We start from the raw sequence: 72089 nt of genomic DNA on the forward strand, positions 1-72089 counted from the left end.
CTCACTCCACAAAAACTATGGATATTTAATGCAAGCAAGACCTTCTCTTACGTGGCACCACAAAAATCATGCTTGATGGACAACACTTTTATTGATACGTAACATACAGCTTAGACATAACCTTTCTTCTTTCTTTCTGCAAAGAATTGTCGCACCCTAAAGGTTTAACCATGAAGCATGCAACGTTCTCTATGGATCCATTAGAAAATGGTTTAACCCTTCATATGTGGAGTCTTGATTAAGTTGTTGAGTGTGTCCTAAGGGGCAAGTAATATCAATACATGATTTACAAATGCATGTTGCTGGTTGCTGCATGCTTTCGTGTTTCACAATACTTACCAATAGATATGTGACCCTTCAACTGATGAAATTATGCCCACTTTGAAAGGAGACGACCAAGCTGCTACTTAACATTTGTGATCATATTGTTAGTACTCCTAATGTTTCAGAGATCACTCATAAGAATGATTGCATGCGATCTACCCTTATTCTAGTCATAATTTTGCTCTTTAACATTGGATGGATCTATATGATCCAACAGTGTGGACCCTTCGGAGAGATCAACACGCTACCAAAATTGTTTACATTCAAAACAAGCTAAGAAAGACCATCAGGCACTACCACAACCACCTTTTTTTTTAATATATTTGGTGGAGTCCGAGTCAACACACTAGACTTCTACGTTTGTTTATTGGCCAACTTGAATCTCGTGAGGGCCCATTAGACTCGACCCCGGCCGCACGGCCCCGGCAAACAAAAGTCGTTCTCCTTCACAGCCATGCGCTGAGAATAAGATGTGGGTGGGGTCCTTCTTGTCCAATTGATCAAAATTCTATTCATTTGGAACTTTGACTCGAAGTTTATAGGAAAGTAAGGTTGTCAGCAATATTAAAGAAAAAAAAAAAAAGAAAAGAAAACTCCAGATTGATGGTCTTGGATAAAGAGAGTGTACATGGACATGGAAATTTTTTCAGTCTGGACCAGTACTGCTGATAATTTAAGCATCCAACTCTTTGGGCACCAGGTCTACTCCAAATTCAATGCAAGTATAAACACACCAACTTGCTGACAACATTTTTCCAAAGGATATCTTCCTACCAATGGTTCAACTTTCAGTCTTCATGTTTCTAAGGAATTCATACGAACAAAAGGTGGTCACAAAAATGTAGTATTTTCCACTGACGGGATATCAATAAAAATGTACTGGCCGAGTAGACTTGATGCCAGACCTCTGGGAGTCCCTGTATTAGGTAAAAGAGCAGTCTACCTTTCAGAACATGTCTTCAGCTTAACTACGCGGACCCCTAGTAATATCCTATAATAGTTCCACCTTGGATTTTGACATTAAAGAATTATCACACCTTCTTTAAGGATTTTAAGCACTAATAGCTTTCTTTCAATGCTTCATCTGTTTAGGGCCAATTTTACCTTATTTGTTGGTCAGTTCTTGATGGAACAGTATATTAGTCATATTTACTTACCACATATCCAATGCAACAGTATAATTTCAGGTCTGCAAGCATGAAATGCAAGGAAGAGACTTAAGGTGTGAATGGTTGTGACTAAACTCTAGGGCGGTGTTTGGTTACGTAATTTCGGATGGAATAATGGCTTATTCCACCTTATTTCCCCAAACATGTAAAAAAATGGTGGTGGGCCACCTTGATTTAGTAATTCTGGTCAACTGTCCCTAATGTTAGAATACCAATTCCATGGTAGACTATGAATTGGTAATTCTAGATCTATTTATTCCGGGCCCCCACAGGGGTATTCGTGTCAATAGCAAAAAAGTAAAGAGGGGAGGGGGGGTGGGTTGAAACCCTATCTACCCCCCTCTTTTTACCTCTTCGTCTTCACACCACGGCCGCTGCTCCCCTCTCGTCTTCTCGATAGATTGAAATCATCTGCAGACCTCCTTCCCTCCATCCCCTCCATCGTTCCAGGGTCCTCCTTCGTTTGATTTGGATTTCATGGCCGCCGATCGCTGCTGCACTCACCTCACACCCTCTCAGTTTCTCTACAAGTAGATCTCCTTCTATCTCTTGCGTACAGTTGGTAGCCCTCCTATTGGCTCCTGCAGTGTTACTGCGTCCCTTGTTGCCTCTGTCTTTCTCTCGTTCTACTCCGACGATCCTTCTATTCTGCTGCTCCTATCTTCGATATAGCTTTGGAACTTCTTGCTTGTGTCACTATTTTGTTATGACTAGATGCTGCCTTATGTCTATCAATAAGATCTGTAAATGTTGCCCTATGTTTACTTATTGATTTTTTTGGAATGTTGTTAATTTATATTTTTTCTTTGTGCTATCCTTTTCTTGCATGGTGTTCGTTCCTTCTTGCTTTTGAACTATTGTGTTATTTACCTATTTTTATTCTTTAATAAGTTCTATACTAAGTTATATTTTAGTTTTCTAAGCCCTCCTTTCTCATGTGAGGGCTAATGTGACATTTTATTTAAATACATCTGCTTCTATGTTGTTAATTTATTGGTAGTATTATTTTCCTCCATAGTTTTAATTTCTTTTTGACTTTGAACTTGTGTTATATATCTATTTTGTATCTATATTAACTTTTATATTATTTTTTTATTTTATTTTGGTAATGATGATAGGCTGTCTTAAGATTGAGCCTGGCTAAAAGATAAGGTTTAATTATATAATTAGTTTTTGTATCTTGTAGCTACGATGCTCCAATGACTTTAACTTCACATACCCTGAGCCACCTTCTAATATTTTTTTTTATACTTATAAATATTTATTATTTATTTTATATAATCAAATTGTAAAATGCTAAATAATGCAGCCCAGTTTATACTAGCAATTGATTGTCTCATATTTTTTGATATTTTTTTAATTTTATTTTGGCAATGATGATGGGCTGCCTTAAGATTGAGTATGGCTGGGAGACAAGATTTAACTATACAATTAGTTTTTGTATCTTGTAGCTGCGATGCTTCAATGACTTTAACTTCGCATGCCCTAAGCCACCTTCTAATATTTTTCTTGGACTTATAAATATTTATTATTCATCTTATGCTAGCAATTGATTGAGGCATATTTTTTGATATTTTTGTATTTGTCTTCTTTTTCTTATATAACGAGTTATATTTTATTTTTTTATGCCCTTTTATCTTTGCCATTAGGCAGCCCTAAATTGCAATCAATTATACCTTATTCTTATATTTGCAAAGTTTGCGTTCATATAGTTAACATGTCGAAAATCCATACGACTGACAATTTTGAATATAGGAGGGTAGGATCATCATGTAGAAGGACTTCTAATTGGACTGATGCTCTTGATATGCTCATACTTGCCTTGATAAGGCAAGAAAATGACCAAAACAATAGTCAAAATGGTACATTCTTCTAAAAAGTCTAGAAAAAAATGACGAATACATTTAACGAGCAAACTCAGAAGACCTTCATCTATAAAAACCTCAAAAATCGATTGAAAGGTCTTGAAGAAGAACTTCAACATGTATTATAACTTAACAAGTCGATCCGAATGGGGATGGGATCCTTGCTCAAAGTTTCTACCCTTGGGAATGAACAAATATGGAAAGAGGTTATCTCGATAAGTATTGGATAGTTGTTAATATCATAGCTAGCAAGCATATCAGCACATAACCATACTTGTTTATTTGTATTCATAACAGGTAAACAAGAGTATGCTCACATTAAGGGTAAGCCTTTCCCTGCCTATGATGACATTGACATCCTTTTCTCAAAGAACACAGCTACTGGTAGGCACGAGGACACATCTGTTCTTCCTGAGAGGATTTTTGGCAATGACATCTCCGAGGACGAGGCAGATAGGATTGACATAGAGTTCTTGAATATTAGTGATGGGCAACCCTCACAATCTAGTGATCAAGTCTCTAGCTCTTCTTCTGACCCTTTTGAACCTTTTGAACACAGTATGTCCGATGTACCCCCTAGCAACCTGGCTATCTGTGCTTCCACACTACCCACCAAGTATTTTCCAAATGCATGTCCATTCTTCTCCATTGGAAAGAGATTTAGGTCAAGCTCCATGACTCCTACAGTGTGTAGAACTAGGATGAATACTGATGCAACTGATGCTCTCTTAAATTTGATGATTCAAGAGAGAAGAAGACTAAAAATTGCCAACGTGATTCTTAGGAGGGATAAACTTGCTAGGCCTACACTATATTCTATTGATGAGTGCATATCGAAGCTGGAGAGACTTTCAAGTATTACACATGAATGCATCCTTGCTGCACGAGAGATATTTAAACATGAGATGAATTGATGATTCTTCATGCATTATGAAGGGTCATTATTAGAAGCCTGACTTCAGAGATAAATGGCTGACTTCTACTATATCTCACCACCTATGGCAGCCCCTTCCGGATCATATATATTTTTCGGGAGTGTCCTTAATGTTTTCATGCCTCCTCCCATGCATGGTATGAATCAGGATGGCCATAATCCTTTTATGGAATAATCCTTCAAGACTAACACTCAGGTAGCCCTTCCCAAGGTAGTACTCAGTCTCCTAATTTTTTTGCAAGTGCCTCCTCGCAAGGTGGCCCCCAGACCTTCATACCAAGCTCAGCTGCACCTCCAACCCAGCCTGATGACCTTTGCAGCCATGACTGATCTTGATTTTTTATGTTTAGGTAGTCCATTTTGAAAGCACATTTAATGTACTTATACTCTGTGCTTTATATACTTCTTGTTTTGGGATTTGTACTTTATATTTAATCTCCATAAAGGAGATAGGTTTTTGAGGCAACCCTTTTTTTGGTTGTGCATGTGAACACATTTGTTAGATTATTGGGATGTGCCTGTATATCTTTTGGATGAAACAATTTATATTATATTATAATGATATACTTATTGGCAGCCTTATGAAGGTTAGATGTCCTGTGTTCGTATTTTTTTCTGTCTATATCATTCCTTGCTTCCTTGCTGCTGGAATTAATTTACTTAGGCATTTTTTCTTGTCTATGTCATAAATTATTGTACTTTTTTTTAGATGGATACCTTACATGAGTTGATGGACTTTTTGATTGAGAAGGATAATTATTGGCAAGATGTGATAACCACACTCATAAGTAGTGGAATCATTCGTGTTGAGGATTATAGTATGATTTTGAAGATGCCTTATCGGAACCGTCCATTCTTTGATCACGACCTCATAACAAACATGTTGAATGGCCATCCAGATATGGGTTACGATGACTTTGGAACGACAAACACAATATTTCTATAGCTAGAGCAGTTGCTTATATCACGTGGCCTAATAGCTAGCACCCGTAATTTGATGGCACAAAAGCAATTAGCCTATTTTCTATACTGCATAGGTCCTGGTGTCACCAATAGAGTTTTGATCGAAATTTTTCAGCACTCAGGAGAGACAATATCATGGTACTTTAAGAATGTACTGAGAGCCGTGTATTCATTGAAGCAGGAGTATATAGTACAACCCGATGAAGATGTAGGTGTGCACCCATGCGTCTGTGCAAATAACCTTTTTCATCCTTATTTTATAGTACCCCTAAACTTTCTTAAGCTTGGTCATTAATTTTCATCTTTGTAGTTGATGTCTCTAACATAGCTAGGTTGCATTATAGAATACTATCGACGTGGTTGATAGTACGCACATATCTGCCCTAATCAAGAAGAGCAAATAATCTTGCTTTTGTAATCGAAAGGGCACTATTTTCTAGAATGTTATGGCTGCAACTTCATTTGATCACTCATTCCTTTTCGTTTGCACTACATATGAGTGATCGGCAGCCGATATGAGAATTCTCCATTGGTGTGTCGAGTCTGGGGGTTCAAAGTACTAGAAGGTATCCCAATTCTCTCAACTTTAGGGTTTCAATATTCTATTTATTTTTGAAGTCATTTTTTCACATTATATGATGGGGTACAGAAAAATATTATCTTATTAACTCAAGATATGCCAACACGGAGAAATACCTTGCCCCTTATCGAGGTAATAAGTGCCACCTAAGTAGCTTCAATAATCCTCGGGCATGGCGATATTCTAGTTCTCAGGATCTATACAACCATCGACATTTGCAATTACGAAATTGTGTAGAGAAGACCTTTGGTATTCTAAAGATGTGATTTAAGATTTTGAGAACTCTCATCCTATACCCTTTCAAGATGCAGAAGCATATTGTTATGACTTATTGTATCATTTACAACTTCATAAAATGCAACCAAGGTAATGACAAATATTTCAATATGTCATTGGCACCCTTACCTATGGACCCAGACGGGGACGATGTTGACCCCTATTTGATTGTAGGGGATGATGAAATCCGTAGAGGCAAAAAACTGTGCAATTCGATAGCTAATAGGTTATGGGTTGCTCATAACCAGTAGAGTACGCTTCATAATTGGAGCCATATAATGAAGTTTATATGTATACTAATTGTAGCATAGTTTATGTTATTATGTATAATGTATTTGATATTGATTGCACATAAATACAGAAAATCAGGGGGTATTCAATGAGTTGTAATGACATATTCAGAAGGATTCTATGTGATTTTCGAGGGGTGTACATGAGGGATTTATGACTCATGAACTGAGTGTTAGCAAGAAGTCTCTGAGTATAAGCATGCCGTATACAAAAAGTTTCTAACTAAAGACAAGGCCATTGCTGCACTTAATGGTTATCTACGATCTCCTAATAATCCCTCTCGCGAACAAAATGATGACAATAAGTTTAAAGAAGATAAAAACATTGTTGGCAGTCCTATGAATATATATGCACGTGATGTACCTTGCTTCTGATTGTAATTGTCTTTGTTGTAGGCTTTCTTCTTGGGCTTGTGGATGGATATCTTTAACTTGTGTTGTGTGCCTTATAATATTGGATGCCCTCTTTGTGGATTTTTAATCAAAGTATTCTATACTTAATGATATTTTTGGATTTTGGTTTTTGGCAACCTGATGATGTATTCGGACTTTAACTTGTTGGCAGTCCATTCTCTATAACTTGTTGGCAGCCTCTTCTAAGCTATATTTGGATGTCCAGATGCATTACTTGAAGGCATACCCATTGTATATCTCCATAGTTCATGTAATGCTCTAAAATATTTCTGAGCTTATAGCCTCTTGGAAATTCATATTCATATTTATTTTGAGTTATTTTCTGCAAGTTGTTTTAGGTTCAATTCCTTCTTGACTTTTCCACTTTTGGCAGCCTGATGAAATATTTGGATTTAACTTGTTGGCAGCCATGTTTTGTGCTATTTTAACTTATTGGCAGCCCCTTCTATGTTATATTTGGACAGCTTTATATTATATTTGGATTGCTTTTATCATTGATATATGTACTGCTGCCTCATTCCGTGGTTGCTATCTTTGGTTATAGGGCTTTTCCAAAGCTGTAGTTGCCTTATACTAATATTGCCTATTATAGTGGTGTTTGCAATGATAAAAAGATAATATGACCAAAATGCATTACTTAAAGGCATGCCCATTATATGTCTCCATAATCTAATGTAATGATATAAAAAATTTCTAAGCTTACAGCGCCTTTGAAGTTCATATTCTTATCTGTTTGAGTTTTCATATTTTACTCTTACTAATTGTACATGTTCTTATTTTCTGCAAGTTGTCTTGGGTTCGATTTTTTCTTGACTTTCAACTTTTGGCAGCCTGATGAAGTTTTTAGATTTAACTTGTTGGTAGCACCCTTTATTCTATATTTGGTTTTGGATTTTTATTCTTTACTTTTACTAATTGTACAGGCTCTTACTTTATACAAGTTATTTGGGTTCAATTGGAAGTTCATATTCTTATTTCCTGTCTCATTCTTTACTCTTATCAATTATACACATTCAATTCATCCTATATACCTTAAACTTGGCCTGAGATATTCTTGAATTTTTTAAAAAATTCATCCTCTATTTCTAATGGAATAAAAGCTTATTCTCATGTCAATCAAATAGTGATTAGAATAATACTGTATTAATTGCATCGAAATAAAAGTAGAATATCAGATTTTTAATCAAATAGAAAACTAAAATAATAAGAGTGAATAACTATTCATCAAAAATTTGTATCCCTATTTCAAGAATAAATTTTGGGTATCCAAATAGGTAAATGAATCTGTATGCCTTTAGTTTTTATACCACCAGTGTACGAAAAGGAGTTACTTAACCTCTGGTCCTTTTTTATTAGTAGTCAACACCTGGTCCTTTTCTTTGACCTGACTTTAACACACGGTTTTTTGACCGCTAGCATTTTAATCCTGCACAAACTTAGACGAGATCTGCATATACTTACACCCATATCACATACATTTATAATGGTTCTTGCATACGGTTATAATTCTTCTGCGCACAATTATAACAACCCCCCACACGCTTATATGTATGTGGACACAATTATTTATAACTGTGTACATATTGGGATATAATTGTGCGTAGCCACTAGGTATCGAGAACTAAAGAAACTTTGAAACTTGGAGCAGGTGTTCAAGTCCTAGTCAACAGGGACTATAAGCCTTAATCCGGTCAATGGTGGGACCGGCTATTAGATACACATTCGAGAAATGACCTTGTGCAAGCTAGGATCCAACTGCTACATAATGACCCAAGATATAATGACAAAGTATATCAGGACCGCCATATGCATAGATGTCATCAATTTCATTTTCAGCTACAAGTGCACCTTCTTCAAGCCTTTTGATTCAAGATCTACTTTCACTAGAAATAAAAAAATAGAAGCATATTTAAGTTCTGACTAAGGGTTTGCATAGGTGCAAGTAAGGTAATCAAGGTGCGATATTTTACTTCTGGTTTGATGCAAGCACCTTGCTTTTTTGTGGTAGCATTTTTGACAGTAAAAAGCCACTATAGTGCTAATAGTTAGTTAATTACTGTACCAATGGCATGCACCATTAGTAAGTGCGCGTCTCTCATCAAATTAGGGAAGAAAAATGCATGCTGCTAAATGGGTCACATCTAACCTAAGTTGTTATTTAATAAAGAAAAATCATGTCCTAGAAGTGTCCAAGTGGCATACAATTAAAATACGTTTTTCAAGCAATTTTATTACGTTAGGTTCTCACTTAATAAACTAGTGAAGTTCTTGCTAATCCCAGACTCGCCTAAACCAAAAAAGAAAAAACGCATCTTGGAGAGGGAGGAAGGCCGACAATTAAATATTATCACCAATCAGTTGCAACTAAACAAGATAACAACAAAGTAACTTTCAAAAGGAAGATTAGAAGAAACTGCTAAAACTAGTGGAAGCTATATGGTTCAATCAGTCTCACACTGGAATGAAGAACAATGGGCATCAAGAGATAATGAATTTTCTAAGCAATCAATAAGTGGAACATTAGAAATCAAAACCATCATGCGGGCCGGTCGTCTGAAGAAGTGATACCAGACGTGTCAACAAGTACTAGACGACTTGACTGACCCGTCCTCGGCTGAAAGTGTTCTGCTGTTGGTGGTAAAACCTCGGAATGCTGGTTGAACTATTAATGTTCTTTACACAACAAGGTCCATTGCTTTGGAAATTTGGCACAGTTGTGGGTTGACCATATGTCCTGAAAGAAGTGAACATGTGAACTCAGGGATTGCATTCAGATTTCTAGCTAAGAGACTGAGCTTGACGCAACAATTATGTTGTGTTTTCTAACATAAAAAAAAATTGTTGCATAACCATTCAACAATCAAAATATAAGATCAGATCCAGGTTGGACGTAATGTTTCTAACGTTTATTCCCTTGCTTTTGGTCTTCTTTTAAGTTGTCCATACCTTGCAAGAGATGAATACCATGTAGGCTTGAAGACGAAAATGCTGCCTTCTATCTTTTCACGTGGTGCGACACCTTAGTAAAACTGAGAGTCGTGCTCTTGATAGAGCAGTAAATTGTACGGCATGACTCTATATGAGCAATATGAAGATGGAATCCTAGATAGAAAGATCTACATATCTAGCACTACAAGTCAGAAGAGAAAGTAGTTGCATAATCCCATAATAAAAGGTTACATAGTGAAATGCCCTGCAAACTAAGCAACTTGTATAGCGTGGGATGGATATGAAGCATATGTGCATGATCAAGGTTAAATTTAGATTATCAACAAGTTTATCCATGTTGTCTCTCGTGTGTGAAAAAATAAAATATATTAGGAAGAACACAAGAGCACTGAATTCCTCTCTCTCTCCTTGTTCCTTCCTTTATCTGATTCATCTTCTTTCACTACGTCAACTATTAGATGACTTCGAGATCTATGAAAGCAAAAAGAATAGAGAGATTGAAATGCTTTGAGATCTGTGCGATGATCCAATGGTTGCCTTCGCCAGAGAAGAGATCGATACAACCGGAACCCAAAAAAAACTAATATTTCAGTAAAGAGCGTGCATCCTGTAAATGAGTAAAAGAGCAGCAACGAGAAGGAAAAATTACCGAAAGAAATAAAAAGGAGTGGAAGGGCAGCAACCACATACCAGTAAGCACAAGTAACGTGCAACTCTGTTCAACAAAGATTGGGATGGGAACCGATCGACATGGTGGGCTCCCACACGCATCCTTTTCCATGCTTTCCACGGTCTTCCCCCACGACTCCATACTTCATTGCGTTGAAGGACGAACACGGAATGACGGGAATGACCGGCAAACCGCGCTTCCCTCCGCGTTCTCTTCCTCCCCCACAATAATAGCCCGCACCCATATCAATACAACGCATCCCTTCCCATTAACAATAATAATAACTTTAATTTGTTATTGTTATTATTATTTATTATTATTATTATTGCTTACCTTCCATTATCAAACTTTTCTTTGACCATAGACCGGAGAGATGCTAATTTATAGCACCCCCAGTTGTACTATGCTTGTTGGAATAAGGAAAGCAACCTCCCCATCTTCTCCTTTGACCCCCTCTCCTCTCCCTCCCCTTCTTAAACTCCTCTCTCGTTTCCTCCTCCATTGTTTTAACACAACTCTGTGTTCATAGTAGTAGAAGATATAGAAACAACAAAATAAAGAGAGAGAGATAGATTGTTAGAACAAGGAAGGAAGAAGAGAAGGGAAATGGGAAGGAAGCAAGAGAGGTTTGTGAAGATACCCAGCTATTTCCGGTGTCCGATATCGCTGGAAGTGATGAAGTCGCCCGTGAGCCTGTGCACCGGCGTGACCTACGAACGCGCCTCCATCCAGCGGTGGCTCGACTCCGGCAACACCACGTGTCCGGCCACCCGGCAGAACCTACCCTCCACCGACCTCGTCCCCAACCTCACCCTCCAGCGCCTCATCCACCACTGGTCCTCCTCGTCCTCATCCTCCACCGCCGCCGCCGCCGCTGTCCCGCGCCTTCACCGCGGCAACGACCTCCTCCACGAGCTCCGCTTCCCCGCCGCGGATCCCGTCCCGACGCTCCGCAAGCTCGCCCAATTCTTCTCCGACGACGAGAACGACGAATTCGAGAAGAATAATCTCGTCAATGCCGGTGGTTGCGCCGCCGTTCTGGCCTCCATTCTTGTAAGGAAGAACTACGACGACGACGACGAGGCCGGATTGGAGACGTCGGAGGCGGCGATAAGGGTTCTTGCTCTGATCTTAACCTCCGATTTTATCGAAGAGGGCAACAGGAAGATCGCGATCTCCGCCCTGATTTCAGATCTCAACGGATCGGTTTCCGCTTTGGTCTCCGTACTGAAGAAGGGAAGCAGTCTCGAATCGCGGATCGACTCGGCCCGGGTTCTTGAATCGGTACTGGGGTTGCCGGAGGCGGTGGAGGCGAAGGTGGTGATCGCCGAGAAGGACGAGGTCATCGCGGAGCTGATCCGCTTGATCGGGCCGTCGGATGATAAAGGGACGATGGATCGGAGGGCGGTGGAGGCGGGGATTGGGTGCCTGGCCGGGATCGCGGAGGTGAGGCGGTCGAGGGCGCGGATAGTGCGGCTCGGAGTGGTGCCGGCGGTGACGAGGGTGCTGGCGGCGAAGGCGGAGGTGGTGCCGGCGGCGGCGGCGGAGAGGGCGATGAGGGTAATGGAGGCGGCGGCCGGGTGCGCGGAGGGGCGGGCGGCGATCTGCGAGACGGCCGAGGAGAGCGTGGGGGCGGTGGCGGGGCGGATGATGAAGGCCGGGAGGGAGGGGGCGGAGGCGGCGGTGGCGGTGCTGTGGACAGTCTGCCACCTCTACCGGGACCGCCGGGCGGTGGAGGCGGTGGCGGCGGAGAACGGCGGGCTCACGAAGATACTGCTGTTCATGCAGAGCGGGTGCTCGCCGCCGACGAGGCAGATGGCAGCGGATTTGCTTAAGATATTCAAAGTAAATTCCAAGAGCTGTCTTCCTGGATATGATACAAAGACTATCCACATCATGCCCTTCTAGGAATCGAAATCGATTGAGAGAGATTTTTTTTTTTTTTCTTTACTGAAAAAGAAAAAGAGTTTTGTAAATGGATAGAGGTGTTTTTTATTTTGCTTGATCAAAAGATATAGGGAAAGAAATGAAGGATCTTCTAATTCAATTTTACAGACAAATTTGCAGGAGTCTGAATCCCTTACTTTTTTCAAGGAGAGAATCTTTGTCCTTTTTATTCGAGGAACCAGTTATCATAGATTGTGAGATAAATTTCTTGTATTTAATATTTTGACAAGCTATGGAACTACTATATATTTACATAGTAATCATAATGATTATCAACCGAAAAACACAATTATTTTATCCTTTGATGCTAAAAGTCGAGGAGTATTTGTAGGTTTAAGTGATTATTTCATAGTGTATCTCATTCTCATGGCTCCTCCTTTTGCTCTTTTTTTTGGTGAGCGAACGTGAATAAGCTTTTGATAAAAATATGAGCTAAGCTTGTGTAAATGACATTGGTTAAAATCTAGATAATCTTCTGATCTTTTTTGTTGAACACCTCAACAGCATAGCTAGACATGCAAAAGTGTGTTGTTGATTCAAATTCAGATGATGATATTTTGATCCTTAACATGCATAAAGAATATGCAACATAGATGTTTGTTTTTTTTTTTTTGGTTGACAACGTGAATGTTTTAACTAGATAAATTATGTTAGCAAAAGCTATTTTAATGAGCCTATTTATCCATATAGAATATGCAAAGAAAAGAATTTAGAATATGTAACATATAAAATATTAAATGTAAAAAATTTAGTTCTAAATGATGGATAGCTAGCATTAATCCGCGCATCTAGACCAACTACCCAAACCCCCCTCCCCCCCTCCTACTGGACCAAAACCCCCTTTTCCTCCAAATTTTTCGTTCTCTCCTCTTTATTAATAACAATTCAATAAATAAATTTATTTATCGCCTATTCTCCACATATGGCTCGAGTCGGATGCAATTCAAGAAGATTTTGGGTGGACCTCGAAAAAAATGATATTGATGACGTAGCTGAAAAAAATCGTTACATACGTACATTTACAAATCAAAATGAGATGATGCCACAATCTATACTACATTTTATTTTTCACTCTCCGTTACAAATCTTCTTTAAAAAAAATCAAATCATATCTCACAAACTTGAGAGCAAATTGCAATCGTCGAAAATGGAAAGAAATAATATCATGTAGACTTTCCTTTCCCTCTTCAATATTTCTCTCTTTAAAATTGAAATTAAAGACCCAAATCCTCTCTTTACGTAGATATGCTCTCCAACTTCCCTTATTGCTAGATCTATCCACCAACCATGGCTGCAGAAAAGAACGTAGGATTGGATGAGGTCTCGAATCAAGAGAAAAGCCTTTTAAGCTCTTTGGAAGATATGGAAGAAACTTTTCTAAGAACAAGCTAGCTAGCCAGGATGAGGATGTTGGATCATTTGTAGAATATGTTGCAGCTGATATCGACAAAAGAGCTCAAGAAGGCGAAGCATCCTCAAAATAGGTAGTTGAAGATTAAGCCAATGGCTCACTTGCAAGCAAAGAGATTGAAGATGGAGGGGAGAGAAGAGAAGCCTATCTTTACTACTCCTACCTCATCTCATTTTTATAAGGTTTTAACATCCAAATTTAAAAGAAAAGAACAAAAAAAACAAAAGTCATCTTAGTCCTAATAAGATATCCCCAAAGGAGGAGAAGAACAAGAAGAAAAAGAAAATTAGGAAGACTAAATGGAAGGAGTGGCAATCGCAGCAAAAATAGGTCTTTGCTCTCTCCCTTCCATTTTTAATCTTTTTGCTCTAATGCAGGCTATTCACATGATCCTCAGCTTCTTATTTTGAGGATGCTTCACCTTTCTGAGCTCCTTCACCAATCCCAATTGCAATGCATTCTATATATAATCAGACATCCTTATCAATATTGCTAGTTTACCAATCCTAGAAGAGCTTTTATATTTTCCAAAGAGCTTGAAAGGCTCACCTTCTATTTTGAGGCCCCATCCAGCGTTTTATTCTTTTCTTCAGCCATAGCCGGTGGATAGATCAAGCAACAAGAAAAGTTGGAAGTCTAGTTTATGTAAAGAGAAGGTTTGAATCTTTAAAGAAGAAAAAATTGCAAAAAGGGAGAGGGAAAGGAAAGCCTATAAGATATGGTTTGTTTCCATTTTTAGTGATTACAATTAGCTCTCAAGTTTATAAGATATGATATGATTCGAGTTTCCAAGAGAAGGTTCGTAATTTAGAGTGAAAAACAAAATGTGGCATAGATTGTAGCGTCATCTTGTTTTGATATCTAAATGTAAGTCATCAACATCATCTTGTTTGGGGCTTTGTCCAAAATCTCCTATGAATCTCATCCAACTCGAGTCATGTGGAGAATATGTCATGTATAGATTCACTAATTAGGTTGTTATTCGTAAAAGGAGAGGTTATGTGGCTGGGGTGGAAAGGAGGGAAAGAGGAGAGCAAAAGGGAACTAATGACGGGAAGGGGCTATCCACTGCTGCTTCATGTTAATGGCAAGAGAGGAGGATCTGGTTCGATGAGGATGAGAAAGAGGGGCTTGGGGCTTGGATTAGATGGGGTTAAGTTGGTTAGATTTGGTTGAATAATTAGGATAAATGTTAGCCACCCATCCTTTTTTTTCATGGATGGTTGTTTTGGCTAGACAGCTTATTAACAAATAGATATTACTTTTTTTTAATTATTTATTAATTAAAAATTTTAATATTAATAGAAGTCATCTTTATTGCTGTCTTGCTCATGATGTCGCTGTGTCTATTTGCCATTAAGATGGACAAGTTTGGTTGACTCTGTGCCATTAATCTTGATTGGTGGCTTGTAGTAGTTCGTAGCTCTTATAGTCTAACTAACATTATCTTCCATGAAAAATAAATTATTCTATATTTTTAAACCGTAAAATATTTAATTAAAAAAGTAAAACATATTAAATTTGTTACTTAAAAACACTGATCAACATTGTCACTGCTAATAATACAAAGGTCCTGAGTTCAATGCCCCAATGGGCCGGTGTAGAATATAATAAACTGGGACATGTCATAGCAATGTACACCACACTAAGAATAAATTCAGAATGTATAGAAACAAGAAAATTGTCCATGAAGATAAATTTCTATAATAATGCAGATAAATTTTCATAACAGATAGTAGAACTTATGGAGTCTACCATTTGATGATCCATACATACACACACTATAGCAATTGCAATTTCAGCAAGGACAACTCTTTCTTCTCAAACACATAATGTATCAATCCACAGGAACAACATTTGCCATGTTTTAGTTGATTGTATAGAACAACATTACAATACCAAACAGGAATCTGAAATGACACCTGCAATGCAATGAGCCAGTACTACCTTAGCAGTTACTTGACAGAATCTACAAAGCACAGTAGAAATTTTTTTGAAAAATAGCACAACTTGGGATTTATAATGCAAATATTCCTACAAAAGTAAAATCTATAACAGAAGGAAATAATAGACTAGTTTATGATTTCCTGAAACTAGTAGATGCAATGAGCATGAAACTCCAATAAAACGTTTACAATCTACATGTATTGCAATAAATATCGGAACCATTTTTCTATTAAGGTAATATCAACAATAAAAAACAGGAGCAGTCAGAGGTATTTCCCAAAAATGAAGCTATTTCACTTGAGAAAACAAAACTGCCAATCCCATTGAAGAACAGTTAATCAGACATAAAAGAATGCTTGCTAGAAGTACAGATACAGAGACCTCTTTTACAGTGATATGCATTAATCCTGTAGTTGAACCAAGAGGAATTTGTGAAAGATCCTTTTTTTTTTTTTTTGAATGAAGATTGTTGTTGGGTTAATAAATTTAAACAAAATTTGCTAAGACCACCAAAAAACCTACCAAAATCAAACTAAGCTGGCATGGGTAAAACTGAATGCGAAATTGTTTTTTCAAATCTTAATATAAAGTTCCATCTAATAGCAAAGCATTGTCTCAATCTTCCTCTTGACAAAGTAGCACAGTTCCTCAAAATTGATTAACCCAGTTCAAAAACCATGGATGATCAATTTTTCTACTAATGAAAATGCTGCTTGATATTTTCCTACCTATAACTAATTCCAAAAGTTCAAAACTAAGAAACCAAAGATTATAATGAAGGTGTACCATGGTCATAATAATCTTCCATGATCTCCTAAGCATCACAGGTTTCTCTTGCTGAATAATGATTTCAAAAATGCCTATATTTATTGTGATATGTAAATCCTTCTGACACAAAGAGAGAGAGAGAGAGAGCATGGTGGGCGATGTGGAGCGGTTAAAATGAGAGAAAAGAAACTTGCATAAAATTTCAGCAGAATAAGTATGATTGCTATCTGAGGCATATTTGGCAAATTCTTGAAGTTAATTGGAAACTTTGATATAGAAAATTGTATATATTCAATTTATAGAATAACTCATTGTAGGGATGAAAATGGATCAAATAATATCCATCCAAATCCATTTTCGTATCCGAATTTATGCCGATATGGATAGAAATTTAAGCATTTGACTAATATCCGAATCCATATCCATATCTATTAAAGAAAAATGGATATGGATATGGATAGACAACTATCCACTCTATATCTGAATATCCGATTTCATTTGTAATCCTATTTAATTTTACATAGCACTCATGAAATTCTAAAAAAAAATAAATGACCATATTAATATGCTATTAACTTGATTTATCATTCACATAGCAAATATCTTTGGTTCTATAGTAATAAAGTTTAATCATCCAACTTATATCCATATTTTCGATATCAGATTTGCATCCGTATCCATTTAAAACAAGTACGGATACGAATTTTTGCATCCGATTGATATCCATGTCCATATTTGTATTCACTAAATAAAACAAATATGGATATGGATATGCTAGTATCCGATCCATTTTTAGCTAACTTATTGAGTTAGGACCGGTCCATTGGAATATTGGTAAGCTTCTAGTGCTTCTTCTGAAACTAAAAAGGGAGAACAAAATGTAGGTATGGGATATAACAAAATAGATATCCCAATATATACAAAAGCACAAAGAGCAATTGTTGACTTACAAGTACCATCCAGCATGCAAAATGGATGGTTTTTCAGAGGGCCAGTAGTCATCAATATTTGCCTCCCCCTGCAACAAGCAAACACACTCTTATGATCTGCACAGGGAAGCCTTCGAAGTAGATTCATTGCTTTTGGAGATAAATGCAAGCTTACGCAATATAACACAAAAGAGATAAGCCAGACAGTTTTAGAATATTCAATGTTAGAATTGATAAACCTTCCAAGACTGACAAAGGCAATATTACCAACATGTGACTGATCTTCAGGTGTCTAATTCGTCACAAACATTCATTCTGGAACCAATAGCTACACTGCTCATAGGTTCCAGAAGATGATATCCCCTTCTTAAAGGAAAAATAAATCTGCATGGGCCAGATCATGCAACTTCTTGGTTACAGAAAAGAAAAAAGTAATTTGTATACTCTGGTTTCACCCCCAAATAAGTGCAGACCTCAAAGTACGAATTTCAATCGGAAATTCCACAGAGATGTTAATTTGAAACTCTAAATCTTTCTGCGAGCTCACCAAATGTGGTGAATTAAATCTCAAATTCAAGAGTACAGAGACTTAGCTGTAATGTTTTGACCGTAGAAGATAATAAAATTCAAGAGTAGAGACTTTCTGAAACTCCAAAATCAGAATGTTATCAGTTTCAGAAGCAAATAATATATCAGAACCGTATTATATAAAATTAAAACAAGCAAGAAATTCACACTTCTATTAATGTCCAATCAAAAACTTCATACTTCTATTACCTGCAACATTTCCTGTACATGAGGAATAGAAACGAAAGTAGATAAAGATATTCCACAAGACACAGCATCCTGAATCTGTTTAAGTTCCCTTATGTTTGCTATAAATGCCCCTCAGGGTCCCAACTTTAAATACCAACCAAACATTACTACACATACTCCATAAGTTGAGCTAGTTCTTAATATAGGGTTTAACCACCCACATGTGATGATCAAACAAGTATAGAAGGATGCTTCCAGTTCAAAGGGTATAAAGAATATCAAAAATGATATAGTTTGATACAGCCCTTGTGAATCATAATTAGCAAGCAAGAACACCTACTACGATGACTATGATGAGCATAAAAATCTGTAGTTCTTGTAGAAATACATACTACAATATATGGATGAAAATCTAGTGCAATGACCTGATACTCCAAAATAACAATCAATGTAGCAACTACATCTTGCTCATCCCACTCTCAAGGAAGTCAATTCCAGTGTCTGGAGTTGACTATCGAATATGCTAGCCTTTCTAGTATTATAAGCAAATAAGCAATGACCCATGTGGAGCTTCAGCAGATTAAAAATAATACAACTGAAGTAAGAACCTATAATATTGACAATCAACAAACAAAATATCTAGCAAATTAACAAACAACCACAGAAGCTCAAAAGAAAAAAGAAACAGATCAACAGTAATAAATCCACTTCAGCTATATACACTTAAAACTCTATCTTCAGATGATAGACACAAGAATTTACTTTGAGTCTTCCTAGGAAAACATTCACTCATGAAAAGATTGAGAACGCAAATAGCAGAGGAAAGATCAATGAAGTAAAAATTGCTTCCTCTGAGATGCACTTTTCTTTGCCACTGCAATCACTTGTTCTCTTTTCTGAGATATATCCTTTATTGCCTGTTGATACTGCAGTTCGATAAATTCCAACTGGCATCTCAGCTCCTCATTAGTTTCATGTATCTCAGCCAAAACCAATGAAGAACCATTGCTTGGGCAGACAGAAGGTTGGCGTGCCAACATTACGACTATTGTCTTTCTGATCAACATTCATGCCATTTTCAACTCTTAATAGTGCCCCTTTAACCTCTCCCTCCATATTTAACCAATTATAATCCACAAGGCTCCATGCAGAGGACATACAGGAACCTGAGGACTTCTCACCATTTCCCTCAGAATCCTGATCAGCTGACACAAACACCACATCCCCAAAATCACCATTCCCCCTTACATAATCAAGTCTCTGATGGACCACAGCACCGTCCACTGGCTGATCAGAGCCCTCTGGGGAGCTGGAATCAACAAATGAAGGGGAGACGAAAACATTGGCAGCTTCAGAGATACTCTGAGAAGATTCATCAGAGCTTTTTCTGTACTCAACCAACTGCAGATCCTTGGGCTCATCTACAAGAGTTCGAGTTCCATCTAGAGTTAACATCTGTTGGGTGGATGTCTGGCCAGGACACCACCTCCCAAGATCCTTTCAGTACCACGCGATGCAGCAGGAAGAAAGAAGAAATAAAACAAAAGGAAAAACAATCAAAATACGTGGATCAGCCACAAAAGGGCTCGCCTCCACGGGGCATGCAAACTTCACTATGAAAAGAAAATTTTACAAGAGGAGACCTCACCCTCAACCCTTGTACACCCAATTCTCTCTCACATGAAGTTCCCCTCACAAAAGCTCTCTCTCTCTTGGAGACCCCCTGAACCCCTGAAGAGCCTGGCGACCGCTGTCCAGGAGCCTCCTGCTCCTTCTCTCACAGCGCCTCACGCCTCTCTCTCTCTCTCCTCGGTTCGTACGGCGGCGAGAAACCAAACCATACTTCTCTGTTCGTCTCAGGGGCTTAAATCTGGTTTAAATTTGATTAGAGAAGGATTAGGAATCCTTAATCAAGCCAAATCACGTCCCAAGCCGTCCGATCAACACCGGGAGCTCTCTGGACCCTTAGATCGCGCTCCGGTCCACGGAATAGGGCCGTGGACCGCGAGAATCGAGTGGGAAACGTCCACGCGGTCCACAGGCCGCGCCGTGGACCACCCGGTCCACGGTGGACCGGGGATGGGCCAGCAGGCTGCTGGGTCGCGCGTCCCGCACGGGCCTGGGCCTGGGTCGCGCGTCCCGCGCGGGCCTGGGCCTGGGACGCGCGTCCCGCGCGGGCCTGGGTCCCGCGTCCCGCCCGGGCCTGGGTCCCGCGTCCCACGCGGGCCAGCGGGCCTGGGACGCGCGTCCCGCGCGCCGCCGCCTGCGGCCGCGCCGCTGCCGCCCGCCGCCGGTCGCCGGCGGTCCTCCGCCGCCTCGGTTTTCGTGCTATCTTCGAAAGCTCGTATCTTCTCCATCCGAGCTCCGATTCAGGTGATCTTGGTCTCGTTGGACTCCGTTTTTCGCCGCGAACCTCACTGTGGGCTCAATGTGGGCTGAATCTCGAGGCGTCAAATCCTAACAATCTCCACCTCGACTCGATATTCGGCCTCCTCCAAACTCCGAGAGCTTCTGGATCTCCTCACCCCCATGCCCTGGGGCAATCGCCTGCTGATCATGGATGGGCAAACATGGGAGTCGAGCCAGGCTGCTCGATCCCATCTCCGTCGTATGCTGTGCTCCTCCTGACCTGAGACCTGCTCGGGGCATCATCCTGCGGCAATAGGAATCTTACCTTGCGACGTCGCCTCTCGTCCTCCCGAGTCTCTTGTCTCGTGCCCGATCCGCCTCCTGGAGCTCCACCTCGCTCTGGGCTCCACCTGGCTCCCGATGCTCCACCTCGCACTGGGTTCCCTGCCAGGTAATAATGTCCTCTGCTCCCCTTCTTCCCCTCCAGCACAATCCTATCGCCGCGTAGCACCCTCAGGATTCCTCCACCAGCTACCGTCCTGTAGCCTCTCGAATCCAGTCTGCTAAGTGAGATAAGATTCCGCCTGAAATCGGGTATGTATCGGACCTCCCCCAATCTCCTCACTGCACCGTCATGTGTCCTCCAGCTGACCGTCCCAATGCCTCTGATCGCACAGTTCGATCCATTCGGCAGATATACAGTGCTCTCACTGTTCTCCAGGGAGTCAAACTGCTCCTCTCTGCAACACACATGATAGGGGCATGCAGAATCTAATATCCACTGCTGGGAAGAAGTAGATACCTCGTCAGATATCTCCAGGACATCTCCATCTGAATCACTGCCGGCCGTCGCTACAGCAGCCACCGTCCGATTTTTCAGTTGAGGGCAATCTCTGGCTAGATGCCCCAACTCCTCACACCGGTAACACCTGGTTTTGCTCAAGTCCCTCCTGGACTTAGACCGCCCTCGATGCGATCTCCTGTCGCTCCGTCTACCGCCTCCTGCTCCTCCAGAAGTCATCAAAGCTGAGCTATCGCCACCTGAGCTCGAAGCTGGGTTCTCCCTCCTGAGAACCTCGTTCTGGAGTATCGCCGCGGTGACCTTGTCCATCTTGATAGTGCTCTTCCCCACTAGAAGAGCAGTCACCAAGGACTCGTACGAAGGGGGAAGCGACGCCAGCAAAACCAGCGCCCTGGTCTTCTCCTCAACATTCTCACCAACGCTGAGAAGGTCGGTGAGGATCTTCTGGAAGTGGCTCAGATGCTCCTGCACGCTCTGTCCCTCAGTCATCCGCAGTTGGTAAAACTGCCTCCAGAGGAAAAGAGTGTTGGTGAGAGACTTCGCCATGTACAACTCCTCGAGCTTCGACCACAGCACCGTCGGGGAAGTCTCGCTCAGCACATGGATCACCACCTCATCCGCCAGGTACATACGGATGGTACTCACCGCCTGCATCTGTAGCCGTTTCCAATCCCGCACCTCCATGGTGGTCGGTTTCTCATCGCACAAGAGAGCTTCGATCAACCCCTGTTGGATGAGCACGTCCTTCACCCTTGCCTGCCACAAGGAGAAATTGCTCTTACCATCAAACTTGTTGATCTCCATCCTGATTGTTCCTGTTTTCTCCATCTTCAGTCTTGCTCACCACCACTGCAATCTGCGTCCTTGTACCGCCTTGCTCTGATACCACTTGTTGGGTGGATGTCTGGCCAGGACACCACCTCCCAAGATCCTTTCAGTACCACGCGATGCAGCAGGAAGAAAGAAGAAATAAAACAAAAGGAAAAACAATCAAAATACGTGGATCAGCCACAAAAGGGCTCGCCTCCACGGGGCATGCAAACTTCACTATGAAAAGAAAATTTTACAAGAGGAGACCTCACCCTCAACCCTTGTACACCCAATTCTCTCTCACATGAAGTTCCCCTCACAAAAGCTCTCTCTCTCTTGGAGACCCCCTGAACCCCTGAAGAGCCTGGCGACCGCTGTCCAGGAGCCTCCTGCTCCTTCTCTCACAGCGCCTCACGCCTCTCTCTCTCTCTCCTCGGTTCGTACGGCGGCGAGAAACCAAACCATACTTCTCTGTTCGTCTCAGGGGCTTAAATCTGGTTTAAATTTGATTAGAGAAGGATTAGGAATCCTTAATCAAGCCAAATCACGTCCCAAGCCGTCCGATCAACACCGGGAGCTCTCTGGACCCTTAGATCGCGCTCCGGTCCACGGAATAGGGCCGTGGACCGCGAGAATCGAGTGGGAAACGTCCACGCGGTCCACAGGCCGCGCCGTGGACCACCCGGTCCACGGTGGACCGGGGATGGGCCAGCAGGCTGCTGGGTCGCGCGTCCCGCACGGGCCTGGGCCTGGGTCGCGCGTCCCGCGCGGGCCTGGGCCTGGGACGCGCGTCCCGCGCGGGCCTGGGTCCCGCGTCCCGCCCGGGCCTGGGTCCCGCGTCCCACGCGGGCCAGCGGGCCTGGGACGCGCGTCCCGCGCGCCGCCGCCTGCGGCCGCGCCGCTGCCGCCCGCCGCCGGTCGCCGGCGGTACTCCGCCGCCTCGGTTTTCGTGCTATCTTCGAAAGCTCGTATCTTCTCCATCCGAGCTCCGATTCAGGTGATCTTGGTCTCGTTGGACTCCGTTTTTCGCCGCGAACCTCACTGTGGGCTCAATGTGGGCTGAATCTCGAGGCGTCAAATCCTAACAACATCTGACTGATGGCAATGCATGGTTTCCACACAGGTATCAAGTTGATAATTAATGAATCAATTAACCCTGCTATGAACTTTACATCCTTCTGTGTCAGTTCAAGTTGCTCAACCATTTCACCAGCAAGTGAAAGAGAAGTATCACCATCCAGGTAAAACAGGAAGTCAACTTTCTTAGCACTACCTGCTTTCAGAAAAAAGGAATGCATTGATGAAATAGCATTGACATGTTTAAAAACTATTTATGATGAGACACGCTGCAGTAGTAATTACCTTCCCAATTAGCAATCCACAAATTCAATGATACAGAACCTGTCTCCTTCCTCTCCCCTTTCAATCTTAAGTCGCCATCTTATCTTTTCTTTTCTTTCGGACCTCCAAAGTTAGCAAGTGTGAACCTTTACCATCGGAAGTTTCAATTACGGTGACAAGTGCAGGCTCATTGTCATCATCAACACCATCCATATCAAACTGCATTTGCTGTATGCTACTCTTTGACTCTTTTGATTGAACACAATGGTCTTCAGAGGCAACTAACCTAGTTTTGATTTTGCCACTATCAAGCAAATGCAAAGAATGGTTCCCTTGATTTCCATTTGACACATCCAAGAAGAGAAAAGGGTCCTTTAAAGGGTCCCGTGCTGGTAATTGCTGAGAAGCTGGAACAAGGTACTTCTCTATAAAAGCTTTCACTTCTGTATCTTTTACCTTTGAAAGAGCAGCAGGCTTTATTCCCTATAGCAATCATTCAGAAAAAAAACAAATGTCAAGTTCATTGCAGACAAACAAGCAAAATCTGATTATGCAGATGAAAACAATCATCATTTATGAAACAAGAAATCATATTTTAATTTTTTTTCTTGAATAACAATCAGCTAAAGCTAACTAAAGTTTAAGTCTTGCAGATGACACCTACAGAAGAAACTTTTTTTGTATTTTTGAGCAGAATTTGAACATTCACTATATGGGTACTCAAAGGTAACCATTTCCAGCATGCACATCCCAAAAGAGTATTTATCTACCAACTCATTATAATCCTCCTCATAGAGTTCTGGTGCCATAAACTCAGGAGTCCCTGCATTTAAAAACAAAATATCATTAAAACCAAATTTAAAACCAAACTTGACTACCATCCTTCAAGTAAGTATTAACAACACCATCCATCCTCAGATATAGTAAAACGAGAAATAACTGCTCATCGTAACACCCATATCCCAATTGCATCAAGTAATAGGCAAAGAAATAATCAGGTAAATCAGCAATCCCATTTTATTAAAAAAAAAAAACAAAAAATGATGCAGAACTTTTCTATTCTCCTCTCTCGATTAACTTATACAGCCCATAAAGGAGTGATAGGGAAGTGCAATGTCATTTGAATGGATTTTTTTAACTATCATATCTTGGTTTCCTTTATTTAAATTAAACATGCATGCCTGATTGAAGAGCATGACTATGACCAGCCAAAAACAATGGTGGGTCAGTGCACGAGGCTCCCACCATTGCAGGATTTGGAGAAGGTCCGATGTATGGAGTCTTACCTCTCGAATGTGAAGAGGTTATTTTCATATTTCTTACCCATGACCCCCAAATCACAAACATAGAAACCTTAGCATTGCACCAAGGCTCACCCCCTAACATGACTATTGCAATAAAGCAAAAATTGGTACCAATTACACTTCGTGCATTGGATCGCTGCATGACAGTTGCCAACCCAAGATCCACAATCTTCACCTCTCCATGGTTTCCATTAATGAAAATGTTATCACACTTCAAATCCCTGTGTGTATGATGGGGCGGTTCTGATTATGGAGATAGTTCAACCCCATCAGAATCTGCCTCGCCCATCCCTTCACTGCTTTCACATCCGCCTTCCTGTGTTTTTGGCGGTACCTATTTTACAGAAACCATGTCATTACCCCTAATAAATGATAAATGAAACCAATTATCCAAAAGGCCAAAGCAACAAGATTGGAGAATTCGACCGTACTGTCTCAAGTTGCCAGAGGTGAACAATTCTGTGATGATATTATTAGTCTTCTTTTTATCATCAACCCATAAAGTATAGAATTTCATAATGTTCTCATGTTTTAGAGATTTCAAAATATTGACTTTTGAGTACAATCTCTCTAAGCTTTCCAGAGAGTGCGGGAAGTCATCAATCCTAACCTAGCTCCAAGCTACCTCAATCCCATTGATTTCATCAAATCCCTTGTAGCTGTTATTACATTACCATTTGTTGCGGATGAAATCTATCTTGGGCCAGAGGTGCTAGAGTATGATGAAGCCCAATGAGTCGACGGCGGCCGGACCTGTAAGAAAAGCTTCCACCAGAGATGGCTTCGGCAGGAACCCTCCGATGCTCAAGTCAATTTTCTCACAATAGAATATTTTTTTTTGGAAGGAGAGGAGACATACCTTTGGATCCCGACTTTATCTTTATTTATATACGGAGGCTGGAGCCGTAGAAAAACATGGGTAGTCTAAGACATTTTATTTTCTATTAAATATTCTTCGAAAGTAGAGCCTGGCTATGCTGCCTCACGGCACGTGAAGAGCTTGAAAGAGAGGGAGAGAAAGTCATAGAGTTTTCTTTTTTTTATCCCTCATGATGTCCTCGGGAATTGTGCTTGGCCCTTTGATTTTCTATGGGTTGGAAGATGGCGTCACTGTATAGCAAATGAGAGCCATCCTCATTAATGATTTATCCACGACTATTGTCCTTTTTTAAATAGGATGACATGATAGAACTATCATAAAGCCTTTTAGGGGCCAATAACCAAAGCCAGAGGCTAGAGGCTGATGTCAGGATCGATAGCCGATGTAGGGGCCATTACTGCCATGAGTTCGTCGGCCGAGATGGGATTCGGACATGTGCAAAGGGTGTGGGCACCGGTGGGCCGAAGCTGGATTTGCGGATGCATCTCTCCTCTTCTTCCTTCCCCACCATCTTTTCTCTCTCCAATCTCATCTTCTTTTTCCTTTGTCTTTGCTCATGATGGGACGTGAAAGAAGGAGGTAATTAATGCCTCCATTGGGTCTAGTTGACTCAAGAGCAGTCATATAGTGGTTGGGGTGGTTCAAAGATTCTCCACCCCACGTCTTCGGCTAATACACGTCTTCGGCCAATGCATGAATACCCCCAACACTAGCCTCCCTACTTTCGAGTCTGAGCCTTGGCTCGGGCGAAGGGAGTACAGTAAACAAGATAGGCTGAAAATGTGCCGAGATTCTTTTTCCTCATATGCTTGAAGTAATCGCAGGTAGAAACCTGTAGATCTGGCGAGGACCGGCATCGGTGAACGCGCTTTGTGCGCGCGCATAGAGAGTTTTGGCACTGTCCGATGAAAGTGGGCCTCAGTCGGGCATCCTTTGATACCGCCCGTAGGCATAAGGAAAGCGTGGCTGCTTGTGGGGGCTGCGCGTGAAGAGTTTCAGCAATTGTTGATGGAGACACGTGAAGAGGGAATGATGCCACTCACTAGTAGCTTTAGCGTAGGCAGTGGCAAATGATAGAAGAAGGGTTTGACATCCTGGGAGCTGTCAACTGGTCCGACCATCTCCCCTGGCTCGTCCACCTCCATGACCTTTCTGGTGTCAAGCAGAGATACGCCACCTTCACGCCATGTGTCTAGGAGCTGGTAAGTGATATCATAGAGGATCACAAGAAGGCCAGAGTGAACTAGCTATATTATTGGTGGATGGCATAGCACCCAAAGTTCCATTATCTTCACAATCAGAAGTATCCCTCGTTGTCTTGGCATTTTGTCGATTTCTAAAGATAATTTGAAAGATATTTTTTTCTCTTTCAAGCTAACTAGATCTTTTACAAATATCCCACCATTGAACTGATTCAATATTTACATGCAACTCGTCATTCTGAAGTTGTAGAAGATGAGCAAATCCTATTCTTGAGCCGCCATTAGATGGCTCTGTATTTGACCGTACCGTTACCTTCCCAACTGCAGGGGCTCACGGTAAAACAATAGCCATCCATTAACTATAATGACCAAAACAGATGTCCTGTATCACAACAGTTATTAGTGATGGTGCGATGCTGCGCCCTTTCTTTCTTTCGTCATTCACGAATCCCGGCACGAGATTGCATCCCCCACAAACCAGAAGCCCATTATAATTTTTAATTGTGGTTGGCTTCAGTACCATCAGAGGTACATGCGAGCGCATGAGGAACCTTCAAACCTAATGGGGTTCGGTGCTGGCAGAGGCACGTAGGGAGAACTTTGAGTTTCGATGCTTAGGAAAGGATTGGCTATGGGCCTTCGGTGCCGGGATGGAGGGGCTCGACGTCGCTCAGGAGGAGATCGGCTCCACTCAAGAGCCTGTTCGTGGGTAGCCGATCCTGATATCACCTAGGATCGGATCTGTTGCAAGTTGGCATGGCCGGAGGGGATCGGCTGCCTGGGAGGTGTGGAAAGGGATCGGTCGTGCAGGGTTCGTTCGGAAGCATGTTGGAGAGGATCGGCCGTGCACAAAGAGGTGCTGGATGCACTAAGGGGTTCGGCGATGATCGAGGCGAGGCATCGTCAAAGCGAGTGTGGGGGTGCACGATGACAGTGCGGGCCGTCAGGGATGCACAGGAATCAGCACGGCAGTTTCGGCTGCATGTGAGTGCACGGAGGGAGCACATGTGGAGGCCCATGGCCTCTTTCCCCTCTCCTTCCTCTTCATCGTTGGTGGCCGGCCTCGACGCCGACTGGGCGTGTAGAGGCTGACGAAAGCTCAATCAGCGGGGGGACGCAGAGGGTCCCAGTGCCACCAAGAACAGGATCAGCCAGTGGGCTCTCTGAGTTTCGGCTCTCAGGTGGGGATTGGCGCCGGAGGGGTTCCGCCTTGCTCAAGGGGGAATCGGCCAGAGGGGTTCGGCGAGACTTGAGCTTGACTAGCTGGAGGGGATCGGTACCACCCAAGATCGAATCGGCCACAGACTCGGTGTAGGGCAGACTGCACAAGAGAAGGCGAAGCACACAGATAGGGACTTAAGTGATGATAGGGGTTCCATGCAAGGGCGGCGCGGCCGATCGTGGAAGATCCATTCCGATTGGTTTAGCCAGGGAATCATCCTGGGGCCACCTAGGATCGGACCCGTCGGTGGCCAAGGAGGGTTCGACGGCACTGGGGGCGGGCGCATGCCCGTGGGTGCACAGGATTTCAAGGCTGGATCGGCCGACAAGCATGGTTGCCCAGAGGGAGTCACTCGCGGGCAGTGCACGGGAGGAGTGGACGCATGAGAGAGAGAAGGTTTGGTCCCCCCACCTTATTTTTTGTCATTATTATTATTATTATTATTATTATTATTATTATATATATATAATTTTTTTCCCTTTTTGATGCCTTTCTTGCTCCTTCCCATAGCCTTTTATTTTTTTAATCTTATCGTACCACCCAAGGCAGTGTTGCGGATTCAATTATATGGGCTCCGAAGCACTTGTTGCTAGCTTTGGCCACACACTAGGCCGCAAGAGGAAACTTCGATTGTATATGGAAGCGTGCGGGAAAACTAGGGAGTCTTCGATCCTAGCTCAGAAGAGCACATGCAGATGAAGATGCGCACAGGACTGCTTCGATAGCGTCATAGGTTTCCGTATGCATGAGAGCCCTAGGGAGGTTTTGGACTCACCGGCGCTGAACTCAGCATCGACGGTGTGTGTGAGAGCGTGCACGTGTGAAAAATCTATGGCAAATGGTCAAAGGAAGCCGGCTGGAGCCATTTCCTCCCTTCTCCCCCACTTATTCTCTCTCCCCTTTTCTTCTTTTATCTGTGTCTAATTGTACCACTCGTGGGGTAATGGGATAACGAGAAGGGGAGAAATTATTGCACCCACCAGGTATGATGGGGGGAAGAGTTATTGCGTGTGCTGGGTTCAAGTAATCCAAGGCAAATCCTAGAGCATGTGTACTATTGATAATGCACAATTGGCAGTTGGCGGAATACAAGGATATTATGGCACTTCGGGCATTGGTGACCTCTTGGTGCCAAGGATCTTGTTTTCCATTATCTTTCTTTGATGCGACTTCACATCTTTAACATTTAAAATTTCTTACTCAATGCATGTCGCTTTCTGCTTTCCACATGTCCTTGTAATCCAAACCTAGCCCTAGGTTCTGAATTTGGGAGATTTGCAAAGATTTGTGGACAACCTTCAGATTTTATCGAAGTTAGATCTTCTTCACCTTAGATTTGATCAAGATGATCTCGAGTCTGATCAAGAATTTTTGTTGCCACACTAGGATTTTGAGGTCGGCGCCAAACTTTCTGAAGAATGAGATCTTCAACTCACGAAAAAGTGAGGTCTTTGATCAGTGAGTTTTGGTTTCTGCTTCTAAGAGCGTACTTCAGCCTATTCCAACCCGATTGGCAGTCTTCGACCTCTTACTGAAGAGTGAGGTCTTCTGTTCTCCCACCATCATGGTGTGAAAAAATTCAGTGCAGGGGTAAAATGGTAATTTTAAAATTTTTTCAAAATTACTATTTTACAGTAAAAATTATTAATTAATCTAATTAATTAACATGAATTTATCCTACACTAGGATCTAAACATGATATATATAGAATGCATTCATTTAAATTTAAAATTCAAATTCGAATAGTAAACACTTTACTGTAATGTGTTCAGAACACAATACCTTTGTGCGGGTAGTAGATCGTCGCAATCTGATCACCGTCGGGAGAATCTGATCATCGCGACGCAGCCACACAGCGTATCTGGTCTCTGTGGATCGTCCACACGAAGCTCGGTCTGATCGACTCCTCACGAGTGCTAGCTCGTTGTAGAGCCCTTTTGACGGTCGATGCTGATCGAACTCTTTCGATCGATGTCTGTCGATTCTTCGGACGCTCCAGATCGTCAACAGATGTGCTTGAGAGGATGTTGAAGATCTTTCTGAGATTTTGTAGGCTCACGACACTCGTAGCTCACTTTCTCACTTTCCGAACCCCAGGCTAAAACTCTAGGAAACTCACCGAAAACTTTGCACCCACTTTTCTTTCTTTTCTTTCTTTTTCTCTTGGAAGGATATAGACTTTCTTCTCACACACAAGATTTCTCATGCCCCAAAATTTTTCTTCAAAAATCTTCTTCTTGCATGCCCCACTCTTCTCCTCCTTTTATAACAACGTCAAACGTCTTATCCAAAAGAAAGGATAAAGATGAGTAATTGCACATTTGAATTCAAATCAAATTTTGAATTCAAATGGACACCAACTCATCCCTTATCCACTAAAGGCGTGAGGCGTGGCTTAAATTGTGCATGGAGTGATTTCATGAGAAATCTTTTCTCATGTAATAAATGGGGCATAAAAAAAGGGATAAGGTGCAAAGATTGATTGCCCATTCAAATTCAAACTTTATTTTGAATTTGAATGGTCAACCAATCATCCTTATCCATTCATTTGGCATATTAAAGTGGGACGTGGAGAGGGCTTGGCATGAGAAAAAAATTCATGAGAAGTTCCTTCTCATGAATTCAAATGGGTGCAATGGAAGTGAGGTGGCGCATGGAGATTGGGTCAAGGTGGTTTAATTATTTAAACCAACCTAATTGAACCAAATAAGTTAGGTCCAATTAGACTAATTTAAATCCAACTAAATTAAGCTTAATTAGGCTCAATAAAATCTTAATCAAATCAGAAATTGATTAAGCCCAACCCCTGATCAAATCAGGGACCAAACCATCTCGACAATTAGGTCAACTCTTAACCTAATCGGGTCAAATCCAACTGAATCCAATTCAATTGGACTTGATCCAAAAATAATTACTCAATCAAATTGAGTTAATTAGCGATCAAATCACTAATTAAACCTCTCATAAATACTGAGTCCAAATCCAATGGACAATCGGGCATCAGAATTCATCAATATGTAACCCTGATCGAAAAGTCCCAACTAGTGGGACTCTTGACCCCGGTATCCATAATGTGTGAAACTCGTGATCAGAGAATTCTGATTCTCGATCATTGAGTCCCAAATATGTAGAATTCTACACCAGCTATCAGATCAGATAGGAACCTCTATGTGTGTGACCCCGCAGGTTCGAACCTAAGCCGATAGCATAGGAACCAATTCCTGTACTAATCGAAGTGACCATCTAGCAATGGTACCCGATGTCCGGATAGGTCGAAGAGTCGCAATCGCAACACTCAGAACCTACATGAATATGGTTATTGTATAATTCATCCTTTTGACTCCTGTGTTTAGGATGACTCAGGGTTAAAGTGTCAACCCTGATCAAATCATCCGAATCATGCTCAACTCAAACAGTCCTGTGACTCCTCACAAGGACTACCCTGACCAAGGTTTTGCTAAATTGAAACACGACTGTACATAGCTCCTAAACTGGAGTGGTCAATCCCATCTTGACACACGCACTGACAAGTCAAATACTTGACTATACCCAGCAGCCTTCCGTCACTGAATTAAAAATTCAGGTAGTCCAGTGCCTAAGTGCAGTGAGTTGCTTGCAAGTCACTGTGGTGGTCTCAGGTCGGAGGGATATTTATACCCATATTTCATTGGAGCAAATCTTGACAGCAGAAATAGCTCTGGAGTCGGTCACGTTCAGTGCAGATGTACCCTTACATCTCACTTGTATGCCATACCAGTGTCTCCACACTCATTGGTTAAGAGGATAACCAACTTATATGGCACACAACGACCTATGCTTGATAAATGTTGTCATCTTTGGTAACAACGTATCATTTGATCGCGAACAGATTTAAGGACTAAATGACAAATCTTCTTTTATCGAGTCTAAATAGTCCTAAGGACTTCACCACAACATAGGAGTTCATTAGAAGATGAAACATTTTATGATGAAAAATATCAAAATAATTTTTATTAATTCATAATTCATGTACAAATATAAAAATGAGCACAACCGTCAACAGACTGACGATTGGCTTTGGGACACTATTCCCAACAATCTCTCATTTGGCCTAAAGCCAATCGGTGCAGTATCTAATATCCATCTTCGACTTGTAGTCGTCGAACTCCTTCAGCACAATGGCTTTAGTGAATGGGTCAGCCAGGTTCTCCTTCCCATTGATCTTCTGAAGATCGACGTCACCTCGATCCACAATTTCTCGGATGAGATAGTAGCGACGCAGAATATGCTTCGTCCGCTGGTGTGCCTTTGGTTCCTTCGCCTGAGCAATGGCTCCAGAGCTGTCACAGTAGAGCAGAACTGGACCAACAAGGGAGGGTGCTATTCCGAGCTCGATGATAAATTTTCTCAGCCACACCGCTTCTTTGGCAGCATCTGATGCAGCGACATACTCCGCCTCGCAAACTGAATCAGCCACTGTGTGCTGCTTGAAACTTTTCCAGCAGATAGCCCCACTATTAAGGGTAAAAATAAATTCCGACACACTTTTGCTGTCATTGTGATCAGACTGAAAACTAGAGTCTGTAAACCCTATAAGTCTCAAATCCGATTCACCATAAATAAGCCACTGGTCCTTAGTATTTCTTAAATACTTCAAGATAGTTTTAACAACCTTCCAGTGATTCTCCCCTGGATCAGATTGGTATCTACTCACTACCCCTAGTGAGTATGCCACATCTGGTCGTGTACATGTCATGACGTACATGATAGATCCCACTGCCGAAGCATATGGAATCCTACCCATACGCTCTCTCTCTTGAGATGTTGTCGGACAATCCCTCTTCGAGAGAGAAATTCTATGGCCTATCGGAAGATAGCCTTTCTTGGAATTCTCCATGCTGAACCTCTTCAGCATAGTATCAATGTACGTTGACTGAGATAAACCAAGCAATGTTTTAAATCTATCCCTATAGATCCTCATCCCTAGGATGTAGGAAGCTTCTCCCAGATCCTTCATGGAGAACTGTGACGACAGTCAAATCTTTATTCCCTATAATGCAGGGACATCATTTCCGATTAAGAAAATATCATCCACATACAATACAAAAAAATACTACTACTGGACCATTAGCCCACTTATAAATGCAGGGCTCTTCTCCATTCTTAACGAAGCCATACGTCTTGATCGTCCTATCAAAACGTATGTTCCAACTCCGGGATGCCTGCTTAAGTCCATAAATGGACCTCTGTAGCCTGCACACCTTAGACTCATCTGTGAATATGAATCCTTCAGGTTGTATCATATACACCTCTTCATCTAGCTCTCCATTTAGGAAAGCTATCTTCACATCCATTTGCCAGATTTCATAGTCCAGATGGATAGCTATCGTAAGCATAATCCGAATGGATTTGAGCATTGCCACAGGAAAAAATGTCTCATCATAGTCTATACCATAACGTTGACGATATCCCTTGTCAACCAGACAGGCTTTATAGATTTTCACCTTTCCATCTGCGCCTCTCTTCCTCTTGAAGACCCACTTACACCCTATGGGTTTTACTCCTTCGGATGGGTCAACCAATGTCCACACATCGTTGACCTTCATGGACTCCATTTCGGATTTCATAGCCTCCAGCCATTTCTCAGAGTCGGGTCTCTGCATTGCATCCATGTAGGTGATCGGATCCTCATCGTTTTCATCAAGTTCGATAGGATCGTCGTTTCGGACCAAGAAACCATAGTATCTGTCCGGTTGACGTGGTACTCTACCAGATCGCCTTAAGGGTGCTTGAACAATGGGCTCCAGATTTGATCTAACCAAATTCGATTCAGGTTCAGCAACTTGTGTCGATTTTTCCACCTACCGAATTTCGTCAAGTTCGACCTTAGAGGCAACAGTCCCTTCACCAAGGAACTCTTTTTCCAAAAAGATTGCCTTAAGGCTGACAAACACTTTTTGCTCATCAGCTAGGTAGAAGTAATACCCTTTGGTCTCTTTTGGGTACCCTATAAAATTACACTCGTCAGACCTAGGTCCAAGCTTGTCCATAATTAAACATTTAACATAAGCCGGACACTCCCAAACCCTAAGATGCGAGAGTACTGGCTTACGTCCTATCCATATCTCATATGGCATTTTGGTTATAGACTTACTCGAAACTCTATTTAGAAGGTAACAAGCCGATTCGAGCGCATATCCCCAGAGGAAGATCGGCAGACCAGCAAACCCCATCATAGATCGAACCATGTCCAACAAGGTCCGATTCCTCCTTTCAGATACACCATTATATTGTGGTGTTCCAGGAGGAGTCCACTGAGAGAGAATCCCATTCTCCCCAAGATATGTCAAAAAATCATTGAAAAGGTATTCACCTCCTCGATCAGATCGAAGAGTTTTAATACACTTTCCAGTTTATTTTTCTACCTCATTTCGGAATAGTTTGAACATTTCAAATGACTCCGATTTATGCTTCATTAAATAGACATACCCATACCTCGATAGGTCGTCTGTGAAGGTTATGAAGTAGAAATATCCACCTCTTGCACTTGAGCTCATGGGTCCACATACATCAGAATGTACCAAATCCAAGAGTTCACTGGCTCGCTCACCTTTTCCAGTAAGAGGTGATTTGGTTATTTTACCAAGAAGACAGGACTCACAGGTTGGAAGTGATTCACAATCACCTACTTCAAGAATTTCTTCTTGAGCCAACATGTTTATCCTGTTCTTATTGATATGACCTAGCCTACAGTGCCAAAGGTAGACTTCTGACACATTATCTATTCTAGGACATTTACCAGAGGTTTGAACCACATTAACAGGTTGTGATAGAAAGTAAATTTTATTATTAAGTTGTCCAACAAACATTATAACACCATTCAAAATGATATTGCAAACGTTTTCTTTTATTAAAAATTGATAACCGTTCATGGCCAAAAGGCCTACAGAAATAATATTTAATAAAAAGCTTGGACAATAGTGACATTCACTCAGAATTACGTTTCGAGAATTGATTACAAGGTTCATGAATCCTAATGCTAGAACTGGAACTTTGCTTCCATCTCCAACGTTCAGGAATCTCTCGCCTTCATCAAATCTCCTACTGACCTGCAGACCTTGCATCGAATTGCAAATATGATAAGGGCTATCGGTATCCAATACCCAGGCAGTAGTATCACAAATGAAAAAGTTGCAAGGTGTTATCATATAAGTACCTTGCTTCTTCTTCGGCTTGTTCGGATCCAGGGAAGCAATGTATAGAGGACAGTTCCTCTTCCAGTGCCCCTGCTTTTTGCAAAAGAAGCACTCCGTCTGGCTCTGGTCGGGCTTGCGCTTCTTGGTCTGACCCTGTGCAGACGTTCCAGCATGCAGCTGCACCTTTTTATTCTTCTTCTTCTTGTTCTTCTTCTTCCCTTTCTTAAAGGATCGACGACCCGAAGAAGACCCTCCCACAACATTCACCGACTCCTTATGGAGCTGGTGATCCTTCTCAAAGTTCTGCAGCAACCCCAACAAACCGTGATAGTTCACTGCAGGCTTTGTCATCCGAAAATGAGTAAGAAAAGGGAGGAAGGACTTGGGCAATGAATTAAGGATCGCATCCTTACCGAGCTGCTCGTGCAGGGGAAAGCCCAGTTTAGTTAGGTGCTCAATCATTTCGATCATGTACAGTACATGATCAGTGACTGAGGCTCCATCCCTCATCCGAGCATTGAAAATGGCACAACTAGTTTTGTGCCTTTCAACGTCGTCAGGCGTACCAAAGGAGGCGTTCAACATTTGAAGCATCTCCTGTAGCTGGGCATTCTCGAACCTATGGCTGAACTCATCATTCATTGCCGCCAGCATAATGCACCGAATGGTGGTACGATCGTTGAGCTACTTCTGATAAGTGTCTCGGACCGTCCCTCTAACGTTTGGGGCTGGCTCCTCAGATGTCGGATCCATTACTACATAAAGGATCCGCTCATGCTCAAGGATGATTTTTAATTTTTGATACCAGCTATCGAAATTAGGTCCTATGAGCTTGTCATTATCTAATAATGACCGGAGGGATAGGGTAGTGGCCATAGCTGCATAAAGAAAAACCAGACCTCTATTAGTACATAAATTATAAATACTAAAGACTTGAACTTTAGTCTAAAGTTTCTCCCAGTATTTTTACGAACTGGTAGCCTCAACCTCCAATTCAAAGAATTACTTTAATTCCTTAGTGGGTACTAGAATCCACACAGACTACACATGAGCCCAACTTTGGTTGGTCAACCCATGTGCATCCATGGGTAGGTTCATAACCAGTTGTTTCTCTAAACAACTTCTAGTAATTGATTTTGCCCCAGAACCTAATCAGTAGGCTTTGGCCTCCACTGAAAAGATCTGGTTAGATCCAACCATTAACATGATTTGATTTGATAAATCGGACCAATAAATGATCAGGCCCGACTTTGACCGGCCAACCTGACCACCATCAGAAAGACTCTAACCAAATTATCATATTATGAATAATAATTTTATTAGTCAATAAGCACCAGGCCTTTGGGCCTCCAATGATTATTAAACTAATAGACTCATTATCACTCACTTAATGGGAGGCTATGACTTAGTTACCAATATAATTTAATCATTTTTAGGGACCTAATAATTTTTGAGAATTTTATTAAAGGATAGATGAGAAGAAAATATCCAGCCAATTTCAATCCTCTCACTGACTTCACCAAGTCAGATTAAAAAAGAATTTAATTAAAGCTGGCATTAGGAGCACCTAAATAAGTCAAACTGATTTACCTAATGACATGGGTGAGCCCTAATCACCAAGTGATCTAATCAAAATCTAATTCACCAGATTGGCCAGGTAAGTGAGATCAGTGGTGGAGATAAGCCATTAACTCGTCAGAGATTGAATCACTGCGAGTAGCTCCCGCTTAAAAATCACTGGTCAAAATGCCAAACTTACCTGAGACACCTACCGGTTCATTAGTTTTAATTTGATCAACTTATTAAATAGGGTTCCACCGCGTAGCCATGAATTAAGTCCATCTTGGTCTAGTTAAAGACATGGACCCATTCAACTACAACTATTGAAGTTGAGTCTAGAGTATCCTTGACCTAATCTAATTCAACTTTTGATTAGATTTGATCAATTACTCTAATTTAGTCCATTTCTTTAAGCTAACCTTAGGTCTAACCCAATTATGGACCTAATCCATCTAACCCATTGACCCACAAGTTTATGCAATTATCTTAGGTCTTAATTCACAATTCTAGACCTACTAGACAACACTTAATTCTTTTAATTAAGTATTTGGGCTGATGGATTAGGATTTGGTATTTCAAAAATAATTTTCAAATTTGAAAGGTTTTATTTTCTGTTCACCAAATATGTTGACTCATTTCATAAATAGATCAGCACATTTCATAAATAGCAATCCTATTGCTAATTACATAACAGAAAATAACTCAATCAAAATAAATCATGAATATTCCTTTAGATCTAATCTAACACATTCATGATAAATTTCATAATTAAATCTTTACAATTAATTCCTTTCGCTGCTTCATCTGCATGGGATATAATTGCAGCGGCACCCCTACCGCCATAGGAGACCCCATCGAATGGGAGGAGAGGGCCTTTAAACCCTGCTTTTCTCCTATGACCAGACGACCATGGCAACCAACCCAATTCGATTACTTGCTACTTGGATCAAGTATATCTAAATATATCAATTTTAAAATTTAAATTTCAAATTTTAAATTTTAAATTTTGAATTTCAAATTTTAAATAAATTTTAAATTTTAAATTTTAAATTTTTAAATTTTAAATTTTGAATTTTAAATTTTAAATTTGAAATTTCAATCAAATTTCAAATTTCAAATTTTGAATTTCAAATTTTTGAATTTTTGAATTTCGAATTTCAAATTTCAAAATTCAAATTTTAAATTTTGAATTTCAAATTTTTGAATTTCGAACAACTTTCAAAATTCAAATTTTAAATTTTGAATTTTAAATTTTAAATTTAAACTTTTAGATTACAACTTAATCTACGCATGCAAATATATATATATCATATCTAAGAATCCGCTCTGATACCATTTTATGGAGAAATTCAGTGCAGGGATAAAATGATAATTTTAAAATTTTTTCAAAATCATTATTTTACAACAAAAATTATTAATTAATCTAATTAATTAATATAAATTTATCCTATATTAGGATCTAAATATAATATATAGCATGTATTCATTTAAATTTGAAATTCAAATTCGAACAGTAAATACTTTACTGTAATGTGTTCAGAATACAGTACCTTTGTGCGGATAGTAGATCGCCGCAATCTGATCACCATCGGGAGAGTCTGATCATCACGATGCAGCCACAAAGTGTGTCTGGTCTCTGCGGATCATCCACACGAAGCTTCCGATCTGATAGATTCTTCACGAGTGCTAGCTCATTGTAGAGCCCTTTTGACGGCCAATGCTGATCGAACTCCTTCGATCGATATCTGTCGATTCTTCGGATGCTCTGTAATGTGTTCAGAATACAGTACCTTTATACGGATAGTAGATCGTCGCAATCTGATCACCATCGGGAGAGTCTGATCATCACGATGCAGCCACAAAGTGTGTCTGGTCTCTGTGGATCATCCACACGAAGCTTCCGATCTGATAGACTCTTCACGAGTGCTAGCTCATTGTAGAGCCCTTTTGACGGTCGATGCTGATCGAACTCCTTCGATCGATATCTGTCGATTCTTCGGATGCTCTGAGTGGTCAACAGACATGCTTGAGAGGATGTTGAAGATCTCCCTGAGATTTTATGGGCTCACGATACTCGTAGCTCACTTTCTCACTTCCCGAACCCCAGGCTAAAACTCTAGGGAACTCACCAGAAACCTTGCATCTACTTTTCTTTTTTTTCTTTCTTTTTCTCTTGGAAGGATATGGACTTCCTTCTCACGCACAAGACTTCTCACACCCTAGAATTATTCTCCAAAAATCTTCTTCTTGCACGCCCCACTCTTCTCCTCCTTTTATAACAACGTCAAACATTTTATCCAAAAGAAAGGATAAAGATGAGTAATTGCACATTTGAATTCAAATCAAATTTTGAATACAAATGGACACCAACTCATCCCTTATCCACTAAAGGCATGAGGTATGGCTTAAATTGTGCATGGAGTGATTTCATGAGAAACTTTTTCTCATGTAATAAATAGGGCGTAAAAAAAGGGATAAGGTGCAAAGATTGATTGTCCATTCAAATTCAAACTTTATTTTGAATTTGAATGGCCAACCAATCATCCTTATCCATTCATTTGGCACATTAAAGTGGGGCGTGGAGAGGGCTTGGCATGAGAAAAAAATTTATGAAAAGTTTCTTCTCATGAATTCAAATGAGTGCAATGGAAGTGAGGTGGGGCATGGAGATTGGGTCAAGGTGGTTTAATTATTTAAACCAACCCAATTGAACCAAATAAGTTAGGTCCAATTAGACTAATTTAAACCCAACTAAATTAGGCTTAATTATGCTCAATAAAATTTTAATCAAATCAGAAATTGATTAAGTCCAACCCCTGATCAAATCAGGGACCAAACCATCTCGATGATTAGGTCAACTTTTAACCTAATCGGGTCAAACCCAACTGAATCCAATTCAATTGGACTTGATTCAAAAATAATTACTCAATTAAATTGAGTTAATTAGCGATTAAATCATTAATTAAATCTCTCATAAATACTGAGTCCAAATCCAATGGGCAATCGGGCATCAGAATTCATCGATATGTAACCCTGATCGAAAAGTCCCAACTAGTGGGACTCTTGACCCCGGTACCCATAATGTGTGGAACTCATGATCAGAGAATCCTGATTCTCGATCACTAAGTCCCAAATATGTAGGATTCTACACCAGCCATCAGATCATATAGGAACCTCTAATGTGTGTGACCCCGCAGGTTCGAACCTAAGCCGGTAGCACAGGAATCAATTCTTGTACTAATCGAAGTGACCATCTAGCAATGATACCCGATATCCGGATAGGTCGAAGAGTCGCAATCGCAACACTCAGAACCTACATGAATATGGTTACTGTATAATTCATCCTTTTGATCCCTGTGTTTAGGACGACTCAGGGTTAAACTGTCAACCCTGATCAGATCATCTGAATCGTGCTCAACTCAAACAGTCCTGTGACTCCGCACAAGGACTACCCTGGCCAAGGTTTTGCTAAATTGAAACATGACTGTACACAGCTCCTAAACTGAAGTGGTCAATCCCATCTTGACACACGCACCGACAAGTCAACTACTTGACTACACCCAGCAGCCTTCCGTCACTAAATTAAAAATTCAGGTAGTCCAGTACCTAAGTGTAGTGAGTTGCTTGTAAGTCACCGTGGCGGTCTCAGGTCGAAGGAATATTTATACCCATATTTCATCGGAGCAAATCTTGACAGCAGAAATAGCTCCGGAGTCGGTCACGTTCAGTGTAGATGTACCCTTACATCTCACCTGTATGCCATACTAGTGTCTCCACACTCATTGGTTAAGAGGACAACTAACCTATATGGCACACAACGACCTATGCTTGATAAACGTTGTCGTCCTTGGTAACAACGTATCATTTGGTCGCGAACAGATTTAAAGACTAAACGATAAATCCTCCTTTGTCGAGTCTAAATAGTCCTAAGGACTTCACCACAACATAGGAGTTCATTAGAAGATGAAATATTTTGTGATGAAAAATATCAAAATAATTTTTATTAATTCATAATTCATGTACAAATATAAAAATGAGCACAACCGTCAACAGGCTGATGATTGACTTTGGGATACTATTCCCAACACATGGGGCTTCAGATGCACTTCCACCATCATAGGGGCTTCGGACGCACCCACACCATTATGGGGGCTTCGGACGTACTTCTACCGTCATGGGGGCTTCGATTGCAGTCCCACCGTTGTGGGGGCCTTAACTACACTCCCACCATCATGGAGACTTAATATGGACTCCCACCATCGTGGGGACTTCGGACGCACTCCCATTGTAGTGGGGGCTTCATCTACACTCCCACCATCGTGGGAGCTTTATTTGCACTTCCATCATGATGGGGGCTTCATCTGCACTCTCACCTTCATGAGGGCTTCATCTACACTTCCATCTTTATAGGGATTTCGAACATACATCCACCATCGCGGAAGCTTTGACTACGTTACCACTATCATGGGGGCTTAATCTGCACTCCTACCATCTTAGGAGCTTCGGATGCACTTCCACCGTCGTGGAAACTTCGAACGCACTTCCATTGTCACGGGGGCTTTGACTGCACTCCTACCATCGTGGAGGCCTCGACTGCACTCCCACTGTCGTGAGGGCTTCAGATGCACTCCCACTGTCATGGGAGCTTCAGATGCACTCCCATCATTGTGAAGGCTTCGGATGCACTCCCACCATCGTGAAGGCTTCGGATGCACTCCCACCATGGTAGGGGCTTCGACTGCACTCCCACCATGTTGGGGGCTTCATCTACATTCCCACCTTCCTGGGGGCTTAATCTGCATCAAGGATAATCTTGGTGGCGATGGAGATGCATATGCGAATATGTCAGACCGATCGGGAGTGACTTCAGATGTTAAAATTCATTCTCTGAATCCTTCAATAGAGAAGAGGAGACAGGGAGCACCGATTTTCAATGCCCCTCTCAGGAGGGGAACACGAATCATGAGTAGCGTGCACCTTGCCCTACCTCGATATTCATGATTTTTTTGTCCCATCTCACCCCCTTCTCTTCCTTCTAAAAGAGTATCTCTTCAATGTGTTTGTCAAAAGACCTGAGAGAAATACTTATAGGCACGAAAAACGTAATATGATAGTGGTTGTTGCCATATTTTATATATATATATATATATATATATATATTTTCCGAGAATAGCCTAGGTTTCTCCATTTGCATAAGCTCTAGCATATTAACTTTTTACTAACCATTCATCAGTCGATCACGTCTTATGTCTCGGTGTTCATGCATATGTAACAGTATGGGGTACTTCGCGCCTGCCATTCTGGTGACTATAGAGCCGCCGATTCGGTAGGTATGCATGTGGGAGAGATGCCAAGCTCCGTCGAAAAGGCTTTGGAGCCTCCTTTCCTCTCCCTTTTTCTGCTTCCTTTTCTCTTTCTTTCATTTTTTATTCTCTCCCCCTTCTCAAGGTGAGGAATTATTGCACGCGCTAAGCTTGGATGGCCCAAAGGCAAATCTCGAGGCGTGTTAATAGTGGATGACCCACTATTGAGGATTAACAAGATAAAAAGGAGGGAGTGCAATATTTAATGTATTGATGACCTTCTGACGCATATGATAGGGAGATAATAAAAATATGATGAGATACTCCATACTAAAAGTGGACCCCATAATATTAAGCTCTCGGCTCCAATGCCATTTTGCTTGCTAGTTATTTTGGCTTTCACATTTTCTTGTGGTCTGATCCTAGATATGTTTGAGTTTTGTATTAGGGAGTTCTACCGCCCACTGAAAAGTGGGATCTTCTCTTTCCCTACTAAAGGGATTTTCAGCTAATGGGTTTCAGCTTCCGCCTCTACGAGCGTACTCTGACCAGGTCTCCTCTTTTTCTAAAAAATGGGGTCTTCGACAGCTTTTTCGTTGAGGAGTGGGGGCTTCGACTGTACTTTCATGGAGCAGTGGGGGCTTCGGCTGCACTCCCATCGAACAGTGGAGGCTTCGGCTGCTCTCTCACTAAAGAGCGGGAGCTTTTCCTGCTCTCCCACTGAACATTGGGGGCTTTGCCGGCTCCCCCACTGAAGAGTAGAGAGCACAAGTGGCCGTTCATGCCCTCCTATGAAAATTACGAGTTCTGTTATAGAGCTCTTGGGTCCCACTGGGCTCCTTATTATTTGCTTTAGCATAGTAGTCTTCTTCCTTTGGGACTCTTTTCTTCCAAATATTCAGGATCTTACAAGTAGCCAACTTTTTTTCTTCCTTATCTTATAGATCTGTAGTTCTATCCAGAAGGAGGGGAATGAAATAAAAATAAGGGCTTAAGAATCTTTTATCAGAAAGTTTCATGCATGTCTTTTGAGGCTAGCTTCCTTTTCCGATTCAGATTGCATGCCCCCCATTTATTGATCTCAACCGAGAGTATTCAGGGGGATGTCAATTGATCTGCTTGGTTTATGGCTGTATCCGATCCATTTCATTTTTAATCTTTAGCTGCTTCATGGGCCGCCTCAGCGTGGGAGCAAGGCACATGCATGAAGAAACTTACAAACCTTTGCTTCTTTTCCTTTCCTCTCGTCACCTTTTTCTCTCTCCATTTTTTCTTTGTCCTTCCTTCTTTGCTATCACTGATGGCAGGAAGAGGCTAGGAGGAAAGGATAGAATCCTTTTCTTTCCCTTTTCTCTTTATTTGTCTTATATGCTTTTTCTTCTCCCCATTTCCTTGGACTCATTTGGAATCGTCATGGCTGACCATTAAATGTATTAATTTAACCAAAAAGGGGATAGACTCCAACAGCTTGTCACATTTTAACGAATAACAAAGTCAACGCAGATATCCAAATCGAAGCCAATGGCCGAAGCCAGAACTAGAGGCCGAAGCCTCAGTCGACAGTCAAGATATGAGTAGGGAGTAACAGAATTATGATCAAAATGAGACGATGGGGTTCTCTTAATAAAACGATCACTCCCATCAGTAAATAAGCTTGCATCCACCCGACTTAGATTATTTACTCCCAATTTTCTAGCCTCATTTCTTTTATAAGCCAGCTGAGGGAGTTGTGGGGACACCTCCGGTAGCTAGCACCAAGCATAGTCTACAACAAAAAATCCTGCCAATAAGGAAGCTCTCCACGGCTGCATAATGGTAGATAAGGTGCTCTTTTCCAAAAGTGGGCGCTTGGCACCAGCGTGAGGGAGTCTTTCCTCTAATGTCAATCTGTTGCAGATGAAATCTGTCCTGAACCGGAGGTGCTAGAGCATGATGAAGTCCGGCAAGTCGACGTCAGTCGGACCTGCAAGAAAAATTTCTGTCGGAGGTGGCTCCAACAGGGATCCTCCGACGCTCAAGTCAGTTTTCTCGCAACAAGAGAGAAAGAGCGTATATTTTTTTGGGAGGGAGAAGAGACATATTTTTGGATTCTTGCTTTATCTTTATTTATATATGAAGGCTGGAGCTGTGGAAGAACATGGATAGTCAAAGATATTTTTTTTATTAAATATTCTTCGAAAGTAGTGTCTGGCTATGCTACTTGATGGCACGTGGGGAGCCTAAGAGAGAGAGAGAGAGAAAATCATAGAGTTCTCTTCTTTTTGTCCCTCATAATGTCCTCAGGAACTGTGCTTGGCCCTTTAATTTTCTATGGGCTGGAAGATAGCGTCACTATACAGCAAGTGGGAGCCGCCCTCATTAATGGTTTATCCATGACTATTGCCCTTTTTTAAATGGGATGACATGATAGAATTATCATAAGGCCTTTTAGGGGCCAATGACCAAAGCTAGAGGCTAGAGGCCGATGTCAGGATCGATAGCCGATGTAGGGGCCATTGTCGTCATAGTTTCGTTGGTCGAGATGGGATTCGAACATGCGCAAAAGGTGCAGGCACCGATGGATCGAAGCTGGATGTGCGGACGCATCTCTCCTCTTCTTCCTTTCCCACTACCTTTTCTCTCTCAAGTCTCATTTTCTTTTTCTTTTGTCTTTGCTTATAATGGGATGTGAAAAGGGAGGCAATTAATGCTTTTATTGGATCCAGTTGACTCAAGAGCAGATATATAGCAGTTGGGGTGGTTCAAAAATTCTCCACCCCACGTTTTCGGCTAATACACATCTTCGACCAATGCACGAATATCCTCAACACCATTAAAGATTATCAAGAATGAATCACTACAATACTTGATGTAAAACATCGAGCATAAATATAAACCGAATTATAATTTATTTACAAAACAGTAGATTGAAGAAACTTACACAGTCTTGAATGCGCCTTTTCCTAATATCTCCTTATACTGTCAAGAAAATCAATAATTTTCACCAAAAAATCAAACCTTTACTCAACTAGAACACCAAAGTATCAAATAAACTAATAGAAAACAAAAAGAATTCAGAGACAGAGAGAGTACTCACACAAACATAGCATCCGATGGGATTAATATCGATAATGTTAGGATCTGATGGCTCCGACTTCTCATCGGTCCCGTCGGCCAGGACCTAGCTTATCGTCTCGACAGAGAACCACTAATGTGAGCTTTCAGAAGAGACAATAAAGCCGAAGACCCTAAGACCGGAGATAATTCTACACGAGCAACAAAAACCCCTCGAATTAGGGGAATGAAACAGTCGACCCAATCCCCACCGCATACCAAATCAGAAAAAACTGTGGATTTGAATCCAGAAGCTGAAAGAGGAGAGAAACATGGAATTGGTGAGAGTATCCGAACCGTATCATGCAGAGAGAGATAGATTCACTCAAAAGCCACAGCGAGGGGGACAAGGCGACCCTAATCGGAGCAGGGTGAGGGAGGGAGCGAGCGAGGAAGAGCTCTGGAAAGCCCCGACAGGACCCAACAAGCTCTTGAATTCTGAGGCTTCTGAAAAGAGGTCGGTTGGAGAGAGGGAGAGCCGGTGTTTATTTATAGGTTTTCTTTGGATTCTTTTGATGATGGCATGCGCAGGCGGAATCTACGGCGGTGATGTGATGCAAAAGGATGGTGGGTTGTGGGGTTTGGGATTTGGCGATTTGTTTACTATTTTGTTTCAAAACGAAAAAGTTTCTGTTTGGATAAATGTGCGACAGATTTATTTTTGATTTTTTTAAATTTTTTAGTTGCAAGCAAATTGCATGTGGATGAGAAATATGAATCCCAGCCTGCCTCGTGGTGCAAGAGCTTTAGTGCATGGATTCCAAGATATGTAAAGGTGCATCTCGACTGAGGATGGCAGCGGATCGAGTGGATCAATATCTATATTTTTTTTGTAATTAAAAAATTTATATCTATATCTATTTTTATCTCAAATTAGAACAATTGAATCAAATAATGATGTGAATCAGGCTGAATCAAATAATGATGCAAATCGAATCAGATGAATAGATAAAAGAGGTTGAATGAAATCGAATCGAACAAAAAATTCATCATACAAATATTATAATTTAATTATAATTTTAAACAAACGATTTACATTAGGATTATATCAAGATGAATTCGTGGTAGGGTATACTATTACTCATATCTGACCTAAATCTATTTTATATATTTTATTTAAATTCATACCTATTTTGAATTTTAATTGAATCAAATAAAATCCATCTCATTCGAGTCGGATAAAATCCATCTCATGATCAAATTGGATATCTCGTGGGTGGGTTATAATTGCCATCTCTAATTTTCTATTGAAACTTCATCAATTCCAAGTTCTATGCTTGTAAAGCCATGTATTTTTACTTTTTATATGCAACATCAAATCTAGTAAAGTTTATAAAATTCAATATTGTATGAGATAAATTTTGTATTTATATTTTTCATTATTTTTATTAATCTGTTGCTTTATTAGTTAACAATTTTGAAGAAATGAAAGGAATTAATTGTATCAAAATAATGATATCCATTTGACAACCAAACCCGTTTAGGATCCTTAACTGGTGCTATCTAAATTCGACCAAATTCATCTCTTAGATAGGTAAGGTATGGATTAAAATACTGACCGAATCTAGTTAAGGCAATATCTAGGTCCAACCCAACTCAATAGTATCTCCTATTGGTGGATTCATATTATTATAATATTATTGCAAAAGAAATCTCCACATGCATTTAAGGTTCATGGTTGCTTTCATCTCAAGTCAATCTTCATGCATTATGAATGATAGAGAAGTGATGCAAGATAGTTATTGATTGAAATCCTAGAAGAAATTCTTGATGAAGCCCTATATTTTGAGAGAAGTGACATGATGCAAGTGCCTAGTAAAATCTATTTTCGGCATTGGTAGATTCATTGCTATGCAATTATAATAGCTGATAATAGATAGCATTTACCATGTCTCTGATATTGTTCATACCACAGTCAACACTAGTTTTTGATCAAGAAGTTCACACATGCTGTGATAGAATGATTTCTGGCTTTGCCTTGGTATGACAAAAAGCTTAGGAGATAATTATAAGGAAGAAAAGGATGAGAGAGAGAGAGGGTATACCTAATTGGATTTTAAGAACAACCTTCCATCTTTTGTGAAAAATTAAAGATCCCTGCTCAATCCCTTTTCTCCCAACTCGCCCTGCTTTGAAGCAGCCCTCATCCATTGCAATGACCGGAGGAAATCTGGAGGGCTCTCAGAAACTCACTATGCCCTTACGCAAGCCTAAAAAAATCTTGTGCTTAGTTTGTTGAACTATCTAAATTAAAAATACAACCCCTGTTCCACTGGAATATTTGTTTTTTCCTTTAACGCTTGTTTGGGAAATCCAAAAGGATTGGACTGGATTTTCTTCAGGAATAAAGCCTATAGCCTTCTCAGCTCGTATTCTTCCCTTTCTGTTTTCTAATCTCAGTCCAAGTCCCATCTGTAAGTCTATTGGTCTGCAGGAAGAAAAAAGAACTTTGAAAGCCTTTTTTTTCCCTCCCACAAGATTTGATCTGAGAGGGGTTTGTGCCCTCTCCAAAAAGACTGCGACGTCCCTTTAATATGATATTTAATGTTTGGTAATCATGTGCTTGTTTTATTGCTAGATTTAGCAACGAGAAAAGTTTTTTTTTTTTTTTTCTTTTGTTTAAGCATGCATTGGGATTTGGAATGTGTTTGGTGATTTGTTGTTTGTGCGTTGCTTTCAGTTATACTTCTTTGGATGACGACTTGTCCTTATGCCGAGGAATATGGTTTCTTGCTACCTGTATGGGTTCATTACTTCATTTCCATGTGCAGCGTGTTCCCTCTCTAGTTTATTCTTTAAGACCCATGTCGACGTCCGCTGACTAAACTATGCTTAACTCATTGTAAACTTTGAAGTTTGTTCCTCACATGTTAAACAATGCGCTGATTGATACTGAGATTAGTCCACATATTATTTAGTGCACTTTTGGTTTGAATTCTTTAAGATAAAGTTAGTGCCGTGATGATGTGTGGTCCCCCTACGCTTAACGTCTCTTTATGATATGCACTATTAATTCTGTAGGCTGTTAGAGGTGGTAATGCATCCAAGGAGTATACATATCAAAGGCATAGGTGCATAGGGCAAAAGGAAAGGTTATTGGCAATCATAAGAGGGTGATACGGGGAGGAACAAATAACAAAACCCTAGCAGAATATTGATGAAGAACAATCCAAGAGAGAATGGGCAATTCATTCATCAGATATTGTATACGTGCATTGTTGCAAGAGTGAGTTTACAGAAAGATGCATATCTATCATTAGTTTGGATGGATGCCACAAGAAATCTCTAATGAAGCTTTTTCATCCACAATGGCATAGATAGAATGCATGTTGGAGCGATGGCTCAATTCCATGCCAATCAATCTCAACACTGACATCCTTAGATTAAAACTCTTTTCTAGCCTTTCCCAATCACAATAGTGGCATCCTTTAGGGTTAGAACTCTAAAACCTTGTGCTTCTCCCATGCACTAAACCCTCTAATTCAACACCTGCACAACCCTAGTTTAATGAGAGAGGAGAAGACAACCACGTGCAAGGCACATGATTATTTTGCCCTTGGCACCAAACATATACTCCATTAGGTGAAAATAGATTTTACCAATTTCCGCGGCTTTAATGGTCATTATTTTGCAAGAGTCATAATTAAGATTATCGTTTTAATACATCAATCCAGACTAGCACATAGATTGCAAGGACGGTGTTTCATCTAACCCCCTTTTCAATCAAATCATAAGTTTGGGCACCAATACTTAATCTGTTAAGCATAAAATCGAGGCCTTCAACACATTCTATCATACCTTGAGTTTACCTGTTTGCGGTCCTAAACCATAGTTTCGAGTTACCCATGCAGCCTTCGCTGCTTTCCAATTGCTCAGAAAAAATGCTCCAAGACATTGATGTACAAGATTTTCGTCTACACATTTTAAGCAATACGAATGAACAGATAACAGCACAATTCATTTGATTCCACCAAATTAATTGAAACAAAGCACAGGCCAGAGTTTCATGGCTACTCTATTTTCCAATCCATACCTGATCATTTGAAGTTTCCATTGTGTATGTTTGTTACATCCAGTACATAATTTGGCTACACATGCGCACCAAAACTTGTAAGCACTACTACATTTTGATCCCATATCAACGACACGTTGGATGACTACAGATTACAACACCATCTTCCCCTATTTTAACATAAGAAGGGGTTTCACAAGGACCAATTTCTTCCAAAAGTTTGCATCATGCTCCAAACTATGCTGGACAATTACAAGGATAATTTACAGATATACAAAGAAAATATAGACCTTTTCTTTTTGGTAATGCAACAAAATATAGACCTTGAACGAAGGTAACACGGCAGGAACAAAACATCAAGAAGGAAAATGTAATGAATAAGAAGGAAACTTCAACTGCAATTACTAACAAAAAAGGTGTACATAGGAAAACACCTCTCCTTGCCCCATAGTATTCTCATATTTGATGATTTTATATACACTGCAATACAACAGGCAAGGGCAGAAACAGAGGCGGTGTAATCAAGAAATAACGCATAAATATACTACATGTGAGGAAGGGAAGCATAGCTTACTCTTTGAGATTTCCTGCATGCCATTCAGGATCAGTCCCGACTGAAATTAGAATTATCCAACACTGATAGGCATTTCCTTCATCTTGTTGCCGCTAAACTTTGGAAGCTGGCATGAACTCTTCTTCTGATCTACGTGCAGATTGGATGGAAGCTGCTGATGAAGCCCTATCCGACCCACGAACATTGTACCTTTCATACACTTTTTCACGGTTCTCAGACCACCAGGCTTCTGCTTGATGCTCTTTAAATCTTCTACGACTGCAATTTAATTCCCACCATAAGAAAACAAGAAAGATACCTAATTGTGACTGCATCCATATTGCACGCACATGTGAGAGTGCTAACAGGAAATGATCAACTGAGATGAGCACAAAAATGTGGTAAACCCATTGGAACTGGAATGATTAACACGTAGCAGCACCTAAGATGAGCACAAAAAGTAAAGGTTCATCCACATGCAAATTAATGGTGATCGCCCAGGATTTAAGTCAGAAATGATGAAAACTATGGAGCAAAATTCATGCAGAAGGAATACAACAAAGATGCCAAACATAGAGTCACAGTATTCTTAGCTGCATAGTCACAGTTTTCTTGATTACCTGAATCGCACCCTCTTCAAATCTCGAGTTCCATCACGAAGGGCCATGAGAGTTATATAAACACCAGGTTCATACTGTTCTATCCATTCTGCCTCGACTTGAATGCCAGATGGCATGGGGCTTTGAGACTTAGAACCATTCTCGCCATTTTGAGGGGGCTCAGTATCCTTGCTATCAATGTTCTCCACTCTACCACTTGGCATTGGCATTTCTTCATTACCATGGCTTTCTGTATTCAAATGCTCTTCTGCTTCACTCAGATTTACAGCCCTATGATTTTGAAATTGTGTACTCATTTTATTAACTTCCTGAATATCAGTTGGTGGGTGATTTTGGTCTGAACTTCCATTCATAACAGCAGAGTGAATACTCATGGGTGGAGGTATGTTTGGACCATTGCTTCCATCGTTTCTTGGCTGGTGCTCCCCATTCAGACTGGAGTAGTGAATAGCATGTGGCTCAATGCCATTTGGCAGATATACTGGCCGTATCTCATTTTCATAGGCACCAAGGGGCAATCTCTCCGCCATATCTTTAAGCTATATGATCAAAACAAACAAGTGCATAAGCAGAAGACTAAGGTATTGGAAAGTTAGCAATCACAAAAGTCCAAACAAAATTATGAAGCAGGCTTAAGAAGACCCATAGAACACTTGAGGCAGATATCTGATTATGGAAAACTTAGGCCAGAATGGATGGAAGTTTCAAGAAAGGACGTCTAAGGATATCTAATGGAAAACCTCGTAATAAAAAAGATGCGCCCCTTAGCATGCATTACTAGCAAAAAATGAACCACAATGTCAACCAGATGGTTGGAAAAAGATTCTTAATTATAGTTATGGCCCATCAGAGGAAACAATGCAAGTCAGTGTCCATCCCACAATATGAGCTAAGTTGTCAGAACTTGTTATAAAGGATGGGAAAGAGGAGAGGAAGGGAGAAAAGATCAAGCTTACCTGTGCTGTTAGTGCTTTTATAACTTCCTTTGCAGCTCTAGATTTTGCAGATTCCTCTGCAGCCAGTGCCATGGCTTCCTGAGCTTTCTTTGCTGATTTCTGCAACTCAAATTCTTGAAGTTCACAGCGCTGTCTCAGAGTTTCAACCTAACCAAGGTCCATGTTAATGATTAAGGGTTCTGTAAGCTAATGATGCTCAAATTAACTTCCAGATAAGTCTACCATACCTGAGCACGCAGTTTCTGAACTTCTTGACTCAAGAGCTCATTTGTCTTTTTCAGACTGTCAGCAATGCTTTTGGAGGAAGAAAGGCCAGAAGTTGTAGGAACAGGTGTTGCAGAACGTGGAGGGCTAGGTTTTCTAGAGAAAGGTGAAACAGCCCTGGAATGATTTACGGATTGAACCGCTGATGTACGAACTGCTTTTGGAACTGCTCGGTGCAAATCAGCTGCACCAGCTAAAGCGATATATTTTAACTGTAACAATGAATTAACTTGAGGCGCCCGAATCAAAGACAAGTTGTCAGTCCTCTTACCATGTTTAGCTGCCTTGATATCCAGACTTTTAATCAAATCCAGGTTACTAGGCAACAGATTCTTTGATGATTTCAGATCTGCTTTGTCAAATCTATCTTTGCTTTCTCCTGAGAGGCGGGGCACAACATTTCTCTTGTTATTAGTTCCACCAGATTCCAACACTTTGCTCAATTTCACGTAACAGGAGTCACAAACACGGTAAGGTTTTGCAGGATTAGGAGACAATGCTGCTCCCAAAGCTTTTCTTGAACTGCATGCATGGCAGTGCACAAGACCACAGTTATAGCAATTGTGCCTCTTTCGGGTAAATCCAAATGCTTGTCTGCAGGCTGAACACTGAGACTGCTCTGCACCGGATACCCATTTATGTTGACATATGACAGCCGTGAAGTTTGCACCACAGGCTATGTGTTTAACGGCTCTGTCCTTCAAAGCTTCAACTAGTGTAGGTGTTTTCCGATCTTCAAGGTCTCCATGGCCGAGTCTTCCATTGGCTCCTTTTCCCCATGTGTAAACTTCACTCCTGGTGGTTAAAACTGCAACATGGTATGAACCACAAGAAACCTCTCCCACAGATTCACCAACAAGCTTATCTTCAACTAAGCATGGTAGCTTCCCATCAGATTGAGTGCCAAGTTGACCATAAACAGTACTTCCCATGGTGAAAACATGTCCTGAAGTTGTCAGGCCAATTGTAAGACTATGACCACAAGCTAGCTTGTGAAAATTGTAGTCAATCAATGAAGCCACACAAGTGGGTTTAAGTCGTGGCTCCTTATCACCATGACCAAGACGATACTTGTCACCATCACCCCAAGTGAACAATTTTCCAGATGATGCACTGGCACTAGATTGAGCAACTATAACCTCTACCACGGCTGCAGTATGCCAAACGCCGCATGCAACAGCAATTGTCTTCAAACCCATCAAAGATTCTACCTCCTTTGGATATGAAACACTCTCTCTGTTTCCATGTCCTAATACACCAAATGTTCCATCACCAAATGTGAATAATCGCCCAGTGGAAGTTATCAAGGCTGTATGCCAGGTGCCACAAGTAACATAAGCAACTTTAAGCCCTTCCAATGGTCCTGAAACTCTCTTGGGTATCCAGTGACTGACATCAGTACCATGACCAAGAAGCCCTACATTATGAGCACCATCACCCCAAGTATAAAGTTCGCCAGACACAGATACAGCACAAGTATGGAACTCCCCACAAGCAACAAAATCTGCATTACAGGCTGCTAAAGATTCAACAAGACGAGGGTGGATAACATCTGTTCCAACACCACGGCCAAGGCGCCCTCCAGATTCCTCACCCCATGTAAAGACCTCTCCCTGTTTTGTAACAAGAGCAGCATGCCTGACACCACAGGCAACATGGTGAACATCCAAAACTAAATTGGATTCCAAAGGCTTAGGTAGAAGGATATCCGTTCCGCCACTAAAAGAACTAATGTTTCTATCAGCACCAGCTCTTGCAGAATAATCACAGATGACCTCACCCCATACATACACATCCCCTAAGGCATCACAGTCATCTTGTGCAGATCCGTGACTGGATGTGCTAGGGGCACTAGAAACACTGACCCTAAAAACATCTGAAGTAGCCACTTTTGCTTGCATACTTGTTACATCTGATCTTTCTAAGCATGCCAAACTTTCAGATGATGAAGATAAAGTACTTGTGTTTAGATTGCTGTCTGGAGAGCTAATATCCACTATGGTGCCAATGGAGCTGTCACTTGGACTATTGGATATTAAGTCCTTTGCATCCTGATAAAATTCCATGGAATCATGAATTAACAATCATTACATGTAACTGAATGGGTGTAGGGAAAAGAAATCATGTTGAGGAAAAAAAGTATGATAAAGGGAAAAAAGATTGTCAACAAATGCCAAAGACCAAAATTAAGATCGCATGGTTTGAAAAATCACACACATAAGGACTTTAAACAATCTGATAGCTATGAAGAAATTTATGTTCCTTATCAATATGATCAACAACCCACATGCCTACCATTAATGGAGGGAGTTTATTAAAATTGGAAAACACAAAGAACCCAAAAAAAAGGTAATAAATTTGTAGTAGTGGTTCAATGTAAGTTATTTACATCAAGGCAGAGTCCACCATCACTCCATCCATCAATTTTTGAGCGTCCACGTTGACCTGATGAAATCAATGCTGTAAGTCCTGCCAACCACACCTCTGCCTCAACTTTGTCCTTGCAAATCTAGATAGGCAACAACAAGAGAACCAAAATCATCAGCAAAATGAATGTCAGAATTTAAGAATTACAAAAACAGAATGGGAATTTAGATATGCTAACCAGATCAAGAGACCGTTTTCCATTGTTATATATCAGGGAAAAGGACAGGTAGTCCTTCTCTGGGCGCAGATGCCGTTGGAAAACGGGCTGAGAAGTAAATTCAATAATCAATATATCTGTAAGGTTGTCAATCGTGAAGTGCCAAATAAAAGAATTTAATCTCCTTCAGTATATAAACAGACTATCAGATAAAAACAACGATCTCTATTATATTGTCAATGTAGCATGTTCCAATACATCCAAATAAAGTTTTAATAATGAGTGAACATGGAGATGAACTCACAGTTCTTTGGCCAGGAATGATGTTTGAAACAGATGCTAATCTCAAACTTCTTTCTCCACCACTTGATGACCAAATCAATGACGATTCATCCTGGGAAGAATAGATAAGATCAATAACTAGTGAACAGTTATAATTCATAACAATAGAATAGAAGATTGTAATAGGGCTGTATATGCATATGCATAAAAATGATAGTCCAAAAGCAGTAAAACTTGATTATATAAATCAAGTAAATTATAAGTGAAGCTTAGCTAACATTAGAGGCATCTGTAAAATGATTTAACAAAGTACAAAGGGATCTAATAATGTAATTTAATTATTAGATATCTGCTTTGAAATTAGCAGAGCAGGCCGTATACTTACATTAGATAATCTGAATGGGTAAAACTTTGGCTTCCCTTTCCGACCATATTTAAGCAACTGAGTGCCCTTCTTCAAGGCAACAAGTACCTTAAAAAACACAAAAAAAGTGAGCATAGAAACCACAATCATAACCATCAAACCTTATCTCAACTAAGAGAAAGACAATGCAAATTTGTAAATGGAGAGAAAAATGAAGACTTGTGTTGTTTTTTCAAGGGTCTTTGACAACAAATGAAATTATGATATAAAGTGCAAAGAAAAAAGCAACATACCAAGGGGAAAAAAATCCTACTACTGAGGAATATAAGGACTTATAAGAATCAAAACAAGTCCCTGAATACATATTATCTAAACCATTCACAGTACCTCTAAGCATAAGAAAGAAAACTCGCAAACAGAAATTCATGTAAAATACATGATCAGAAGTCATGACCTAACTCAAATCTCAAAACATCAGTCACAAGGTGTGGCAAGGAGAGAAATTGCATGCATAGAGGTAAGAATCTAAATAACAGGAAAACTCCATGCAGTAGTAGATAATTAAAAAAAGAAAAAAAGCAAACAAAAGAGCAGTGTATACCAGTTTACAGATTCCATGGAGCTCTGACATATGCAAGGAAATTTTGGTTTATTTTAGGATTTTAAATCTCCATGAGTCGTCTGACTCTGATTCTTTATTTTTATGAGGAAAATCGAGAAATAAGAAATTTCTACATTCAATAGGTAGGCATCATCTACTCCATAAACCAACTGGAATATGCATCTATACAGAACAATGGCTACCATGCTAATATGTATAATATAAGATTACAAGTGTATGATGATAAGTTGACAGTTGCGACATCAAAGTACAACCTTAGTGTTGATTATGTCTATTTGCACCAATAATTACATCAAACAAGATCCTATGTATTTTAGATATGGCATTCATACAAAATGTAATAATTTAAAGGATACTTCAAGAATTTTCAATTTATAAATTTGTTATAGAGTTAAGGTTTTTTCTCAATTTCTAATCTTATTTACAGATTTTGCATTTTGTTGACGAAGTTGTCAGAATGATCATTTAAGTGTACACAGGATTATCATTAAACGTCTGCAAAATAATTCTGCATGCTTCAAATCTATGTTTTCTTGAATCTTTTAGTTTTAGCTAAGGACTTCTGGACTGATAAATCTGACAAACCATGGAATGTTGACTATTCATTTCAGGCTAAAGTAGAGAGAATTTTTTCTCTCTGTCTAGTAACCAAATGACTCACTTGGAAGACCATGATAGGCTCATAATTGAGGCAGCAAACTAAGACAGGCAGCTGTTATACGTCTGTACCTTCTGATGTATTGTTCTTGCCATTAGCAAACACTAATCTTCAGCCACTAATTAGAGTGCAATATAATTTCTGCCAGCACTAAGTATGGGAAGCTATGCCAGGGGGCTTTCCTTTTCTTGACAAAGAATAAGAATCCTTATTTGACTGATGCAACCTTGCCTCCTCAAAGATAAGGAAGTGGCAAAAACAGAGACACTATGCCATGTAGAAACTAGAGAATTGTGTAAGATTGAATGTTGCAGGCTTCTTTTGGTGCTTGAATAAGTGAGGACCGCATGAAGACAAGAGAAGGGGAAAGAAAGCAAAGACAGGAAATAAGTTCAATAAGGTTATCTCTTAGATAATTCTCCTCGGAATTTCTTTTTGAACATGCCTTCTTTTTTATAGTTTCTTATATAATTCTCTTGTTGATGACATTCTCTTGCCGTCGCACATATCACAGCATGATATAGGATGGAGAGAGTATGAGGTACATGCACTAGTGACATGTTGTCGATGCTTAAGTACTAATAGTTTGTCAGAGATGCAGTACAGAAAATGGGTGCAGACTAGGTTGCTAATGTGTGGTTGTAGTTTAACTATACTTTTCTACCTTCTCAGAGGTGCAGTATAGACAATGGGCAAGGACTAGCTTGCTTATGGCATAGTTTAGTGTAAATGCAGCATGATTGGGACTCAAGATAAACGGCATTACTAGCATATTACAATGTAAGGGGAAAGAAGGCATGTTATTGAAGGAGAGAGCCATCTTAGATAGTTTTGGGAGTTTGTAATTCTTGTATGAGAAGACAAAAGTACATTTAAACTTCGAGGTTCTCTATTCCATAGACCACTTGTATCATTGATTACTCTTTGTATCATCTTCCTTTCTCCCTTTTTTTCCCAATCATTTGCTTATCTGGATCTTTGTGGGACTGTAATGGATTCTAGACGGCAATGGGCTCTTAAGATTTTTGAAAGTCCTAATTAGTAATAACAGAACTTAAGTATGAAGATTGGAAGTTCTAGGTGGGACCAGGACTTTAAACATCTGTGAGACTGTAACACATTATCTCGGGAAAAGCAGACACAATCTACAGGTATGAGATGCTCATAATTGATCCATTACAAGGGCATGTCACGCAGATTCTCAGTAAAAGCCCAGTTCACTAACAGTTGAGGAGTGATTGGCTAGGGAGAAAGGCCCTTCCTTATCTGGAAGGCATCCTCCTTATCCTTATGGAATATGGAGGTGTGCAGAAAGATCAGTCAGACTCATGAGGAGTGCAATCAAGAAGTGGACTGGCTTACAAACAACGATGCCGACAGAGCATGATAAACAGCGGCCAGACAATGTCCGGGTGATTATGTCTTATAATTCTATGAGTATATCATTTTCAAAGTTTGATCAAAATCCAAATGGCAGTGATCATCCAGCAATAAAATTGTATTTGCTTCCACAATTTCTTGATAAAATCCTTTCTGACCGCCCACTAACCACAATCATGGAGTAATGTACGTGGCACTACCAACCCTAAGCTCTCTTACTTTCTCCTGAACCTCTTCTTCTAAGAACATATCCGGTTTATTCTTTAGGGTTTGACATTTCCAACAACACAACAGCAAGAGCTTCATCACCTAAACTAGTACTTCAGGTTTCATAGCTTTAAATCTGGACGAGATTAAAGACTTTAAGCCCCATCTAGACTCGAAATGAATAAATTTAAGCAGTGAAACTCAAAAAAAAATCCCTCCTTTCTTCCCTTTTCCCATCAGAACATCTCAAACTCACAGTTAGCCCATCAAAATCAAGACTTTTTGTTGGTAAACAACTCGTTTTATACCCAATGTCATCATCCAAGAGCACTACCCAAAATAACCAAAAATACGCACAAAAAGAATCCAAGTTTTTTAAGCAAAACATCAAGAAAAAGCGAAAAATATAGCATCTTTCTTACCTTGTCGATATCCCTGCCGCTGCTCCCGTTGCCGAAGAGATCTGCCATTCCATGTGAAAGCCACCTCCAAACGCCGCCAGCATCGATCGCCCCGGGGTTCCCGTCGTCATAGATGCCAGATCTTTCCTCGGATTCTCATCAATCTCCAAGTCCAATAATAAAATACAAACAAATCCTCCCCCAAAACTTTTAGAAATCTCCTCTCCCCAGATCCGTCCCCGATCTCCCCACCAAGCAAGAGAGAGAGAGGACTTCGAGCTGGTATAAGACAGGAGGGTTGGGCGGTTACCCGACCGGGGGGCGGCGGGGCGGGGGGGCGGCGTCGGGCTTTCCCCGGCGGTCGGAGCACCGCTGCTCGGCGAACGGAGAAGAAATCACGCGGTATCGCGGAGGCAGAGAAAGAGAGCGGCGGACCAAATCAATAAGTCGGCTCTGTGTCCGTTTAAGTAATTTAACAGTCAACGAAGCGAACGCAAACTCGCCTGAACAGTACTCGCGAACGAACCGGGTTCCGGTTACCGCGGTATCCATAAGCCAACTTTTCGGGCGGCCCCGGACGGCGGAAGCCGCGGAACCCTCTCGGTGCCCCGGCGGAACACTGGAGCCCCGCGATCGCGTATCCCGTACAGATTGTTTCCTTTATCGGGGCGGCGTCGGTGGGAGTGCCCACGTGGGCGGAGCAGTTTAAGGAAGTTGTTTCCGAGGAGCGGTAAGTGGATTTTTTTTTGACTCTTCTTTTGTGTGAGAAAGATCGGGATGACGAAAATGCCCTTGAGGTCCGGACTGAGCTGACGTGGTATGGGCCCGGGGAATTTGAGGTGGAGCCTGGGATGTTACTGTATGGGGGCATCACAATGCTCTCACCTTGTCAACCGGTTAGGCTCTGACACGTGGACACGTTGAGGTGAGGCTTTGTGGGGTCCATGGGGCATTATGTTCTTGTCGTGCTTGTCGGCTTTGAGGAGATCAGGTGGGGGATTTGAGAGATGTTGTGGGTGATGGAGAGAATGGAGATTAAAAATTTAATCAAGTGGGATTAAATTAAGATAATTATTAGTTAACATGATTTTTTTATTTTTTCATGAAAGAAGGGAACTGAATAGGGAACACATTGGTGTTTGTTTTGGATGGTGATTGCCAGGTTTTTGTCTTGGTCAAGATATTGGATGTGTGAGTAAGAAAAATTATGTTATAAAATAAATGATATTTCAGCCTTAGGTATATCATCCTATATAATTTGACGTATTCAAATACATCAATCAATATATTCAAAATATACTTTAAGATTATTTAATTTGGATGAAACATTTGAAGATGCTAAAAATATCATCGATGAGTATATTGCACTACCAAGCGAGCAAAATTTTTGTACAAAATAGCAAAAGCTAATTTCTCAAGCTCAAGGCTTAAAAGACCTCAAGTCAAAATGTTATGCCGGAAGAAATTTTGTTGGTGCTTCTAATATTTGAATTAGTCTTTTCTCACTTTGAAATTTGAGATTTGCAAGGTAGGATCATGATTTCTTCGATTTTGAAATTCTATATTATTAGATCTCACTGGAAGCTCTTGGGATTACATGTTATAAAAAAGATCATACACAATCAAACAACCATACTATGGTTAAACCAAATATCTAAGTTCAAACCCCACTTTTGACTAGATTGGGGGGTGTTAGTGTGGTGGGGCTTTTCCCTCCTTTATGAAAAAAGAGGGTGTTGGACTTTTCAAGAGAGGGCTAATCCCTATTGGAGCAAAAATTGTTGATGACCTATAACAATAATACATGGTTACCGTACAATTCCTATTTCTAGCAACCATTTTTTTACTTTCCCAGATTGTTTCTTGATATGATATCCCTTGTTGATAACCAATTAATCCAGGCTCATCTTTAGTTGGCCAATTCAGACTTGGTTAATTAGATATAGCATCTACCTGATCCAATCTCCTTCTTGTCAAATGGCTTTCACACGGGAACCCAAGCACCACACAGGTCCTACGTATAAGAGTTTTGCATTCTAATTAGGAAACCGAACTCAAGCGGCTGAACAAATGGACCGGATGATGATGGTCCTTTATTTGGTTAAACCAGGTAATCATAGTCAATAACTAGATCTTGCTCAAGAATAGTTTATGACTAGTTGATAACCAATTAATCCAGACCCATCTTTAGTTGGCCAATCCAGACTTGGTTAATTAGACATAGCATCTACCTAATCCAATCTCCTTCTTGCCAAATGGCCTTCACACTGAAATCCAAGCGCCACACAGGTCCTACGTATAAGAGTTTTACATTCTAATTAGGAAACCGAACTCGAGCGGCCGAACAAATGGACCAGATAATCATAGTCTTTTATTTGGTTAAAACCACGTAATCATAGTAAATAACTAGATTTTGCTAAAGAACAGATAAAGTAGAAGTTGTAAGAATGGATAAGCACACGATGCCAAGTCAGTGAAGTTTATATCTACTTTTCATTGATTTTTTGGTTGGTAACTCAAAGACATCATTAGAACCATCCTTGCTGTTGCAATTCCAGAGCATAAAATGATGGGGACCATGGGCTTTTCCGACTGTCGGATTTCGATCCGAGAGTTCAAAGCTGAGCAGTCCGATGCTTGTTCTCATCTCAATTTGTATATGCTTCCATTGAGACAACCAGAAGACATGATGTTAATGCCATGTTTGAAAGTGTGGGAAAAAGGGAAGCTGGAGATGGCTCGTGTTTAATAATTGCATGAAAGTACCATATTATGATTGTTGAAAATTCTAATTTAGGGGACTTTCACGTGCTCAAATTGTTGAATGCCTTGTTAGAAACTAAAATGTTATTTAATCTTTTTCGATATATGTTTGAAGTATTTTGTTTTGCATAAACATTTGTCAGCAGATAATAGTCCAAATAATAATATTACATAATCTGTTGATGGTGATTCTTTCGAGTTGTTTCCTTTTTCTTTGTGTTAATCGACTGTTGTTTTTCTAATAAGTGTATTTTCATAATTAAAATTGTATCTAGAGAAAAAATTATGAAAGGATTGTATTCAGTAGACAAGGGCATTTGTTTTTTAATCTTCTATTGTATTTAATAAAGATTCTGAAGATTTTACCAAAAAAAAAATAAAGATTCTGAAGTGGCTATCTTTGATGATTCAATGCAGTAACATGATTCTGTTCACGAGAGAAAATGTAAGAGGTCACTTTCTTATATCAATTATTATATCATGAATTCGCTCCTGATGTATCAAAATCTTATATTTAAACAGAAGCAAGAGTCGTTGAGATGCCTAAATCTTATTATTTAATTATGAAAAGCATGTTTCCATCTTTGAAATTACCTTGCTAAAATTATAAGATGCGAGGAAAAAAAAAGGTCTTTAAAAGATGAAAATGAAATTCTAAAATGAAGGGACTCTAAAAACAAAAACTTTTGAAAAAAAAAAAAAGCATCAAAACCAAAAGAAATATATTTTTTTCCCTCTTCCTTACTTGCTGAATAATTAGGGCAGCAGCATTGCCGTGACATTGTTAGCCACCTCTTAAGCTCCAATTTGAGTAACATTAGTCATGTTTAAGTTCCAAATCAAGATCTATCTCTGTTGCCCACCAATTAGGTTGAGACAAAGTGACAAACATGGCTCCCTTAAAATATGAGGTGGAACCCAGCCTTTATGGTATTGAATAGGCCCAAACTTAGATTTTTGAATCATTCTAAAACATTTTAAGTAAATGTGGACCAACTTTATAAACATGAAGCCAATGGAGACCAAGCTTGGTTTTGATCTAGACTCATCCATTTGCATCAACTTACACCGAGGCATACCATTCTATGCCCTGCCTGACAATTCCAAATGTTTTTTTTTTTTTGGGTAGAAGACAATTCAAAATGTTTAGGAGCACGCAACGGGCAGCTTGGTTGTGAGTGCCTGCTTTGCAAAAGAAGTCACGGATTCGCATGACATTAAAATGAACAAAAAGTGCAGGGACCGTGGGACAAAAGAGGTTCCTTGTAGTGGTCCAAAAGAAGATTGCCACAGCTTGTAGATGGATATGAGTCCTGCTCGTGTATTTAATTTCATGTGGCTATTGAATGCAAGTCATTCATTTTGTTCTTATTTGGACCACAGGAGTAAATTATGACTTCCTATTTAATCTTTAAAAATACTCACAGTTGTAAGAAGGGTTTTGAATGAAATGTAAATGTTCCACTATTGGTTTTGCCATATCTTGTCAAGGTGGATCAGAAGTAATGCTGATCATCAATTGTTGGTGGTTTACTCAAGTCTCATGGCTTAGTAGAATTGTCAAGCTAATTTCAATAAAATGATGGGTAGGTAACCAAAACTTGATCTATTAATGAGGTAATAATTATTGTACATTATAATTTCTGGAAGTGGGAATTACATACAGTTATATAGTATTTTAGTAATTATAATTATTTAAAATACATTTTAAAATTATTTAATATTTTGAAGGTGACAGCTAACCAAGCTAACAATGGCTCTCGACCAGAAACTTTAACTTTGTCTTAATATAAACATAGCTATCCAAATTATTAGGAGGATCACCCTTTTTGCAAAGTTTGTTGTCTATAGATTTCTATTAAGCATTTACAAACATACTGTTGCGGCCAATTCCCTCGTCGCCTGGTCGTCGAAAACGAGCACCTGTAAGGGAAGTCCACACTGATCGGAGATACCTCCGACGGAGACCCTCCGACGGTCTAGTCAGAGAGGAGACTGGACAACAGTAGAAAAGAATCAGGGGAGCTCAGCGAGAGAGAGAACTAGAGAGGGAGATTTCAGAAGCTTCGAAAGAACCTCCTCGCAGCACTGTTGTCTTCTCCATTTTATAGTAGGGTGCGGCACGATGTCGCCATTAATGGTGCAGACAATTGGGGGAGTTGTCAAATCGTCAGAGGCTGTCAGAGTCGCCATGGACTGTCAGATCGCCGTGGGTTGTCAAATTGCTAGGATTAATCTATGTCCTTGGCAGGACAATGTCCCAGGATGGCTATGCCGCATGTCTTTGTCAGAACGGTGGCCCTCAGCAGTCGTACGGCGTTTGAGGGAGCCGACCGACTGGGATGTCGGGTGAAGACCCAGGGACCCCCCCTCCGACGGTTAGTCTGATGCGTTGTGAAAGTCGGAGGTCGGGCTCCGTCGTTCGGCCAGTCGGAAACGGAAAGGGTCTGCCCGACCGATATATCTTCGGTCGGATGACGTCGGCAGTCGTCGGTCGGTAGAGTCGGACGCCGGTCAGACGGACCCGACGGTGAGTCGGTGTGAGAGAGAGATCGGTCGGTATATCCCAACATATGTATGTATGTGTGTATAATATTATCATATATATATATATATATATATATATATATATATATATATATATATAATAACATTATTATTATTATTTAGGAGATAATATATTAGTTTTCGTGGTAAAGAAATACTAGAAACTATCACTCGGCTATTTTCACTTCGAATTTTTCTACCATTGTGCCTTATGAATGTCATAAATTATTCGCGAGATTTAGATGGCGTTTCCTCCAACCCTTTCCCAAAGTGGGGAGAAACGCCCTTATAGGTGTCAATAGTTTAAGAGGCTATCAAAATCAATCTTGTTTGGATCCATTTGAGGAAGATCGTTGGAGCACGAGAATTCTCGTCGCTTTCAAGCCCCAAACTCATGTACTCCTTTATTACCCAAAAAAAAAAAGAAAAAAAAACTCATGTACTCCTAACCAATGGAAAGCTGACACGCACGAAAAAGACAAAAATTTCCGATGGAAAAGATGAAGGACCGAGTGGTGCGCCAATTTGGCCACGGAGATTGGCTGTCGCTCCTCTTTTTGTCCTTTTCTCTTCTTTTATAAACTTTATTTTTATAGCTCATTATTTTTACTTTACTGCTGCTGACGGCGACGTAAACACAGTGAGACATGATGTGATAGAAGGATGGGATTATCTAATAGCCGTCCAGTCAGGTTCTGATGGCTACGGTGGATAAGTATCCATCATTACTCAGAGGGCCCCCACTGTCTAACTAGCTCCACCTCGAGTAATGGAGATAACAAGAGCACCGGTGGGAGATGGTGGGTTTGTGTACTCATGGATGGAATGATGGACGTGGCAATGATTGAATCATAAACGTTGGATTCGGGATTTGTAAATCTCACGGCAGTGATTGACCATGACGTGTAAATCTAATGGACGTGGCATTCGAAAATTGAATTCGGGTTTAGTAAGGTCCAATATTGGGCTCGAGCTCTGTTCGAGGGGGTGGGGATGTGTTCTGCTGAAAGGCCATGAAATAGTTGCTGCAGGTTGTGTTGCACTTTGGTACCGTTAGTAGTGCTCTAAAACTGTATGTGATATTTTATATTTTGATGTTTTGAATTGTATTTATATAAAAATAATATATATATTTATTTATATCAAAAAAAAATTAAAACTATTAGTTGATTTAATTTTAAATTTTAAATTATATTTATCAAAAATATATTATTTATAAAAAAATAGTATGTATATTTGACCTAATTTTAAATAGAAAATTCCTACTATTAGTTGATCGAATCCCTGCCAAGATCTAATAAACATACAAGACGAGGGCTTTTTTAGTGAAATCCTTTCTTTTATATATATATATATATATATATATATATATATATATATATATATATATATATATATATATATATATATATTTGGGATCTAAACTCCAAACTACTCAGATAATTTTTGTTGCGGCCAATCGCCTCATCGCCCGATCGCCGGGAAGCGTGCACCTGCAAAAGGAAGTCCGCACTGACCGGAGGCGGCTCCGGCGGGGACCCTCCGACGGTCAAGTCAGAGAGGTGACTGGGCAACAGTGAAATGCAGACAGAGAGCTCTGAGAAAGAGAGAGAGAGAGGGAGGAGCGAGCCTGCGTATGTGGGAGAGACGGACGGATCGATCCCTTGCACTGTTGCCTTCCCCGGTATATATAGTGGAGCTAGGTATGGCGCCGTCATTAATGGCGCGGACAAGTGAGGAACTGTCAACTCACTGTGGGCTGTCAGAGCCGCCGTGAAAGTATCATGTCACCGTGTGGCCGTCTAATCACCAGGGTTGACCCTGCTCTCGGCGGGACAATGCCCCTAGGTAACTGTGCCGCATGTCCGTGTCAGAGCTGACAACGTCTGGCGGCCGTACGGCGGTTGGAGGAGTCAGCCGACCCTAGGTCGGCAGCCAGCAGAGTGGCGTCGGGTTCCTCCAGTCGATCGGCGAGCTTCATGTAAGTCGGGCCTCAGACCCCCGGGTTCAATCGGTCGGGATGGTTACGCCCGACATACCCCCGACCGGCGATGGGCCGTAGACTGGTCGATAGTTAGCCGCTGATGGCATCCGTCAGTCGGTCGCCCCGACCGACGATCGGTCGGTCTATCGGCCAGTCGGAGTCGTCCAACGGAGCGGTCAGACCGCCAGGCGGTCGGGCGGTCGGGCCCTCCGGCAGTAAGTCGGGCCTTCCGGTCGATCGGGCCTTCCGGCAGTAAGTCGGCGGGTATCCCCCAACAGTTGCCCCCCTCCACTCCCAAGTCGGGTGGCGAGCTGGCTGAGGCTTCCATTCGGGTAGCAATCCTGGACGACTGGGAGTGGATTTGTCGTACGCAAATATCCGACCGTACTGCCGGTTGATACGGTGTCAGGCGCCTCATAAATGTCAAGAGGCTTGCTGGCGTCCGTCGCCTAGTCGGCGTCAGACGTTTAGTCTTATCAGCGTCAGTTATCGAGTCGGCGCTGGACACTCCGTCATGTCGTATGTTCCGCTGGTGTCAGCGATAAAATCGGCGCCAGGTGTCATGTCCCATCGGGAAGTGGAACCGTCATTCCCGTCGCCCCCTCGGGAACACCAAGCGTCGCGTCCCGTCGGGAACACCAACCGCCGCGTCCCTTCGTGCCACGTGGCGTGCGGCGATTGGCCCGCATTCGGTGGAGCGGATGGAGGCGACGTGGCGCGATCTGAAGGGTGGTGCGTCGAACCGTCGGACCGCCGAACGGCCCTGATGATGTCACGTGGCAAAATCTGGGGAGCCTTCGTCGGTCGTGCCTGCATCTCGACCGTTGGGGGGCACTATATATATAAAGTTACCCCCCACATGATTTTTACCTTTCTCATTTTTACAGTCGAGACTCTGCCGCTTGAGCCTCCGCTCCAGGTACTTCTCCGCTCTGCCCCCCATTGGCGATTTCTCCCTCCCAAGGGCTAGAGTAGCTTTCCTCCTTTCTTTCCTCCTCGCCATTTCCTTGAACTCATGGCCAGGACGTCCCCACGAGGTAGTCGGTCGGGTGAACCGACCGAAGACACTCGATCGTCCCCGGAGGTGGAGGCTTCTTCACTTTCGGGGCCGAACGTCGATCGGCTCCGGGAGCAGTACTGCATCCCGGAGCAGTTTCGGCTGTTCGCCCCTGGCGCCGATGGTCGGGTCAATAGCCCGCCCGAGGGACAGGTGGCGTTCTATCTGGAGGATCTCCGGGCCGGCCTTAGATTTCCGGTTCCGGAGTTCGTCCGGAACGTTCTGGACTATTACGGGCTATGCCCGGCACAACTTGCGCCGAACTCGGTTCGGCTAATAGTCAGCTTCGCCCTCTTGTGTCGGCTTTTGCCGACCGAACCTCGGATCTCTCTCTTCCGAGTTTTCTTTGTCCTCCGTCCCCACCCTAAAGCCCGAGGGTGGTGGTACTTCATTCCTCGGAAAGGGCTCTCTTTTATCACTGGTCTTCCGACGTCCATTCACGGATGGAAGAACCAGTTTTTCTTCGTGTCGTCCTTGGCTCCATGGAGGTTTCCCGTCCGTTGGGGAAATCCCCGAACCGATCCGAACGAGAACAGTCGGGTGGAGGCCGACGATCGGGAGGACTTCCATCGGCTAAAGGACATCTCGGTGCCGAAGCAGAGCGAGCTCGTCACCGAGCAGGCCTTGTACGACGCCGGCCTTAGCCCGGTCCCCCGTTTAGGTCGGTTTGCATTCTCCCGACATCTTCATTTTCTTTTCTGCCTTCCTCTTTAGCTCTGACCTTTAGTCGTCTTTTTCAGATATGCCGCCGAGGACGCGACTGTCGGCAGCCGACATACGTCAGCATGCCGTGAGGAAGAGGCCGGCAGCAGGTGCCGGGCCGTCGCTGCCTCCCAAGAGGCCCCGCGTGGTTCCGTCGAGCGAACCAGCCGAGCCAGTGATCGCACTGTCGGTGCCGACGGTGCTGGTAGACGTCCCGTCCGAGGGACCGTCGGTCGGGGGAGCTGCTTCGCCCGACCGTCGAGCGGCTGATCCTGCCGGGGGCACGCCGACCGACCAGCAGATTCCGGAGGTTCGGGAGGAGGTCCGTGAACCTGAGCAGCCGACGCACGCTACCGCCGCGCCGTCCGCCGAGACTCGGTCGGGCTCGAGCTTGCCGTCGATCTCCGACGTCAGGGCCTGGACGGCCAGCCGAGGTAAGGCCCCAATGGCGTCGGGTGACGAAGGTCGGTCGGCGGGCGGGTCGGCCGACTTTCCGCTTCCCGAGGGTGCGTCGGGCCTGGCCAACCACGACTTGGCCAGGAGACTATGCCAAGGACTGCTCCTTCCTGCCGACATCGAAGCGATGAAGAACCAGCGTGTCTCCGACATGCTGTCGTCCTTCTATCCGATGCTGATTCGGGTAAAGTCCCTTTCCTTCTGTTTTTAATCGTAGCCTTGCAAGTTCGGCTTACTAACAGTCGGTTCTTCTTTTTTGTGCAGCTGGTCTTCAACATATCCGAGCTAGAAGCCGGATATCGGAAGTTTGGAGACATGCGCGCGGCCTGGAGAGATAAGGTCGCGGGCCTCGAAGCCGAGAAGGCCATCCTTCTCGACCAGTTCCAACAGTCGGCCGACCGGGAGAACCGACTCGAAGGGGAGGTCTCCCGATTTTCGGAGGAGGTCTCCGGACTCAAGGAGGCCAAGGCGTCGCTGGAGTCGGAGCTCAAATTGGCGAAGGACGACGCGGCCAAGAAGTCCCGAACCATCCGTCGGCTCCGTCACGAGCGAGATAGTGTCGGCAAAGAGCTGGAGGCCGAGCGCGAGCAACTCCGAGCAAGTCTCGGGAACCTCGCCGAGGCCGAAGAAGGCCGTTCCGCCGCGCAGGCCGACGCAGACGTCGCCAAAGCCGAGGCAGAGTCGGCAAAGGAGGCTTTGGGTCGGGTGATCGAGGTCCTCCGGGACTCGGAGGAGTACCGCGAGGAGCTCTTGGAGAGCGGCTACCTTTCGTACCAAGTTGGGTACGAAGATGCCCGGGAAGCCGTTCGGAGCTTGTACCCCGAACTCGACCTCAGCGGTGTGGTTCTGCCAGAGTCGGAGGCCCCAGCTGCGGAGGAGGCGGCCGGACCAGCGTCGGATGGTCTCTCTACCAGGGCGGAAGCCGAAGACGTCGCAGAGCTAGTTGCCGAAGATCGGTCGGCCCCGACGGATGAAGTCGGAGCAGAACTGCCGACCAACTCGCATCGTCGTCCTGTTGAGGACGTCGACTCCGACGATTAGTCGGTTTTGTTTTGCCTTATGCTCTGCTTCGACTTGTAATCGGGCTTCGGCCTTATCTTTGTAGACTTTCTTTTATCTATGGACAAAATTTCTTTAAGTATTGAATGAAACTTCCCTTTACTTTCTCCCCTTGCTTGTAATGCTAACATGTCTGCAATGTCGAACATGAGTCGCTGACTTAGTCAAATCACTAACTCGCGTAAGTCGGTAGGACTTCAGCAACTTGTGCAGCCCCGAGAGTAAAATGTGTCCCGACTTTAGGTCGGGTTCCGACAGTCGAAGTCGTCGTCCGGCGCAGTGTCGGGGAAACGATAGTAAGTCGGATTCCCGTACCCCTGCGTCGGGTTCGATGTTTTCCGACGTCCGGTGATAAGCCGAATGTCGTTCAGCCGGCCGTTGGTCGGTTGGCAAGTCGTAGATGCGACAAAGGTCGCGTCGTGTGATAGACGGTGGTAAGCCGAATATCCCTCGACCGGCCGTAGCCCGGTCGGAAGTCGCGACAATAGTCGCGTGGGTTTTTGCCTTTCTTCGGTCGGGGCCCGATCGATCTGTCGGTCGATGGATTCTGCCCGAAAATTCGACCGTAGAGGGAGCATGAACTCCCGTCGCAACAGCCGCATCGGCCTTTGTCAGGGGCGGGTGTGTTGCCAAAAGTCGAAGGAGTGTAACTCCCGTTATAATAGTCCGTCGGCCCTTGTGAGGTCCGACGAGTCGTCGAAGGAGTATTGACTCCCGTCATTGTAGATGCATCGGTCCGTGTAAGGGGCCGATGTGTCGTCGGTGCCAGTTCCGCGTAGATGCGTCGGGGCTGAGCGCCGACCAGTAGTCGAAGAGTTAGAACTCCGATTTTTCAAACTGAACTTGTATTCCGACAATTGAACTACAGAATTCACTGGTAATACAGCTTCAAGTTGTCGGCATTCCAAGTTCGGGGAATGGGCTTCCCCTCAAGGGTCTCCAGCCGATAGGCTCTCGGCCCGAGGTGTCAGCAACCTTGTAGGGTCCTTCCCAGTTGGGGCCAGCTTCCCTTGGTCCAAGGGCTTCGACACTTCTGCCTTCCTCAAGACCAGGTCGCCAGGCCTGAAGAGCTTTGGTCTGACTTTAGCGTTGTAATACCGGGCGACCCTCTGTCGGTATGAGGCCATTCGGATTTGAGCCTCATTTCGCAGTTCGGGAGAAGGTCTAGGTCGGTCCTCCGACTTTCGGAGTTGTCTGGCTCTTGGTACTGCTCGACCCTTGAAGATGGCAGGCCAATCTCGAGCGGGATCATAGCTTCTGTTCCGTAAGCCAAACTGAACGGCGACTCCCCGGTCGGGACGCGGGGGGTCGTTCGGTAAGCCCACAGAACGGAGCCCAGCTCGTCGACCCAGAGACCTTTGGCTTCGTTCAGTCGGGTCTTGAGTCCATGGAGCAAGGTTCGGTTGGTCACCTCAACCTCACCGTTGGACTGTGGGTGCCCGACTGAAGTCAGTCGATGATGGATATGGAACCTGGTGCAGAAGTCTTTGAAGTTTTGGTTGTCGAATTGCCGTCCGTTGTCGGTGATGATGGTATGGGCAATCCGAACCTGAAGATGATGGACTTTTGGATGAAGTCCTCCATCTTCCGCTCGGTGATCTGTGCCAAGGGCTCGGCCTCGACCCACTTCGTGAAGTAGTCGATGGCGACGATGATAAACTTCCTCTGGCCGACGCCGGTGGGAAGGGGCCGAGAATATCGACTCCCCACTGAGCGAAGGGCCACGGAGCGACAATGGGAGCGATTTGGCTGGCCGGTTGGGTGAATATTGGCATACTTCTGGCATGGCCGCACCTTCGGACCAACTCTGCCGCATCCTCTTCATGGTCGGCCAGTAGTAGCCTTGTCGCAAGACCTTGAAGGCTAAGGACTTGCCTCCCAAGTGATTCCCACAAATTCCTTCGTGAACCTCTCGGAGAGCGTAGTCGGCGTCGGTCGGTCCCAAGCACCTGAGTAGAGGGAGGGAGAACGACCTCTTTAGAGTCGGCCGTCCATGATCACATATTGCGACGCCGACCATCGGAGTCGCTTGGCCTCCGCGGGATCTTCGGGACCGGTCCCGTCGGTGAGGTACGGACGATCGGGTCCATCCAACTTGGTTCGGACATTAGCTGCTGCACTTCTTCGACCCGATCGATGCTCGGCTGCTGGAGATTTTCGACGAAGTCCGACCCAAGGAGTCATAGGCCGACGTTGCCAATCTGGAGAGAGCATCGGTGCGGGCATTCTCCGATCTGGGGATGTGGGAGATCTCGAAATACTCGAGGCGGGCCACGAGATCCTTTACCTTCTGAAGATACTTGATCATGGTCGGATCTCGCGCCTCGAAGTCGCCCTTGACCTGCCCCACGATCAGCTGAGAGTCGGAGAATGCCCGGAGGCTGTCGATGCCCAGTTCCTTCGCCATCCTCAAGCCCGCGAGGAGCCTCGTATTCGGCTTGATTGTTGGAGGCCTTGAAGTCGAACCGGAGGGCGTATTCGGTGACCACCCCATCCGAATTCGTGAGCAGGAGCCCGGCCCCGCTTCCCTGAGCGTTGGAGGCTCCGTCGATGTGGAGTACCCAGGTGGAGATCGGGTCTGGCTCAGAGACCGATCTCGTCCCGGGCCTTCAGCTCCCGACCTTGGTCGGTCGTCGGGCATTCGGCGATGAAGTCGGCCAAGCCTGAGCCTTCAAGGCAGGCCTTGGCCGGTACTGAATGTCGAACTCGCTAAGCTTCATCGCCCACTTAGCGAGTCGTCCGGATGTGTCGGGTCGGCGCAGTACGGCCCTCAGGGGCTGGTTGGTGAGTACCACGATGGCGTGGGCCTGGAAGTATGGTCGGAGCCGTTGCGCGGAGACGGTCAGGGCGAAAATCATCTTTTCCGTCTCCGAGTATCTGGCTTCGGCGCCGTGGAGCACTTTGCTGGTGTAGTAGATGGGCTGATGAGTTCGACACTCGTTTTCCCGAACAAGCACCGAACTGATCGCCTCAGAAGATGTGGCCAAGTAGAGATACAAGGTCTCCCCGACTTGCGGCTTTACGAGCAGCGGCGGGGAAGCCAAGTACCTTTTCAGGTCTTCGAAGGCCTGTTCGCACTCATCCGACCAAGAAAAACCGTTCGCCTGGCGCAGAGTCTTGAAGAACGGGAGGCACCTTTCAGCCGATCGGGAAATGAATCGGCTAAGAGCGACGATTCTTCCGTTCAGCTGTTGGACCTCCTTCTTGGTGTTCGGATGACGCATGTCGAGGATTGCCTTTATCTTCTCAGGGTTGGCCTCGATCCCTCTCTGAGAAACGAGGAATCCGAGGAACTTCCCGAGGTCACCCCGAAAGCACATTTGGTCGGGTTGAGCTTCATTCGGTGTCGTCGAAGGGTGCGGAAGGTCTCCTCGAGATCCTGAAC

The 72089-nt window shown here is 42.3% G+C and overlaps 3 protein-coding genes across 4 annotated transcripts; 1 reads left to right on the forward strand and 2 right to left on the reverse strand.

The window, feature by feature from the left end:
* The first annotated feature begins 10836 nt into the window (after positions 1 to 10836).
* LOC105038327 (U-box domain-containing protein 27) lies at positions 10837 to 12494 on the forward strand. The gene has a single exon (XM_010914095.4). It carries the CDS (start codon positions 11041 to 11043, stop codon positions 12340 to 12342), a length of 1302 nt encoding a protein of 433 aa, XP_010912397.1. The 5' UTR covers positions 10837 to 11040; the 3' UTR covers positions 12343 to 12494.
* A 3093-nt stretch (positions 12495 to 15587) lies between these two features.
* On the reverse strand, positions 15588 to 49812 carry LOC105038448 (probable serine/threonine-protein kinase WNK6). The gene is given in 17 exon segments (XM_073253787.1): positions 15588 to 15714; positions 17458 to 17525; positions 18955 to 19209; positions 19211 to 19647; positions 21583 to 21587; positions 23250 to 23426; positions 23516 to 23594; positions 23597 to 23977; positions 24159 to 24173; positions 24175 to 24317; positions 24910 to 25024; positions 25027 to 25132; positions 25230 to 25457; positions 34147 to 34196; positions 49032 to 49147; positions 49569 to 49640; positions 49725 to 49812. Coding segments are annotated over 15 exon segments (2202 nt in total). The 3' UTR covers positions 15588 to 15714; positions 17458 to 17525; positions 18955 to 19019.
* Positions 49620 to 58552, reverse strand: LOC105038328 (PH, RCC1 and FYVE domains-containing protein 1). Of its 2 annotated transcripts, none has more exons than XM_010914097.4 (9): positions 58158 to 58552; positions 54890 to 54976; positions 54527 to 54616; positions 54244 to 54330; positions 54028 to 54147; positions 51602 to 53689; positions 51375 to 51521; positions 50419 to 50957; positions 49620 to 50077 (listed from the first exon to the last, which is right to left on the reverse strand). In XM_010914097.4, exons 1-9 carry the CDS (start codon positions 58203 to 58205, stop codon positions 49912 to 49914), a joined length of 3372 nt encoding a protein of 1123 aa, XP_010912399.1. In that variant the 5' UTR covers positions 58206 to 58552; the 3' UTR covers positions 49620 to 49911. The 2 variants fall into 2 exon arrangements, with proteins under 2 accessions (XP_010912399.1, XP_073114756.1); XM_073258655.1 differs by lacking the exon at positions 49620 to 50077 and adding an exon at positions 50086 to 50240 and having other exon boundaries at positions 58158 to 58450.
* Between the last annotated feature and the right edge of the window lie 13537 nt (positions 58553 to 72089).

This window comes from Elaeis guineensis, chromosome 1, assembly GCF_000442705.2.
Source record: "Elaeis guineensis isolate ETL-2024a chromosome 1, EG11, whole genome shotgun sequence".
Classification (NCBI taxonomy): domain Eukaryota; kingdom Viridiplantae; phylum Streptophyta; class Magnoliopsida; order Arecales; family Arecaceae; genus Elaeis; species Elaeis guineensis.

Bases quoted from the DNA above. Each gene is read 5' to 3' on its own strand.
- LOC105038327 (XM_010914095.4), top strand. From the start codon at position 11,041: ATGGGAAGGAAGCAAGAGAGGTTTGTGAAGATACCCAGCTATTTCCGG.
- LOC105038328 (XM_010914097.4), bottom strand. From the start codon at position 58,205: ATGGCAGATCTCTTCGGCAACGGGAGCAGCGGCAGGGATATCGACAAG. The intron at 54,617-54,889 runs GTAAGTATACGG...TATTCTTCCCAG, and splicing joins ACCCATTCAGATTATCTAAT to GATGAATCGTCATTGATTTG. The intron at 54,148-54,243 runs GTTAGCATATCT...TTGCCTATCTAG, and splicing joins GAAAACGGTCTCTTGATCTG to ATTTGCAAGGACAAAGTTGA.